The 72,089-nt window shown below is 43.5% G+C and overlaps 2 protein-coding genes and 1 long non-coding RNA gene across 3 annotated transcripts; 1 reads left to right on the top strand and 2 right to left on the bottom strand.

Moving 5' to 3' along the window:
* Positions 1-2,307: 2,307 nt before the first annotated feature.
* LOC122723216 lies at positions 2,308-31,834 on the bottom strand. Its single transcript, XR_006350171.1, has 3 exons — positions 31,571-31,834; positions 31,375-31,461; positions 2,308-2,379 (listed from the first exon to the last, which is right to left on the bottom strand). It is a non-coding gene; the product is annotated as an uncharacterized LOC122723216 (long non-coding RNA).
* Positions 31,835-34,657: 2,823 nt separating this feature from the next.
* Positions 34,658-36,145, bottom strand: LOC110611590. The gene is made up of 2 exons (XM_021751981.2): positions 36,000-36,145; positions 34,658-35,427 (listed from the first exon to the last, which is right to left on the bottom strand). Exon 2 carries the CDS (start codon positions 35,424-35,426, stop codon positions 34,668-34,670), a length of 759 nt encoding a protein of 252 aa, XP_021607673.1. The 5' UTR covers position 35,427; positions 36,000-36,145; the 3' UTR covers positions 34,658-34,667.
* Positions 36,146-55,449: 19,304 nt separating this feature from the next.
* Positions 55,450-56,830, top strand: LOC110611591. The gene is made up of 3 exons (XM_021751982.1): positions 55,450-55,468; positions 55,830-55,972; positions 56,195-56,830. The coding sequence occupies exons 1-3, from the start codon at positions 55,450-55,452 to the stop codon at positions 56,828-56,830; spliced, it is 798 nt and encodes a 265-aa protein (XP_021607674.1).
* Positions 56,831-72,089: the final 15,259 nt, after the last annotated feature.

Here is a 72,089-nt window from a genome sequence, read left to right on the forward strand (position 1 = left end):
TGTAAGTCCAACTTGTACGATACATTCCCAATCTTTTGCAAGATTTCAAAGGGTCCGATGTACCGTGGAGCTAACTTACCCTTCTTCCCAAACCGAATCACCCCTTTCATCGGAGACACCTTAAGCAATACCAAATCTCCCTCCTGAAACTCCACATGCTTCCTGCGGACATCTGCATAGCTCTTTTGCTTGCTCACAACAGTTTTGATCCTTTCTCTGATTATGGGCACTACTCTGCTGGTGATCTCTACTAGCTCAGGCCCTACTAAGGCCCTTTCTTCAACTTCCTCCCAACAGACAGGTGACCTGCACTTTCTTTCATACAAAGCTTCATATGGAGCCATCCCTATGCTAGCATGATAGCTGTTATTGTAGGCAAACTCCACCAAGGGTAGATGCTGCCTCCAAGAACCGCCAAAATCTAGCACACACATTCTGAGCATATCTTCTATTGTTTCGATGGTCCTCTCTGACTGTCCGTCAGTCTGGGGATGGAAAGCAGTGCTGAAGTCTAACCTAGTACCCATAGCACTCTGCAGACTCCGTCAAAATCTGGAGGTGAACTGGGGTCCTCTATCAGACATTATTGAAACAGGAGCCCTATGCAATCTGACCACTTCATCAACAAACACCTGCGCCAACTTGTCCATAGAATAGCCACTCCTGACAAGGATGAAGTGAGTAGATTTGGTCAGTCTGTCCACAATCACCCATATGGAGTCCAATCTGTTGGACGTTGCCGGTAATCCCACTACAAAATCCATAGCTATATTCTCCCATTTCCACTCTGGAATCGGCAGTGGGTTAAGCAATCCAGCCGGCTTTTGATGTTCCAGCTTCACCCTCTGACATACCTCACAGGCTGATACAAACTGTGCCACTTCTCTCTTCATAGCTGGCCACCAATAAACTCTCTTCAGATCTTGATACATCTTGGTGGCTCCAGAGTGAACATTGTATCTGGCATTATGAGTTTCCCTCATAATGTCTCCCTTTAGACTCACGTCATCTGGTACACACAATCTATTCCCATAGCGGAGGATCCCTTTGCTGTCAAATCTGAACTCTTCGTTCTTGCCTGACTGAACAGTCCTGGCAATCTTTACTAACTCTGGATCCTCGTGCTGTTTCTGAGCCACCTGCTCTAGAAACACGGGTGTCACTCTCATCTGGGCTATCAAAGCACCTGTACCAGACAACTCCAACTGCAAACCTTCATTAATGAGCTTATAAAACTCTTTCACCACCGGTCTCCTCTCTGCTGTGATATGGGATAGACTGCCAAGTGATTTCTGGCTTAAGGCGTCTGCCATAACATTCGCCTTACCCGGATGGTACTGAATCTTGCAATCATAGTCACTAAGCAGTTCTACCCATCTCCTCTGCCTCAGATTCAACTCCCTCTGACTCAAGATGTACTGTAAACTTTTATGATCAGTAAAGATCTCACATTTTACCCCATAGAGGTAATGCCTCCACATCTTGAGTGCAAAGATTACTGCTGCCATCTCTAGGTCATGTGTAGGGTAATTCAACTCGTGCTTCTTCAACTGCCTAGAAGCATAAGCAATCACCCTTTCGTTCTGTATCAGCGCACAACCCAGTCCCACATGGGATGCATCACAATACACTGTGAAGTCTTCATTACTGGTAGGCAGAGCTAACACCGGTGCCGACGTCAACCTTTTCTTCAGCTCTTCGAAGCTCTCTTCACACTGGTCAGTCCACACAAACCTCTGATTCTTCTTAGTCAGTCTGGTCATAGGAGCTGCAATCTTAGAGAAGTCCTGAACGAACCTCCTGTAGTAACCTGCCAAACCCAAAAAGCTCTTGATCTCTGTCACTGTAGTGGGTTTAGGCCAGTTAGCCACAACTTCTACCTTGTAACACCCCCTACCCGGTTATTTAATTAACTGAGCCGGAGATATTACATTCTGTAACAATTCTCTTATTTGTCCTTTATTTTATAGCATGTAAATCATGGTTTTTTTTTTAACCGAAAATTCGGCAGAGTTTCCTCTAAAATATGGACTTAATTCCACCTGTGACTAGTAATATCACACTTCTATCAATTTCAACCTTAACCCCCAAACTCCTCTCAACATCAACACAATTTCAATCAAGAGCAAACACTTCATAAACCATCTCATTAATCTCAACACAAAAACGTATACTAATAACCAATATTTACATCAACATTAAAATATTCAAATACATCTAATTCAAACCATATACACATTTATCTCTAAATCTTTATGTACATGCCATATTTCTAAACTCAAATTCATATAAAATGTACAAAATATACCAAGATCAATAATGATGTAACTCTGACTAGATTGATGCAGATCTTGCTCTACTGTTTCTTGAATCTACAGCCTGCGCGAGGAAAAACAAATTCCTACGCGCTAAGCAAATTGCTTAGTGGTGCTCAACCTCTTTTTTTTTTTTTATCAATAAAACATTTAAATCAAAATTCATGTAATAACAGTAATTCAAACAATTAATAAATAACTAGATAACAAATACTTTGAATAATCCAAATCATATTATTCATTCACAAATATATATACATGTTTTAGTTTCATAATCCTTGTTTTTTTTTTTTCCTTCCTTCATCATGTAAAAAAAATTTTATTTTCTCGGAATACTGTTAATTATTTATTATATTTCCGTTGGCCCCTATAAATTTAAATGGGACTGTCAAGTCAGTTAAGGAAACTGTAATTGTAGGGCACAAGGTGCCAAATAACTGTAATACCCGGCTAGACTCCGGTATCGGGATTCCTACCGTCCGGTGGAATCTTGAATGTCGGAGGCCTCTAGAAGGGTAAGAACCATATTTTTATAAAATGTTTTAATGTGTTTTATGTTTTAAGCATGAAAGAAAATGAGTTTTTTTGCATGAAAATAGCATTGGAGGAAAACTCAAGTTCGGCCGCCGAACCCCTAGTTCGGCCGCCGAACCCCTAGTTCGGCCGCCGAACATGCATGCACTTTGGGAGTGCTTTAGGCCCCCGAAGGGCATAAGTGAGGGAAGTCCAGGTTTAGCCGCCGAACCTCAAGTTCGGCCGCCGAACATGGCATGCATGCGGAGGCACATTCGGCCCCCGAACGTGGCCTGGCTAGCCACTATAAAAGGGTCCCTTAGCCGAAAACGGGCGAGCTTTTTCCCCATTTTCGGCCAAGGTGAGCTCTTCGCCATCCCTCACCAATCTTTGATGTTTTTCCTCTAGATCTTTCAAGATTTTCATTTGTTGTAACTTTGTTTTGAAGATTTGAGCTTTTGAGCAAAGTTTTGGAGCTTGGAGGTTCAAGAACCCAATCTCTCCCAACTTCGAGTTTTAGGTCGTCTCTCTCTCGATCTTCAAGAGGTAAGAGCCGATCTTAAGCTCATTGCATGTTTTAAGTAAGTTTTAAGTAGATCTATGGGTTAGAATGCATGTTTAGGTTATGGTTATGTTTATGGGTATAAATGTATGTTCATGAACAATGTGGATGTTTGATGTGTTGTAGATGGGGTTTATGATGGTTTGAGGCCCCTAGGAACATGTATGCTTGTGTTTGTGTGTTGTAGAATAGGTTTGATGCATGTTTGGAAGGTTTGGAGGCGAAATGTGCAAAAGGAGCCAAGTTTCTGCCCTTTGGCAGAAACTAGGTTCGGCAGCCGAAGGACTTTCGGCCGCCGAACATGGCTGGGGAGGCAAGCCTTTCGGCTGCCGAAGCCTGCCCCCGAAAGGAGACTTTCGTCTCTGTCTGGCAGTTTCGGCCGCCGAAAGTGCCGCCGAACATGCACGAGTTTTGTCTCTGTCTGGGAGTTTCGGCCGCCGAACCTGCCTGACTTTCGGCTCTAGAGGGACTTTCGGCCGCCGAACCTACCGCCGAAAGTGCCCTGTCCAGGCCTCCTTTGCATGTTTTTCTATGGTTGTTTCATGATGTTTTAGGGGGTTTTTGGGGAGTAGTTTATAGTTATGTTCTAGTATGTTTGGTCCCTCATTTGAGTCCACCTGTATAGGTTCGGACCCGAGGAACCGAGGACCCCAGCAGTGAGTTCAGCTGCTTCGGTGTTGTCAGAGTCAGCCAGAGGTGAGTGGAACTAAACTTAAATCTTTTAAATCGAGAAATTAAATGTTTTATCATGTTTCATGCATCATGATTATGCAATAGGATGATTGCATTAGTTTCACGAATATGCCGCATTGCATCGATTGTTGTTGATGTGGGTGAATATTGGATGACCCAATTAGTCCATGACAGGAAGACCAGGACCCCATTCTACGGCCTGGCACAGAGTAAGGAAAGACCAGGACCCCATTCTACGGCCTGGCACAGTTATAGGACTCGAAGACCAGGAGCCCAGAGGAGGCCCTGAGGCAATGGTAAGTAATGTATGTTATGACAGGAAGACCAGGACCCCATGCTACGGCCTGGCACAGAGTTAGCTTAGACTAATTGGTGACAAGTTCACCCAACCCTTATGTGAATTGTCTGTGTTATGATGCATTTCATAGAGCATAGTGTTAATATGTTTTATAGTTCTGCTCACTGGGCTTTTAGCTCACCCCTCTCCCTTTACCCCTAGGCTTGCAGGTACAGTGTAGAGCAGGAGTCCGGATAGAGTAAAGAAGTCATGTTTATGTAATAGCTAGCAATGGACATGATCAAATTGTAATGTAATGTCTTAATCAGTTTAGATATGTAATGAGATGATGTCTATGGATGTTAGAGGTGTGCTTGACCATAAGATTGTTGCTATCCCTTTTAATACATGATCTTAGAGATTTTTATGATGTTTATGTAAACCAACTCAGCATATGTTATGTCACCCATTGGGGGCACTGATGAGATCCCACAGAGGGATCAATGTTTATGATTTATGTTATATACAATGCATGCACAGGTTGAGTTTGGTGTATGAATGGAAAGAAAAGTTTTAATTTTTATGTATGATTGTTGATCATGTATGGGATTATACAGGTTTACAGGTTATATGTCAGGCTTGCTACGGGTCCCGGCGGCCTTAAGCCGATCTGGATCCTAGCGCTGGTAGCGGTCTGATTTTCGAGTCGTTACAGAGTGGTATCAGAGCCCTAGGTTCATATGGTCGGACCTAAAGTGTCGGGCTCATAGATGTTATAGAAGGTCAAGCACAATAGGAAAGATCATGTCCACTAGGATAGGATGTGGAGTCCTATCTTGTATGATGATGTGAAATGCCATGATAATATGCATGTGCATTACTGATATGCTATGATATGTAATGTAAGTGATGAGGGTTCATGTGTGCCTACATGAACCATATGATGCTAATGTTTATGTGATGTGCACTGTTTTTCAGAAAACAGGATGAGAGGAACTCGTCGATCAGCAAGATTGACTGGAGTACCACCTGAGGATGAGGGCACGAGCGCCCGTCCTCCAGCATTGCCTAGGGCAATGTCTAGTAGGTCTAGCAGAGAAAGAGCAGTAAGAGACCCTAGAAGGTCTTTGGATCTGGGTAGAAGCAGATCAGTCAGAGGAACAGTTCAGGGAGGAGCGTTAGAGGGTATGGGGGATGATATGGATGTAGAGCAGAGGAGGGATGGCAGTCTGGGAGTTAGCATGTCAGAGGAAGGTATGGGAGAGTCCCAAGGAGGCACTCAGGCCTCGGGATTTGTTCAGCCACCCCACTACCCACACTTCTCACAACATCCCGGGTATTCGATGGGAGGTACATCGGATTACCCTAGCTTCACCCCTTATCCCACACAGATGCCATACCCACCATACTACCCACCATATTCACAATACCCAATGTATCCACCCCCACCTTACTATCCAAATCCAGCAAACCCTACCTTAGAAAATGTTGCACCACCTCCACCACCTACAGAACCAGCAGCCCCAATTACTCAACCTTCTAGACCTAGCTCGGCCAGTGGGAGCAAGGTCAAGATGACTGATTACATGAAACTGGGTGCTCCTCAGTATGAAAAAGGGGATGACCCATTTGTGTATCTTGAGAGGGTCAAGACTATTACAGATGAGATTGGGGCTGATGACAGTAGAGCCATTCAGATGGCCGGGTTCACGCTTAAGTGCAAGAAGGCACGAGAGTGGTTCAAGAATTATGTGAACCCGAGAGTGGACAGCTTGTCTTGGGAAGAGTTTGCAAACGAGTTTGCAGGATGGGCTTTTCCCGATAGTTCAAGAGAGCTGAAGATGATAGAGTTTGAACAGTTGAGGCATGCAGAGGATATGAGTGTAGAGGAGTACACCGACAGATTCTTGGAGCTGTTGCCTTTTGCTGGGCAGAGTCTGGATACAGATTCGAAGAAGTCAAGGAGGTATGTCATGAAACTTCATTCCAGGTATTCCTCCTTGATTCAGTTCGTGGACAGGGAGAGCTTCCATGCCATAGTAGATATGGCCAGGAAAATGGAGGCCAGTGCCATCATTTAGGGGACAGTTAAGCAGACAGTGGCACAGCCTTCTGGTTCTAAAACTCCGGGTGGGGGAAGGTTAGATCCCTCTACCCTGAGTGCAGCAGCCTCAGGCAGTAAGAGATGGGGTAAACCCAAGGGTAAGAAGAACAAGTTCTGGAGCAAAGTCAAGTCCAGTCTGGGATTTGGGAGTGACTCAAGCTCTGGTGCGGATAATGTAGTTTGTGCGAGGTGTGGTAGGCCACACAAGGGAGTATGTCGGTTTGGGACGAACGCCTGCTTTAGATGTGGTCAGGAGGGGCATATGGCTCAAGAATGTCCAAGAGCAGTCCCGATGGCTCAGTCCCAGCAGACAGCCTCAGGCAGTGTAGCGCAGCCAGCAGCTCCAGCCATGACTCAGGCCAGTGGCAGAGGCAGAGGGAGAGGGGCAGCCTCTTCTTCAGCGGGTTTCAGAGGTGAAGGTCCATCAGCTCCAGCACGGATCTTCACAATGACACAGCAGGAGGCAGATGCATCTAACACCGTGGTGGCAGGTAACTTAATCATTGGTTGTTCAGATGTGTATGCCTTGATGGACCCTGGTGCATCTCATTCTTTTATCGCTCCGAGAGCCGTGGGGAGGTTGGGTCTAATGACTTCTGGGTTAGAGTGTCCTCTCTGGGTCAGTGGACCCAAGTGTGATCCATCAGTGGCAGAGTCAGTCTGCCAGTGTAGTCCTGTGTTTGTTGAGGGAAGATGCTTGTCCGCCGACCTAGTGGTTCTAGATTTGACAGATTTTGACGTCATTCTAGGGATGGACTGGTTATCTACCCATGGTGCTACCTTGGACTGCAGGGACAAGATAGTCAGGTTCAGAGGTCAGGATGGGTCAGAGGTTGTCTTCAGGGGAGACAGGAGGGATATACCTAGAGGTCTTATATCAGCTCTTCAGGCTCGTAGGTTTCTTAGGAAGGGATGTTAGGGGTATTTGGCTCATGTGAGAGAGCTTAGCAGTCAGGTCAGAGAACCCGCCTCGGTGCCAGTGGTTAGAGAGTTCTTAGATGTGTTCCCAGACGAGCTGCCAGGTTTACCACCTGCTAGGGAGATAGAGTTTGAAATAGAACTGATGCCTGGAACCCGATCGATCTCTATCCCTCCCTACAGGATGGCGCCAGCAGAATTGAAAGAGTTGCAGGAGTTGGTAGACAAGGGCTTCATCCGACCGAGTACCTCACCCTAGGGTGCTCCAGTTTTGTTTGTGAGAAAGAAGGATGGATCCCTTAGACTTTTTATCGACTACAGGCAGTTGAACAAAGTCACTACCAAGAACAAGTACCCATTGCCAAGGATCGACGATCTATTCGACCAGCTAGCAGGAGCGGGTTGTTTCTCCAAAATAGATCTGAGATCTGGGTATCATCAGCTGAGGATCAGAGAAGAAGATGTGCCAAAGACGGCTTTCAGGACCAGATATGGGCATTTTGAGTTCCTTGTGATGCCGTTCGGGTTAACCAACGCCCCTGCAGCATTCATGGATCTCATGAACAGAGTGTTTAGTCAGTACCTGGATCACTTTGTTATTGTCTTCATAGATGATATCTTGGTGTATTCCAGGAATGCAGAGGAGCATGCCCATCATCTGAGGTTGGTTCTGCAGACTTTGAGGGAACATGGCTTGTATGCCAAGTTCTCTAAGTGTGAGTTCTGGCTGAGGAGCATCTCTTTCTTGAGGCATGTGGTGTCAGAAAATGGAATCGAGGTAGACCCCAAGAAAGTGGAAGCTGTAGCTAACTGGCCTAGACCCACTTCAGTGTCAGAGATCAGGAGTTTCTTGGGTTTAGCAGGTTACTACAGGAGGTTCGTTCAGGACTTCTCAAAAATTGCAGCTCCTCTGACCAGGTTAACCAGGAAGAACCAAAAGTTTGTGTGGACCGACCAGTGCGAAGAGAGTTTTGAAGAGCTTAAGAAGAGGTTGACTTCAGCACCAGTGTTAGCTCTGCCATCTAGTGATGCAGACTTTACAGTCTTTTGTGATGCGTCCCGTGTGGGACTGGGTTGTGTACTAATGCAGAATGAGAGGGTGATTGCTTATGCTTCTAGACAGCTAAAGAAGCATGAGTTGAATTACCCCACACATGACCTTGAGATGGCAGCAGTAATCTTTGCACTCAAGATGTGGAGGCACTACCTCTATGGGGTAAAATGTGAGATCTTCACAGATCATAAAAGCCTGCAGTACATCCTGAGTCAAAGAGATTTGAACTTGAGACAGAGGAGGTGGGTAGAGCTGCTGAGTGACTATGATTGCAAGATTCAGTATCATCCGGGTAAGGTGAATGTCGTGGCAGACGCCCTAAGCCGGAAGTCACTAGGCAGTCTATCCCACATCACGGCAGAGAGGAGACCAGTGGTGAAGGAGTTTTACAAGCTCATTGATGAAGGTCTACAGTTGGAGTTGTCTGGTACAGGTGCTTTAGTGGCCCAGATGAGAGTGACACCTGTGTTTCTGGAGCAAGTGGCTCAGAAACAGCATGAGGACCCAGAGTTAGTGAAGATTGCCAGGACTGTTCAATCAGGCAAAGACAGCGAGTTCAGATTCGACAACAAGGGGATCCTCCGCTATGGGAGTCGTTTATGTGTACCAGATGACATAGGGCTAAAAGGAGACATTATGAGAGAGGCTCATAATGCAAGATACAACGTTCACCCCGGAGCCACCAAGATGTATCAAGATCTGAAAAAGGTTTATTGGTGGCCAGCTATGAAGAGAGAAGTGGCACAGTTTGTGTCAGCCTGCGAAGTATGTCAGAGGGTGAAGCTGGAACATCAGAAGCCGGCTGGAATGCTTAACCCGCTACCTATTCCAGAGTGGAAATGGGAGAATATAGCTATGGACTTCGTAGTGGGGTTACCGGCGACGTCCAACAGATTGGACTCCATATGGGTGATTGTGGACAGACTCACCAAATCTGCTCACTTCATCCTTGTCAGGAGTGGCTATTCTGTGGACAAGTTGGCGCAGGTGTATGTTGATGAGATAGTCAGACTACATGGGGTTCCTGTTTCTATAGTGTCAGATAGAGGACCCCAGTTCACCTCCAGGTTTTGGCGGAGTCTGCAGAATGCCATGGGTACTAGATTGGATTTCAGTACTGCCTTCCATCCACAGACAGACGGACAGTCAGAGAGGACCATCCAGACCATAGAAGATATGCTTAGAATGTGTGTGCTGGACTTTGGCGGTTCTTGGAGGCAGCATCTACCTTTGGTGGAGTTTGCCTACAATAACAGCCATCATGCTAGCATCGGGATGGCTCCATATGAAGCTTTATATGGAAGGAAGTGCAGGTCACCTATTTGCTGGGAAGAAGTTGGAGAAAAGGCCTTGGCAGGGCCTGAGTTAGTAGAGATAACCAGCAGGGTGGTACCCTTAATTAGAGAAAGAATCAAGACGGCTGCAAGCAGACAGAAGAGTTATGCAGACATCCGCAGAAGGCAAGTAGAGTTCCAGGAGGGGGATCTGGTATTGCTCAAGGTGTCTCCAATGAAAGGAGTTGTTCGGTTTGGGAAGAAAGGTAAGCTGGCTCCGCGGTACATCGGACCCTTTGAATTCTTGCAAAAGATTGGGAATGTATCGTACAAGCTGGATTTACCTGCTTCAATGGAGAGAATCCATCCGGTTTTCCATGTTTCCATATTGAGAAAGTTCGTGTCAGATCCGGGCAAGGTTCTTAGTGAGCCTGATGTGGAGATCCAAGAGGATCTCACCTATGTTGAGCAGCCGGTACGGATTCTGGACACTCAAATCAGGAAGCTGAGAAACAAGAAATCCCGATGGTGAAAGTCCTATGGAACCACCACAATATGGAAGAATGCACCTGGGAGACACGGGAGTCCATGCTCCAGCAGTACCCTTATCTTTTCTAAGGTTAGTTTCTTATGAGTTTTATGTGTATGTTATGTTGTATGCCTTGCATGTGCTAGTTGAGGAACATTCGGGGACGAATGTTCTTAAGGGGGGGAGAATGTAATACCCGGCTAGACTCCGGTATCGGGATTCCTACAGTCCGGTGGAATCTTGGATGTCGGAGGCCTCTAGAAGGGTAAGAACCATGTTTTTATAAAATATTTTAATGTGTTTTATGTTTTAAGCATGAAAGAAAATGAGTTTTTTTGCATGAAAATAGCATTGGAGGAAAACTCAGGTTCGGCCGCCGAACCCCTAGTTCGGCCGCTGAACATGCATGCACTTCGGGAGTGCTTTAGGCCCCCGAAGGGTAAAAGTGAGGGAAGTCCAGGTTCGGCCGCCGAACATGGCATGCATGCGGAGGCACATTCAGCCCCCGAACGTGGCCTGGCCAGCCACTATAAAAGGGTCCCTTAGCCGAAAACGGGCGAGCTTTTTCTCCATTTTCGGCCAAGGTGAGCTCTTCGCCATCCCTCACCAATCTTTGATGTTTTTCCTCTAGATCTTTCAAGATTTTCATTTGTTGTAACTTTGTTTTGAAGATTTGAGCTTTTGAGCAAAGTTTTGGAGCTTGGAGGTTCAAGAACCCAATCTCTCCCAACTCCGAGTTTTAGGTCGTCTCTCTCTCGATCTTCAAGAGGTAAGAGCCGATCTTAAGCTCATTGCATGTTTTAAGTAAGTTTTAAGTAGATCTATGGGTTAGAATGCATGTTTAGGTTATGGTTATGTTTATGGGTATAAATGTATGTTCATGAACAATGTGGATGCTTGATGTGTTGTAGATGGGGTTTATGATGGTTTGAGGCCCCTAGGAACATGTATGCTTGTGTTTGTGTGTTGTAGAATAGGTTTGATGCATGTTTGGAAGGTTTGGAGTCGAAATGTGCAAAAGGAGCCAAGTTTCTGCCCTTTGGCAGAAACCAGGTTCGGCAGCCGAAGGACTTTCGGCCGCCGAACATGGCTAGGGAGGCAAGCCTTTCGGCTGCCGAAGCCTGCCCCTGAAAGGAGACTTTCGTCTCTGTCTGGCAGTTTCGGCCGCTGAAAGTGCCGCCGAACATGCACGAGTTTCGTCTCTGTCTGGGAGTTTTGGACGCCGAAGGTGCTGCCGAATCTGCCTGACTTTCGGCTCTGGAGGGACTTTCGGCCGCCGAACCTGCCGCCGAAAGTGCCCTGTCCAGGCCTCCTTTGCATGTTTTTCTATGGTTGTTTCATGATGTTTTAGGGGGTTTTTGGGGAGTAGTTTATTGTAACGACCCGGAAACCGGTACCCCTCAGTAACGGTCCGAACCATCACTGGCACTAGGATCCAGATCGGCTTAAGGCCGCCGGGACCCGTAGCAAGCCGACTATACTCTCTGTGTACCTGATAAATCCCAGACATGATACAAATAGACTCAACAAGCCTGCAAAACTCCGTAGGCTTAATTGCTGCTACTCAGATATGTCAATCTGAAATGGCCCTCAGGGCCTATACCAGGGACTACTATCTGCTGTGGGTCATGGGCATGAACCCTTTTAATCTGTAACACATTCCACTGGTATCTCAGCGAAACCATATATTAAGCCTAACTCACACATTTCTCATCAAGAAACGTAAAACAGGATTCATGTACAGGGGATTAAGCATACATCACGCAACAGCAAAAACACTAGGGAAAGCACAAGTCTAACCGTATATGACAGTACAGATCTATACAGTACATGACAGTTAAACTTTTAATTACAAATTACATCATGTCCACTACACTATTACAGCATACATTCACGCACAACTTTCCTCTGTACTCTTGCTGACTTTGATTTCCCATAGCTATCTCAGGACCTGCAAAACTGGGGTTAAGGGAGTGGGATGAGCTCTAGAGCCCAGTGAGGAGGAACAGTAAAACAGTTCATTAATTACATGCTTTCATGAAATGCATCACATCACAAACATATCAGCTCAAGGATGAACTTGTCACCAACAGCCCTCAACTACATGTGATAATCTGACCAACTGTGCCAGGGAGACGATGTCATCACCTGGTCTACTCTTATCTCTGCTCTGATATCATAACATAACCAACTGTGCCAGGGAGACGATGTCATCACCTGGTCTTCTCTTAACTCTGCTCTGTGCTCTGACTATAGTACCAGGAGCGACCTGGCCTATCCAGGGGCGACCTGGTATGGCTATCTCATGCCATAACTCTGTATCTGCTCTCTGTCATGGGCTAAGGATCATCCAACATTCATCCACAGGAACAAACATCTTACGCAATGCATCATATTCGTGAATTCTAATGCAACACAACCTAAGATATAACATGGCAGTGTATGATGCATGGAGCATGCTAGAATCGTGTCATTTCGCAAATCAAATAGGAAGTTTAGTTCCACTCACCTGTAGCCACTGCTTGGCTAACTCTGGGCTACCTCTAACTCTGCAATAGCTATGATTGCTAAACACCTCGGTTCCTCGGGTCCAATCCTACAATGGAGGACGCAAATGAGGCACCACATATACTCTATGCAACTGATAAAACAATTCCCAAAAACCCCTCGAGAACACCTCAAAACATGCATGCAAAACAAGCAAAGGAAGGCTGGACAGGGCACCTTCGGCAGCACCTTCGGCGGCCGAATGTCTCCTCCAGAGACGAAAGTCAGGCATGTTCGGCGGCCTAACTTGGACTTTCGGCGGCCGAACCTGAGTTCATCCAGAACTCAGTTTCGTGCACAAGGACGCCTGCCAGTCCCTCCATCACCTGCTCAGCCCTTAATACATGCAGTTAACCCCTCTAAAACATGCATAAACACTTTAACAAGCCTAAAGGAGCATCAAACAACTTAAACGCCAACAAAACAATACACATAACATGCTTACACCATTAAAACATCAAAACTATACCTAACACCTATATAAACAACTCTACCCTTAACCTCCTTACAAGCTGTTCATAAACCATGAAAACAAGTTAAAAGCTTCCCTTACCTCTTGAAACCAGATGCTGGGACAACCTAAACACTGAACTATGGCCACCACGACTTCACCTTCACCACACCTCCAACACTCTTCTTTTCTCTCAAAACCTTTCAAACCACTTAGACACAACCAACCCTCTGCATAAGCTGATAAAAGCTTGCAGATGAGTCAAGGGAGACGTGGCCTACCCTCTGGTCATGATCTGGAGGTGAACACCTGGCCAAACCACGGACTGAGGAGTGTGCACAACTAACCGACCACCTCAGCTTCGGCTGCCGAAACTGCATGCAAAACCATGCAACTTTCGGAGGCCGAACATAACCTTCGGGGGCCGAACATTGGGCACTTTCGGCGGCCGAACTTAACCTTCGGGGGCCGAACATGACAAAAACTCCTTTGGCCACTTCTCCACGAAACTCACCTCGTTTTCTACGCTAAACCTTACAAAGTCTTAACAACATTTAGCAACTCTTTCTAATACCGTACTAGAAGTCTCTGACATCCCCGAATTCCACCGGACGGTAGGAATTCCGATGTCTGACTTAGCCGGGTATTACATTCTTCCCCCCTTTAAAAACATTCGTCCTCGAATGTTTACAATAACAAGCACATAGATGCAAATAAGCAAGTACGGAAAGCCTACCAGAAGAGACACAGATACCCCTGGAGGAAAATTCCCGGGTTGGCTATACGTTCTGACTCTGCTGACCCTTAACTGCTTAATCTGTGTCCACACTCTACCTGGATTACTGATCACTCCTGTCTGTACATAGTCCACTTGACTCTCTTTTCTACCTACTGACTTCCCTTTCTCTTTACCTTTTCTCAGTTCTATGCACACTACTCTGGTTACACTCACCTTTGCTTCTCTGTACTCACCCGATCAGAGGAGCAACAGCTCTCAGGAACGGCTAGATGACGTGATTATAGCTTTCTCTATGGTGACACATCACGAGTCACACAGACATGCCCCAAAACCGAACTCAGATTACAGAACTTGGCCTCTATGCCGTGTTCTCTTATCTACCCCACGTCGTAGATAAGGGGCATGCTTCTCTATTCTAGTCTACACTTTTGCTGCGCCACTCTAATCCTTGCCTGCCTTTCTTCTTCGTTTCTATCCTGACCTGTTCTCTTTTGATCCTTTGACCTACACTGGACTAGCGCTTTAGCTCTTTAGCTCTTTAGCTCGTCTCTCTAGGATAAACTGATAAGCGACTTTTCCCTGAGGGCAGCTAACATCTCATCTTCCTTTCCCAGTAAATCGCTGATCAGTGTTACCCCTTACCTCTGGTTTATTCATCTATTACACTGACTTTTCTCTCTTATTCGCAACATCTAGTTCCCACCCACCTCTTAGATCTATCGTGGAGGCGAATCAGTGCCAACTAGCGGTCTCCACCGATCTGTGTGGGAACACCTATCCTTGGTAGTGACCTTGTGCACCTATTCACAGCTGTGACAAAATCTCAAGGTTTCATCCGTCGGTTCTCACAATGATACTGGACCATTCCAGGGTGTGTGGTACTAAGTCGGATAGAAGCCTTCGCTACCAAGTGCACACTGCTTACTATCTCTCTCACTCCTACCATTATGTTTCTTCTAACTCTTACAACTTTTTCACTTCCTACATGCTACAGGTACCATTTCACAGGAAGAGATGAAGATAAGTCTAGGCTTCATCCTCACTTGGCTTCCCGACTCTATTGGTAATCCTGCTAACGTGGCTGGAATATATCACTCTCTTTCTCTTTTTCTGTCTATGAGTACTGAGGCTGGTTCCCTGACCTGACTGTTATGCGTTCACACAAGAGCAAGAAAACCCCTGACTACCTTCCCAACGAAGTCACGAGCCTGTAGGGCTGATATCACACTTCTGGGAATACTATACTGTCCCCTCCTAAGGACTGCCTCTGATCCATCTTACCTTCTATACTTTCTTACCTTGTCTCTACAGACACAGGTAATACCATGAGTAGCTAGCCAATCCGCCCTAGAATGACATCACACAGTCAACTCTAGAACTATAAGGTCAGCTGGATCGCATCTACTCATAACGAACTATGAACTGCACTGACTGACTGACTCTGCCACAGATGGATCACACTCGGGTCTACCAACCCAAAGAGAGCACTCTAAGCCCAGAAGTTATCAAACCCCCCTCTATCAACGGCTCTCAAAACAATAGGGAAAGAAACATCAGGGTCCACGATAACCTACACATCTGAACACCCTCAAGTGCACGTATCTGACGTCACCGTGTTCGATGTGTTAGCCTCCTACTGAGTCAGGATAAAGATCCAAGCTAAAGCTCTTTCCTTGGGAACCGACCAAAGAAAAGGAGAACTCTCTCCTTCTGCCTCAACCACTGTCCTGTGACATGGCTAGAGCTACAGGCTGAGTTACACTACTCGCAGTCATCTGCTGGGACTGTGCCAATCAGGGCCGCAGTAGGATACTCACATAAAATGAGTCCTTCCTGCTCGCATCTATGCATGCCGTAGTCCCATATCAACAGACTACTTTTGTGTACACTCCACGCCTCAGGTATCCCGAACTATCTGAACTAAAGCTCAATTGCCATCTAATCCCAGACTAACTGAAATCTATCTGACCTTTCTTACTTTACGTTATTCTACTCTGTTCTTTCTCTGCTTGGTTCTACCTCATTTACTCTTCTTTTTGCTTACTTTATACCAATCTGTAACGACCCGGAAACCGGTACCCCTCAGTAACGGTCCGAACCATCACTGGCACTAGGATCCAGATCGGCTTAAGGCCGCCGGGACCCGTAGTCAGCCAATTATACTCTCTGTGTACCTGATAAATCCCATTCATAATACAAAACAATACTCACAATCCTGTAAAACTCTGTAGGCTTAACTACTGCTACTCAGATATGTCAATCTGAAATGGCCCTCAGGGCCTGTACCAGGGACTACTATCTGCTGTGGTCCAGGGATTAACACAATCTGTAACACATCCCACTGGTATCTCATCGAAGCCATACAGTAAGCCTAACTCACACATTTCTCATCAAGAAACGTAAAACAGGATTGTGTACAAGGGATGAATCATACATCACACTATCGTAGTGACACTAGGGAAAGCATAAGTCTATCCAGTATATGACAGTACATATCTATCTATTACATTACAACTAATCTTTCAATTACATCATGTCCACTATCCTATTACAACATACATTCATGCATAACTGTCCTCTGTACTCTTGCTGACTTTGACTTCTCCTAGCTATCTCAGAACCTGCAAAACTGGGGTCAAGGGAGTGGGATGAGCTCTAGAGCCCAGTGAGGAGGAACAATAAAAACAGTTCATTCATTACATGCTCTCATAAAATGCATCACATCACAAACATATCATCTCAAGGATGAACTTGTCACCATAGCCCTCTACATACATAATAGTATGTCCAACTGTGCCAGGGGCGATTAGGCCTCACCTGGACTATTATGAAGTAACTCATATCATAACATGTCCAACTGTGCCAGGGGCGATTAGGCCTCACCTGGACTGCTCTGAGCTCTGATCTGACAGCCCAGCTGTCTCACTCATAGTACCAGGAGCGACCTGGACTACCCAGGGGCGACCTGGTATGGCTATCTCATGCCACAACTCTGTATCTGTGCTCTATCAAGGGCTAAGGATCATCCAACATTCATCCACACAAATATCAGCTTATGCAATGCAGCATATTCGTGGAATCTAATGCAATACAACCTAATACATAACATGGCATTATATGATGCATGGATCATGCTAGATTCGTGTCATTTCTGAATGTAAAATAGTACAGTTAGTTCCACTCACCTGTAGCCTCTACTTGGCTACCTCTGGGCTACCTCTAACTCTGAGACCGCTACGACTGCTAACCTCTGCAGTTCCTCGGGTCCAATCCTACAATGGAGGATGTAAATGAGGCACCACACATACTCTATGCCACTGATTAAACAATTTCCCAAAACCCCTCTAGAACACCTCAAAACATGCAGGCAAAACAAGCAAAGGAAGGCTGGACAGGGCACCTTCGGCAGCACCTTCGGCGGCCGAATGTCTCCTCCAGAGACGAAAGTCAGGCATGTTCGGCGGCCTAACTTGGACTTTCGGCGGCCGAACCTGAGTTCATCCAGAACTCAGCTTCAAGCTTCAACCAGCCTCCCAACTCTTTCCATACTCCCCAAAACATGCATTCAACCTCTCAAACGATGCATATACTCATGTACATGCTTCAAGGGGTCCATAGCTAACTTAAAACCCCAACAAAACAACAAACATAACACATACACATACTTACACCATTAACTCATCAAAACTAACCTAAGCATGCAACTCGACATAAACTCCCATACCCTCTTTAAAAAGCTGTTAAAACTCATTAAAACAAATATAAAAACTTCCCTTACCTCCTGAAATCAGAAGAGGAACAACCACACTCAGCAAATCCTCCTCCAAAGCTTCCACACCTCAAAACCTCACTTTTCTCTCAAAAACATTCAACTCACTGAAAACACGACCAACCCTCTGCCTAAGCTAATAAAAGCTTGCAGATGAGTCAAGGGAGACGTGGCCAAACCTCTGGTCATGCTGGAGGTGAACACCTGGCCAAACCACGGACTGAGGAGTGTGCACAACTAACCGACCACCTCAGCTTCGGCTGCCGAAACTGCATGCAAAACCATGCAACTTTCGGGGGCCGAACAGAACCTTCGGGGGCCGAACATTGGGCACTTTCGGCGGCCGAACTTACCTTCGGCAGCTGAACCTGGCCTTTGTCCCCAAAGCCTTTTCTCTTCAAACCTCACTCCTTTTTCATTCTAAACCTTTACAATACTTACAAATAATGTAGAAAACCTTCTCTTACCCGTCTAGAAACCTCTGACATCCTCGAATTCCACCGGACGGTAGAAATTCCGATGTCTGAATCTGCCGGGTATTACATTCTTCCCCCCTTAAGAACATTCGTCCTCGAATGTTCACACAACAAACACATATATGCTTCGTTCACTCACTCTACTTGTGACACAACACAAGGGAATAGACATGCCCTGATCTTGGCCTTCATGCCATGTTCTCTAGCTACTACTACACTGAGTAGCTACTGGGCATGCTTCTCTGTTTTTCTACACTATTATACGCTTTTGCTGCGCACTCTGATCCTTGCCCGCCTTTCTTCTTCTCTCCCTTTTACCTACACTGGACTATCTCTAGAGAGCTCGCTAGCTCTCTAGCTTAGCTGTTTCTATAGGCTCAACTTGATAAGCGACTTCTGACTGAGGGCAGCTCACATCTCAGTTGCCTCACCCAGTAGATACTGTCTGGTATACTCAGAGTCGCTGAGCAGGTTTACCCCTTATCTCGGGTTTAGACTCTTCACTATGATCAAGATGTCAGTTTTCTAACTTTCGACATATAGTTCCCAACTCTCAGATCTCTTCTGGAAAACCACTAGCTTCTACTAGCTGGTCCTATAGCTTATCCATTCTACATGGAAACACCTGTCCTGGTAGTGCTTTTGTGCAACTGCTCACAGTCGTTACAAAATTTCAAGGTTTCATCCTTCGTTTCTCATACTGACACTGGAACATTCCAGGATGAGGTACGAGGTCGGATATAACCTTTCTCTACCAAGCTTCTCTATCCTATGCTGACTAGGCTCTCTCTGCAGGTGCCATTCTGTAGGGTAGAAGGAAAGAAATGGTTCCGCGTTCAGACACCACTTCTATTCCACACTCTGACTCCCTGACAGATGTTAAACCTGACAGCTCGTCTGGGAAAAACATTTAGAACTTGCTAGCAATGGGCGTTGAGGCTGATTCCCTGATCTGACTCCTAAACGCGCTCACAAGAGTTAGAACCCTCTGATACCCTTTCCTGTGTACCGTTGAGCCTACTGGGCTGACATCAAACCTCTAGGCACCTATACTCTGTCCCTTTCAAGGACTCTCTCTGATCCATCTTAGCCTCTGAACTCTCTTACCTTGTCTCTACAGACACAGACACAAGTAGTACAATGAGTAAGTAGCCAATCCGCCCTAGAATGACATCACATAGTCAACTCTAGAACCATAAGGTCAGCTGGATAGTCTCTACTCACTCCAACCGCTAATCTGCTCTGACTGACTGACTCTGCCTCAGATGGATCATACTCGGGTCCACTAACCCAGAGAAAACAAAGCCTAGAAGGCATCCAACCCACTCGATGACCAGCTCACTAAGTCACAAGAAAGTAGAAACACGCGGGTTCTAAACAAACATCATACACATCCGAACATCCACAAGTGAACATACCTGATGTCACTGTGTTCGATGTGATAGTTTCCTATGGAGTCAGGTGAAGCTCCGCACTATAGGTAACGGACCTTTTCTCGGGAACGTTCTAATGAAAAGGCTAACCCTTTCCTCTGCCTCAATTACCACCGAATCCCAGAGTAAACTGAAAGCTCCTCCTGAACTTACCCTTAGTCTTACTCTTTTCTTTCTCTATTTCATTCTAGTTTGCGTATTCTTTTTCTTTCTTTTGTTTTTTTCTTACTCTTATTCTTTTCTTACTCTGTTCTTTGACTTATTTCTTATCTTTGAGGGCTGCACTCGGAGATGAGAGATCACTCTCCCTATACCTGGATAAAAAGCATCTCATAGCACCACTCTCGAATATCTTTCCTGGTTCACTATCTCGCTATTACTCATTTGGCTTTTCCTATCTCTCGCACTCTCCTTACCATTCTTCGTTCTCACTCTCTTCGTTTAGCGGGTGGTACACCTGATGACTTGTCTGGGTCCTATCGACAGCTTTTCTCTGGCTGTGGGCACTACACCTGTTCCCCTTCTAATCTGACTAACTACGCTGTTCTCTGACACAAGCAAGAAACCTTTGCTAACCTCTCCTAACCCGCGTAAGAGCCTCTAGGGCTGCTAGCACACTTTTTCCCCTCACACACTACCTGTGATCCATTCTAGTCGCAAAGCCTGACTACTCTGCCTCTGCTATCTAAGGCAGTACAATGAGTAGCTAGCCCATCCACCCCTAGAATGACATCAACCAGTCACTCTAGAACCACAAGGTCAGCTGGAAGGCACCTACTCAAAACTCGCACTCAACTCTATTGGCAGACTAACTCTGCCACTGACGGATCACACTTGAGTCTATTGACCCAAAGAGGACATTCGAATCCCAGAAGTTATCAAACCCATACTCTCGACGGCTCTCACAGCCCTAGTGAAACATCAGAGTCACTATGAACAAACACATCAAACCATATGGAAGTGAAACGTACCTGTCACTGCCAGGTCCGATGTGTCAGCCTCCTGCTACGTCAAAGCGAAGATCCGTGCTGGTACTGATGGATCTTCCCCTGGGGAACCTGTGGAAGAAGGAGTGATCCCGCTCCCTCTGCCTCTGCCCTGCACCATGGCTAGAGCTCCTGGCTGAGCCACTCTGTCTGAGACTGTTTGCTGGGACTGTGTTATCAAAGTCGCGGTGGAACACTCACGTGCTATGTGCCCCTCCTGTCCGCACCTGAAACATGCTGTTGTCCCTACTAAACAGACTCCCTTGTGTGGCCTACCACACCTCGGACATTTTGAGGTATTCAAACCAGAACTCGAACCCTCACCTATTCCCAGACCAGACTTTATCTGCTTCCAGAACTTATTCTTCTTTGATCGTCTGAGGCCTCTACCTCCCTTCTTCCTTTCTATACCAGCCTCGTGCAGAGGGGAGAGATTCACATCACTTGTCCCTGCAAGTTTGGCACTAGCTTCTCTCTTCTGTGCCATATCTACTATATCATGGAACCTCTTCCTTGCGCTATCTGGAAAAGCCCCTTCGGCAAACTCTGTTACAAACTGTTCCCAGGATAATCTTTCTACCCTCGGGTTCACATACTGGTTGAACCATTCCCTTGCCTTTTCACATTTCAAGGTGACCCCTGCCATTTGAATGGCTCTACTCTCACTGGCTCCCAACTCCTCAGTTATCATCTTGACCGTTCTAAGATACTCAACAGGGTCATCACCAGTCTCAAACTTGGGAATATCTAACCGTAAATAATCTGTCAGCTGCACCATACTTTCTCCAGGTGAACTAAGCTTAGGTGTTTGGATAACTGGGGCTACTGGTTCTACTGGTGGTGGAGGAGGTGTAACTTGCCCTGGGTTAGGGTTTGCTGACCTTGGGTAACAAAAGAAGGGTGGAAACATGGTATACTGTGGATATGATGGTGGATATGGCGGATAAAAGGGAGGATAGGGCATAAAGGTGGGATATGGGTGATATCTAGGCAACTCTGATGTACCTCTCATCGGGTACTCTGCCCCCCACTGGTAGGGTGGATACTGAGGTGGAACAAACCTCGAGGCCTGAGTGCCTCCTTGGGACTCACCCATATCTCCTCCTACTCCGCTCATACCAAAGCCGCCCTCTCTACTCTGGTCATCCTTCTCTCTTTCTCTCATAAGCCCTGACATACCACTCTGGACAACTCCCCTTCTACTCTCCTCAACAGACCTTCTAGGGTCCCTTGATGTACCTTCGCTACTTAAGCTATCTGATGTTGCCCTTTGCAGAACGGGGAGGTGAGCATCCATATCCTCATCCTCCGGCGGAGCTCCAGTCAATCTACCAGATCGACGAGTTCCTCTCATCCTGCCTCTGTAAAACACAACAGCACACAAAAATATCATCAAATGCTCCATGTGAGAACACATGAATCCTCAGCACATATCAAACATATTCATAGCACATGCAAATCATCATGGCATTTCACATTAGCATGCAAGACAGGACTTCACATCCTATCCTAGTGGACATGAGGTTACCTATTGTGCTTTCCCTCCTATCCAAAACAACACCTCTTTCCGATGTGGAAATCTGACCTTGAGCATCTTCGCTCAACACACCGTACTCGACAGATCTAAAACTCTAACATCTTAACCTCTTTCCGATGTGAGATATCTCTGATCCCTGAGTATACTGACTCAGCACATCGTACTCTAGAGGCCCTATGCTCTGATACCAATTGTAACATCCTCGGGGCATCCTCCATTGTAGGATTGGACCCGAGGAACTGCAGAGGTTAGCAGTCGTAGCGGTCTCAGAGTTAGAGGTAGCCCAGAGGTAGCCAAGTAGAGGCTACAGGTGAGTGGAACTAACTGTACTATTTTACATTCAGAAATGACACGAATCTAGCATGATCCATGCATCATATAATGCCATGTTATGTATTAGGTTGTATTAGCGAGCTCTCTAGCTTAGCTGTTTCTATAGGCTCAACTGATAAGCGACTTCTGACTGAGGGCAGCTCACATCGCAGTTGCCTCACCCAGAAGATATTGTCTGGTATACTCAGAGTCGCTGAGCAGGTTTACCCCTTATTGCGGGTTTAGACTCTTCACTATGATCAAGATGTCAGTTTTCTAACTTTCGACATATAGTTCCCAACTCTCAGATCTCTTCTAGAAAACCACTAGCTACAGACCCCAAAATGGACCGTCACCGGCGCTAGGATTCAGGTCGGCTTAAAGCTGCCAGAACCCGTAGCAAGCCTGCTAAACTCTCTGTGTACCTGTAAAACTCATACATGATCATACATTTTCTGTGAAAATAAAAACTCTTTGCTGAACCACGGCTTAACCTGTGCATGCACTATCTCTGTACTCTGTACTCTGTACTCTGTACTCTGTACTCTGTACTCTGTACCCCTGACTAGAGCTTGCTCTAGATGGGTTAACTCATACCTGTTAAGCCTGGTTTTTCACATACAGAAAAACATATATACATATCCAGATCATGTACAACACATACAATACTAAGTCAAGCACATGTCTAACTTTAGACACACAATTATTACATCTCTTTACTATTACATGTCCACTCTAGGCTATTACAATTCTCTTTACTCTTTCCGTACTCTGCTGGACTGTCCCTGTACACTGTATACTGAACCTGCAAAACTGGGGTTAAGGGAGTGGGATGAGCTCTATAGCCCAGTGAGTAGAACAGTAAAACATCTCAGTAAAACATGCTCGCATGGAATGCGTCATAACATAGACAAATCACATCAAGAGTAAACCTGTCACCACATAGTCTCAGTAACTCTGTGCCAGGGCGTAGAATCGAGCACCTGGTCTTCCTGTCATATATGTATATGTGTATATAACACCTCTGTACTTACCATTGCCAGGGCGTAGTCAAAGGCTCCTGGTCTTTACTATACCTGCCAGGGCGTAGTCAAAGGCTCCTGGACTTTACTATACCTGCCAGGGCGTAGTCAAAGGCTCCTGGACTTCCTGTCTGTGACTATTGGATCATTCAGCATTTACTCACATCAACAGATAACTATGCAATGCAACATAGTCGTGGATACTAATGCACGCAACCTATGGCATAATCATGATGCATGACTGATGCTAAAAGCAGTTCATGTTCCAATTAAAAGATTAAAGTTTAGTTCCACTCACCTCTGGCTAACTGGACTGACTGACTGAGCAGGTTCTGCAAACTCTGGAGCAGTACTCACTGCTGCTCTCTCTGGTTCCTCGGGTCTGTATAGGTACAGATAAACTCAAATGAGGGACCAAACAAGCTTCTAACTACCTCTATGACACTCCCCAAGCATCCCCTGAAACTCACTCTAAACCTCATGCAAAGCATGCAAAAGAAAGCTGGACAGAACACTTTCGGCGGCAGGTTCGGCGGCCGAACGTCTTCGCCAGAGACGAAACTCAAGTACCTTCGGCGGCACCTTCGGCGGCCGAAGTCCCCAAACAGAGCCGAACATGCAAAAACACTCGGGGGCAAGCTGTGGCAACCAAGCCACCATGCAAGAGGTTCGGCGGCCGAATGAACTTTCGGCTGCCGAACCTGAGTTCATCCAGAACTCAGCCCGACGGCAAACCAAGCTCTTCCTTCCCTTCAACATCTCCAAACATGCATATATCAACTCCTCAACACTCATATACATAAGTATATGGTCACAGGGGTCCAAAACTATCTAATAACCCCAAACAACAAAACAAACATAACACATAAACATAGATACATACCTAACCATCAAAACCACCAAACATGTCTCTCTCTCTTCCTAAAACCTGTAAACCCTTCAGAAAACATATCAACAGGTTCAAGAGCACCACTTACCTCCTGTAAGAAGAAGCTCAACACTCTGACCAAAAGGCAACGGACCAACTTCCGTCAACCACACAAACTCTCAAACACTTAGGTTTTTCGTCAAAACTTTCACTATCTTTTGCACACCAGCTCACCAGCTCACTCTTGCATGAGCTGCTCAAACTGAGCACATATAGCATGGGAGACGTGGCCACTCTTCTGGCCAAGGGTTGGAGCCAACACCTGTCCACCATGCTGACTAAGGATTGCACAAGAGTTGGCTGAGCAACTCAGCTTCGGCTGCCGAATCGCATGCAAAACCATGCAACATTCGGGGGCCGAACTTGCCCTTCGGAAGCCGATCTTTGAGCACTTTCGGTGGCCGAACTTACCTTCGGCGGCCGAACTTGGCTCAGCTGCCTTGGGTCCTTTCAGCTCAAAACTCACTTCCATTTGCCTTTAACACATTAACACACATCACAACACGTAGGACAACATAACTCCTACCGTCCTCTAGAAGTCCGATACCCCGGATTCCACCGGACGACAGGAATTCCGGTGCCGGAGTCTAGCCGGGTATTACACTCTCCCCCCCTTAAAAAAAACATTCGTCCTCGAATGATTCTAAAACAAAAAACACATAAACTGGAGGAAACTAACCTCAAAACAAATATGGATACTGCTGGAGCATAGACTCCCGCGTCTCCCAGGTGCACTCTTCTAGGTTATGGTGGTTCCATAGAACTTTCTCTTTGATGCTTCTCGGCTTTATATGTACACTCCACGCCTCAGGTATCCCGAACTATCTGAACTAAAGCTCAATTGCCATCTAATCCCAGACTAACTGAAATCTATCTGACCTTTCTTACTTTACGTTATTCTACTCTGTTCTTTCTCTGCTTGGTTCTACCTCATTTACTCTTCTTTTTGCTTACTTTTCTCTTACTTACTTTTCTTCTTGTTGTTTTTTTTTTGTTTTTTTTTTTTTTACTCTTCACTGTCTTACGCTATTCTCTGTCTTATGTCAAGTATCCTTGAGGTCTCTATTCCGGGATGAGAGATCACTCTCTCTCTAGCTCCACGGCTATAGCTCTCAAGCTCTTTCCTTGCTCACTACCCTTACACGCTTTAGCTCTGACCATCTATCTCTATTACACTTTCCTATTTTCACCTCAACTGATCTTCTACTAGTGTCCAGAAACCCATACACACATCAGAACACTCAAGAGTGAGCTTACCTGGCACCACTGTGTTCGGTGTGTCTGTCTCTGGCTGAACCTGGGTGAAAATCTGAGCCGGAACTAACGGACTTCCACTTAAGGAACCTCCTGAAGAAGGGACTACTCCCCTTTCGCTATCTCTGGTTGAAGCTTCTGGTGGAATGATATGGTCTGAGGATGTCTGTGGGAATTGTGCTGACACGATTATAGTGGGACACTCTCGTGCCATGTGCCCCTCCTGTCCGCACCTGAAACATGCTGTTGTCCCAGCCCGACAGACTCCTTTGTGCCTCCTACCACACGTCGCACATCTAGAACTATCCCAACCAGAACTCGAACCCTCATGAAAACCCATGCCAAACTTTACCCTATTCCAGAACTCTCTTTTCTTTGACCCTTTCAGGCCTCTCACTTTCTTTTTATTCTTTGCAGCAGCCTCACCCAAAGGAAAACAGTCACTATTCTCTGGGTCATTTTCTACACTCATGTTTTCTGTCTGCCCTGGCTGCTCACATGCACTCTCTTTATGTTCCTTTAAGCTATCTGGACAAGCCCATCCTGCAAACTCTGTAGTAAACTGCTCCCAGGATAAGCTTTCTACCCTCGGGTCCACATACTGGGTGAACCATTCCCTTGCCTGCACACAATTCAATGTGCTCCCTGCCATCTGAATGGCTCTACTCTCACTGGCTCCCAACTCATCAGTTATCATCTTGACCAGTCTAAGATACGCAACAGGGTCATCACCAGTCTCAAAGTTGGGAACATCCAACCTCAAATAAGCTGTCATCTGCACCATACTGTCCCCAGGTGAACTTGGCTTGGGTGTTTGGACACTTGGGGCTACTGGTTCTACTGGTGGTGGAGGAGGTGTAACATGCCCCGGGTTAGGGGTTACTGACCCTGGGTAACCAAAGACGGGTGGGAACATGGGATACTGTAGATATGACGGGTAAAAGGAAGGATAGGGCATAAAGGTGGGATATGGGTTATGCCTAGGAAACTCTGATGTACCTCTCATCGGGTACTCTGCCCCCCACTGGTAGGGTGGATACTGAGGTGGAACAAACCTCGAGGCCTGAGTGCCTCCTTGGGACTCACCCATATCTCCTCCCAACCTACTCCTGCCAAAGCTACCATCTCTACTCTGCTCATCCTCCTCTATTCCTCTCATACACCCTGACATACCACTCTGAACGACTCCCCTTCTACTCTCATCAACAGACCTTCTAGGGTCCCTTGATGTACCTTCTCTGCTTATACTATCTGATGTTGCCCTTTGCAGAACGGGGAGATGAGCATCCATGTCCTCATCCTCCGGCGGAGCTCCTGTCAATCTAACAGATCGACGAGTTCCTCTCATCCTGCCTCTGAAAAGCACAACATCACACAAATATATCAGGAAATGATCCATGTGAGAATACATGAATCCACAACACATATAAAGAACATAACATTAAACATGCAACTCATCTTGGCATTTCACATCAGCATGCAAGACAGGACTCCACATCCTATCCTAGTGGACATGAATTTAACTTATTGTGCTTTCCTTCCTATACAAAACAACACCTCTTTCCGATGTGGGATATCTCAACACACCGTACTCTTGAGGCCCTATGCTCTGATACCAATCTGTAACGACCCGGAAACCGGTACCCCTCAGTAACGGTCCGAACCATCACTGGCACTAGGATCCAGATCGGCTTAAGGCCGCCGGGACCCGTAGCAAGCCGACTATACTCTCTGTGTACCTGATAAATCCCAGACATGATACAAATAGACTCAACAAGCCTGCAAAACTCCGTAGGCTTAATTGCTGCTACTCAGATATGTCAATCTGAAATGGCCCTCAGGGCCTATACCAGGGACTACTATCTACTGTGGGTCATGGGCATGAACCCTTTTAATCTGTAACACATTCCACTGGTATCTCAGCGAAGCCATACATTAAGCCTAACTCACACATTTCTCATCAAGAAACGTAAAACAAGATTCATGTACAGGGGATTAAGCATACATCACGCAACAGCAAAAACACTAGGGAAAGCACAAGTCTAACCGTATATGACAGTACAGATCTATACAGTACATGACAGTTAAACTTTTAATTACAAATTACATCATGTCCACTACACTATTACAGCATACATTCACGCACAACTTTCCTCTGTACTCTTGCTGACTTTGATTTCCCATAGCTATCTCAGGACCTGCAAAACTGGGGTTAAGGGAGTGGGATGAGCTCTAGAGCCCAGTGAGGAGGAACAGTAAAACAGTTCATTAATTACATGCTTTCATGAAATGCATCACATCACAAACATATCAGCTCAAGGATGAACTTGTCACCAACAGCCCTCAACTACATGTGATAATCTGACCAACTGTGCCAGGGAGACGATGTCATCACCTGGTCTACTCTTATCTCTGCTCTGATATCATAACATAACCAACTGTGCTAGGGAGACGATGTCATCACCTGGTCTTCTCTTAACTCTGCTCTGTGCTCTGACTATAGTACCAGGAGCGACCTGGCCTATCCAGGGGCGACCTGGTATGGCTATCTCATGCCATAACTCTGTATCTGCTCTCTGTCATGGGCTAAGGATCATCCAACATTCATCCACAGGAACAAACATCTTACGCAATGCATCATATTCGTGAATTCTAATGCAACACAACCTAAGATATAACATGGCAGTGTATGATGCATGGAGCATGCTAGAATCGTGTCATTTCGCAAATCAAATAGGAAGTTTAGTTCCACTCACCTGTAGCCACTGCTTGGCTAACTCTGGGCTACCTCTAACTCTGCAATAGCTATGATTGCTAAACACCTCGGTTCCTCGGGTCCAATCCTACAATGGAGGACGCAAATGAGGCACCACATATACTCTATGCAACTGATAAAACAATTCCCAAAAACCCCTCGAGAACACCTCAAAACATGCATGCAAAACAAGCAAAGGAAGGCTGGACAGGGCACCTTCGGCAGCACCTTCGGCGGCCGAATGTCTCCTCCAGAGACGAAAGTCAGGCATGTTCGGCGGCCTAACTTGGACTTTCGGCGGCCGAACCTGAGTTCATCCAGAACTCAGTTTCGTGCACAAGGACGCCTGCCAGTCCCTCCATCACCTGCTCAGCCCTCAATACATGCAGTTAACCCCTCTAAAACATGCATAAACACTTTAACAAGCCTAAAGGAGCATCAAACAACTTAAACGCCAACAAAACAATACACATAACATGCTTACACCATTAAAACATCAAAACTATACCTAACACCTATATAAACAACTCTACCCTTAACCTCCTTACAAGCTGTTCATAAACCATGAAAACAAGTTAAAAGCTTCCCTTACCTCTTGAAACCAGATGCTGGGACAACCTAAACACTGAACTATGGCCACCACGACTTCACCTTCACCACACCTCCAACACTCTTCTTTTCTCTCAAAACCTTTCAAACCACTTAGACACAACCAACCCTCTGCATAAGCTGATAAAAGCTTGCAGATGAGTCAAGGGAGACGTGGCCTACCCTCTGGTCATGATCTGGAGGTGAACACCTGGCCAAACCACGGACTGAGGAGTGTGCACAACTAACCGACCACCTCAGCTTCGGCTGCCGAAACTGCATGCAAAACCATGCAACTTTCGGGGGCCGAACATAACCTTCGGGGGCCGAACATTGGGCACTTTCGGCGGCCGAACTTAACCTTCGGGGGCCGAACATGACAAAAACTCCTTTGGCCACTTCTCCACGAAACTCACCTCGTTTTCTACGCTAAACCTTACAAAGTCTTAACAACATTTAGCAACTCTTTCTAATACCGTACTAGAAGTCTCTGACATCCCCGAATTCCACCGGACGGTAGGAATTCCGATGTCTGACTTAGCCGGGTATTACATTTATAGTTATGTTCTAGTATGTTTGGTCCCTCATTTGAGTCCACCTGTGTAGGTTCGGACCCGAGGAACCGAGGACCCCAGCAGTGAGTTCAGCTGCTTCGGTGTTGTCAGAGTCAGCCAGAGGTGAGTGGAACTAAACTTAAATCTTTTAAATCGAGAAATTAAATGTTTTATCATGTTTCATGCATCATGATTATGCAATAGGATGATTGTATTAGTTTCACGAATATGCCGCATTGCATCGATTGTTGTTGATGTGGGTGAATATTGGATGACCCAATTAGTCCATGACAGGAAGACCAGGACCCCATTCTACGGCCTGGCACAGAGTAAGGAAAGACCAGGACCCCATTCTACGGCCTGGCATGGTTATAGGACTCGAAGACCAGGAGCCCAGAGGAGGCCCTGGAGCAATGGTAAGTAATGTATGTTATGACAGGAAGACCAGGACCCCATGCTACGGCCTGGCACAGAGTTAGCTTGGACTAATTGGTGACAAGTTCACCCAACCCTTATGTGAATTGTCTGTGTTATGATGCATTTCATAGAGCATAGTGTTAATATGTTTTATAGTTCTGCTCACTGGGCTTTTAGCTCACCCCTCTCCCTTTTCCCCCAGGCTTGCAGGTACAGTGTAGAGCAGGAGTCCGGATAGAGTAAAGAAGTCATGTTTATGTAATAGCTAGCAATGGACATGATCAAATTGTAATGTAATGTCTTAATCAGTTTAGATATGTAATGAGATGATGTCTATGGATGTTAGAGGTGTGCTTGACCATAAGATTGTTGCTATCCCTTTTAATACATGATCTTAGAGATTTTTATGATGTTTATGTAAACCAACTCAGCATATGTTATGTCACCCATTGGGGGCACTGATGAGATCCCACAGAGGGATCAATGTTTATGATTTATGTTATATACAGTGCATGCACATGTTGAGTTTGGTGTATGAATGGAAAGAAAAGTTTTAATTTTTATGTATGATTGTTGATCATGTATGGGATTATACAGGTTTATAGGTTATATGTCAGGCTTGCTACGAGTCCCGGCGGCCTTAAGCCGATCTGGATCCTAGCACCGGTAGCGGTCCGATTTTCGGGTCGTTACAATAACTGTATGGCTCAAAAGCCGATTCTATAATTGTAGGATATCTCATTGTATCCCAAGAATCAGTGTAACTGTAGTGCAGTGTAACTGTAGTGCAGTACTGCAAGATTTATATATGGCATGCCACACCCTTAAACTAACTCACAATACCCACCAAATTCACTAGGGCCAGACTTTGAATAATTTATACATTTAAACAGAGGACAAAAACTATCAATACACTGTAACTGTCAATTATTTAAACGATAATACTTTCTAATATTACAACCGTGCTTTTAAACATCGTCCTATCATGTAAATTTACTTCAACTACATAAATTACAAATTCACAATTTAATCCTTAATTAATTAACTATTGTTCTTTTTCTTATTATTATTCTTATTTTTTTCTAATCTAATATTCTTTTTTTTTATTTATCACAAGATACCTTATTTCATTTTTCTTTTCTTTTTTTTTCTTGTCACTATATCTAACCAAATTATTTTTCTATCCAAGAATATAAGTCATTTCATTTGTTCCATAACCTAATTTGTGATTAAATTACATATTAATTTTAAAATTCAATATAATTAATCTATTATTCACTTGGTCTACTTCTACTAGGATAGTAAAATTTCAAATAAAACCTAATTAACAAATTCTTGAATTTATTCAAATGGGGTTGAGCACAAACCTTAGAATTTCCAAAATATTCTACAAGCTTTACTCCTCTACTCTTCCTTTTCTTTGCCTTTGGAACTTCCACTTTTCCTTTCCACTTCTTCCTCATGAAAAAAAATAAACCAATAAATCAAATTAATACAATATTTCTTAGAAATATTCACATAAAATAATATGAGATAACCCTACAACAAAAACCCCCAACATACCTTTAAATTTTAAACCCTTGGTTACTATTCACTCCCCCCTCACCCTTGAAATTTCTCTTTGATTTCCATTCTTCTCTTCAAATTCTTCTTTGGAAAGGTGTTGGGAGAAGATGGAGAATTGATTGGAGATGGAATTTTGAAGCAATTTTGGTGTGAAAAATAAAAGATGGAGGAATGGGTCTTCTATTGGGTTCACGGGAAAGAGAGGAAAAAAAAAAGTTGAAGAAAATGTTCTTCCGGCTTTTTCTTTTCCTTCTCTGCTAACTTTTTATTCTTCTTCTTTTCTTTTTCTCTTTTTCTTTTATTTTTCTTTTTTATTTGATTGTGCCACTTGGCTTACATTAAAATTTAATTTATCTTTTCTTTTTTTCTCTTCTCTTTTTCTTTTTTTTTTATTCTTCTTCTTTTTATTTATTATTTATTTATTTATGTTTATTATATATATATATATATATATATATATATAATAAACATAGGGACTACTATGAGCCTCTTCAAGTATACTCTTCTTTAACTCAGTTATGTCTGGCACACATATTCTGTTTTGGTAATATAAGCAACCATCAGCTTTAATTTCAAACCCATTATCCTTCCCTTCCTGTATTTGTCTTACCTTCGCTGCAATATCTTTATCTTCCTTCTGAGCTTCCTGGACTTGTTGAAGCCAACTGGGCCTAACTTTCAATTCTGCAATAACAGCTCCATCTCTAGTCAATGTCAAGTGATCATTCATAGCTTTGAGTGAAAGCAAATATTTTCTGCTAAGAGCATCTGCCACCACATTTGCCTTGCCAGGGTGGTAGTCAATAATACAATCGTAGTCTTTTAACAGCTCCATCCATCTCCTTTGTCTCAAATTTAACTCTTTTTGAGTTGGCAAGTACTTTAGGCTTTTATGATCCGTATAAATATAACACTTTTCACCATATAAGTAATGCCTCCAGATCTTTAATGCAAAGACTATGGCTGCTAATTCTAAATCATGCGTGGGATAGTTTCTTTCATGTGACTTTAATTGCCTGGAAGCATAAGCAACAACTTTTCCATCTTGCATCAACACGCAACCAAGTCCATTGTGAGAGGCATCACTATAAATCACAAAGTCCTTACCCGACACTGGTTGTGCAAGAACAGGTGCCTCTGTGAGCATAGCCTTTAATCGATCAAAACTGGCCTGACACTTGTCACTCCATTCGAACTTGACATTTCTCTGCAATAACCTTGTCAGTGGAGCAGCTATTTGAGAGAATCCTTTCACAAACCTTCTGTAATAACCAGCCAACCCCAAAAAACTTATGACTTCAGTAATGTTCTTGGGTGGCTTCCATGCAAGAATAGTCTCTATCTTTTTGGGATCGACCATTATGCCTTCTGCAGATACTACATGTCCCAGAAAAGATATTTCATTCAGCCAAAATTTACATTTGCTGAATTTAGCATAAAGCTGTTTCTCCCTCAACGTTTGTGACACCATCCTCAAGTGCCTATCATGCTCTTCTTTTGTTTTTGAATAGACAAGAATGTCATCTATGAACACAACAACAAACTGATCCAAGAAAGGGTGAAAGATACGGTTCATCAAGTCCATAAATGCAGCTGGAGCATTAGTCAATCCGAATGGCATGACAAGGAATTCATAATGCCCATATCGGGTCCTGAACGCAGTCTTTGGAATATCTGCATCCTTTACTCTGAGCTGATAATAACCTGATCTCAGGTCAATTTTAGAAAAGACACCCGCTCCCTTTAGCTGATCAAACAAATCATCTATACGAGGCAGTGGATATTTATTCTTGATAGTCACCTTGTTAAGTTGTCTGTAGTCCACGCACAATCTCAGTGAACCATCCTTCTTCTTAACAAATAGCACTGGTGCACCCCAGGGAGAGATACTAGGGCGAATGAAACCCTTATCAAGTAATTCTTGTAGCTGCACCTTCAATTCTTTTAATTCTGTGGGAGCCATCCTATAGGGAGTAATTGATATGGGTGTAGTACCTGGTACAACTTCTATGGCAAATTCTACTTCTCTTTCTGGAGGTAATCCTGGTAATTCATCTGGGAAGACGTCAAAGAAGTCACAAACAGTAGGTATATCTTGCACAATAGGTTTCTCCTTCTTAGCCTCCAAAACACAGGCTAAGTATGCCTCACACCCCTTTCTTATCATTCTTCTGGCTGCAGTAGCAGAAATAACATTGGAGAGAAAATCTGATCTCTCGCCCACAACTACTACTTCTTCATCTACTGGTGTCTTTAGCGTGATTCTCTTCTTTCTACAGTCAACTATAACTTGGTGTCTAAACAACCAATCCATTCCTAGAATCACATCAAACTCTCGAAAAGGTAATTCAATCAAATCTCTATGAAAAATGTGACCGTGAATCAAGATGGGGCAATCTTTAAATACTTTACTGACAACTACACTGTGGCCAAGAGGATTAGTTACTATTATATCCTGGTCTAGAATGTCTGCTTGTAGTTCTTCTTTAGTTGTGATAGGCATCCAAATATAGGAGTGTGTGGAACCAGGATCTATTAAAGCATGAACAGACTGGCCAAAGATAGAAAATGTACCCATGATAACATCTGGGGAATCCTGATCCTCTCTCGCTTTGATGGCATAGGCTCTGGCAGGTGCTCTAGATTCCGGTCTATCCACAGTCTCTGAAACTCTTTGACTAGAGGTACCTGTCGGCTCACTTCTACCTTTGCTTCTGGTATTTTGAGTTACTGATGCAGTTCTTTCTGTTACTGGTGCTGAGGCTGTCTGCTTCTTAGGACAATCCCTCATAATGTGATCCATAGAGCCACATATGAAACAAGCTCCTGTCAGCAATCTGCAAGTACCAGTATGTCTCCTTCTGCAGTGATCACATTTTGGTGGAAGACTTCTTCCTGAGCCTCCTGAACTGGCCACAGAAGCAGTCTGTTGAACAGACCCACTTGCTAAACTCTGAGCTGATTTTTGGCCTTGCCTTTGAGACTGGCTTGATCTAGCAGGTTGAAAACTCTTCTGTCTCTTACTAGAGCCCTGCGAAGCTGTCATCTGTTCTTGACTCTGATTCTGACTATGAGTCCTTTTTTGCTGACTCCTCTATCTTCTACTTTGATCTTCTTCCCTCACTTTCTCTACATTTAAAGCTGCATTCACCAGTGCTGAAAAATCTCTAATCTGAAGAGCAACTAGAAGCATCTTGATCTCTGTGTTTAACCCTTGCTCAAATCTTTTACATTTTGCCTCCTCTGTAGGAATCATCTCCTTGGCATATCTGCTCAATCTAATAAACTCCCTTTCATACTCAGCTACTGTCATCCGTCCCTGCCTCAAATAGATAAACTCCCTTTTTCTCTCCTCCAAATATATGTCACCTACATATCTCTTTTTGAACTCCTTCAAGAAGAACTCCCATGTCCTCTGCATTGGTTGCACTATCTGGGCCACAGTATCCCACCATTGATAGGCTTCTTCTTTCAGTAGTGACACTGCACATACCAGACTATCTTCTGGAGAACACTGTAGCTGCTGAAGCACCCTGTCCGTACTTTGCAACCAATATTCTGCTGTGGATGCATCATCTTCCTTTCGTCCTTTGAATTCTGTGGCACCATACTTTCTCAGTTTATCAACAGGCGGCCTGGCTGGTGCTGGTGCGGGTGCTGGTGGAGGAACTATAGTTGGCTGAGCTACTCCGGCCACCTGCCTGAAAATCTCTGTTAATTGCTGTAATAAGACCTCCTGCTCTGGCCTTCTAGCACCAGGAGGAGCCTGTGGCGGTGCATGACCAGTGGCCTCAGTCGGTACATGACTTTCTACTTCTTCTCCGACTTGAAGTTCTCTGTGTTCTTCAGACATCCTATAATATTAAAATTCATAAAAAAAAATAGATCTGCATCAGAGTTACATCATATCTTTAAGATATATGGCATGTACATATCCCTATACCTGTCTATCCACATATTGCCTAGAGTCGACTAAACCAGGCTCTGATACCACTAAATGTAACACCCCCTACCCGGTTATTTAATTAACTGAGCCGGAGATATTACATTCTGTAACAATTCTCTTATTTGTCCTTTATTTTATATCATGTAAATCATGGTTTTTTTTTTTAACCAAAAAATTCGGCAGAGTTTCCTCTAAAATATGGACTTAATTCCACCTGTGACTAGTAATATCACACTTCTATCAATTTTAACCTTAACCCCCAAACTCCTCTCAACATCAACACAATTTCAATCCAGAGCAAACACTTCATAAACCATCTCATTAATCTCAACACAAAAACGTATACTAATAACCAATATTTACATCAACATTAAAATATTCAAATACATCTAATTCAAACCATATACACATTTATCTCTAAATCTTTATGTACATGCCATATTTCTAAACTCAAATTCATATAAAATTTACAAAATATACCCAAGATCAATAATGATGTAACTCTGACTGGATTGATGCAGATCTTGCTCTACTGTTTCTTGAATCTACAGCCTGCGCGAGGAAAAACAAATTCCTACGCGTTAAGCAAATTGCTTAGTGGTGCTCAACCTCTTTTTTTTTTTATCAATAAAACATTTAAATCAAAATTCATGTAATAACAGTAATTCAAACAATTAATAAATAACTAGATAACAAATACTTTGAATAATCCAAATCATATTATTCATTCACAAATATATATACATGTTTTAGTTTCATAATCCTTGTTTTTTTTTTCCTTCCTTCATCATGTAAAAAAAATTTTATTTTCTCTGAATACTGTTAATTATTTATTATATTTCCGTTGGCCCCTATAAATTTAAATGGGACTGTCAAGTCAGTTAAGGAAACTGTAACTGTAGGGCACAAGGTGCCAAATAACTGTATGGCTCAAAAGCCGATTCTATAATTGTAGGATACCTCATTGTATCCCAAGAATCAGTGTAACTGTAGTGCAGTGTAACTGTAGTGCAGTACTGCAAGATCTATATATGGCATGCCACACCCTTAAACTAACTCACAATACCCACCAAATTCACTAGGGCCAGACTTTGAATTATATATATATATATATTATTTTTATTTTAGGTGTTACATACCTTCTTGGGGTCCACTTCTATTCCATTTTCTGATACAACATGCCCCAAGAAAGAAATGCTCATCAACCAGAACTCACACTTGGAGAACTTGGCATGTAAGCCGTGTTCCCTCAAGGTCTGCAAGACTAACCTCAGATGATGGGCATGCTCCTCTGCATTCCTGGAATACACTAAGATATCATCTATGAAGACAATAACAAAGTGATCCAGATACTGACTGAAAACTTTGTTCATGAGGTCCATAAATACTGCAGGGGCATTGGTTAACCCGAACGGCATCACAAGGAACTCATAGTGCCCATATCTGGTTTTGAACGCCATCTTCGGCACATCCTTTTCTCTTATTCTCAGCTGATGGTACCCGGATCTCAGATCTATCTTGGAGAAAAAACCTGCTCCTGCTAGCTGGTGGAATAGATCGTCGATCCTAGGCAACGGGTACTTATTCTTGGTAGTGACTTTGTTCAACTGTCTGTAGTCGATACAAAGTCTAAGGGATCCATCCTTCTTCTTCACAAACAGCACTGGAGCGCCCCAAGGTGAGGTACTCGGTCGGATGAAGCCTTTATCTACTAACTCTTGCAACTGTTCCTTCAACTCTTTTAACTCAGCTGGTGCCATCCTGTAGGGAGGGATAGAGATCGGTCTGGTTCCAGGCATCAATTCTATTTCAAACTCTATCTCCCTAGCAGGTGGTAAACCTGGCAGCTCGTCTGGGAAAACATCTAAAAACTCTCTGACCACGGGCACTGAGGCGGGCTCTCTAATATGACTATCCAGCTCTCTCACATGAGCTAGAAAACCCTGACAACCCCTCCTGAGCAACCTACAAGCTTGTAGGGCTAATATCAAACCTCTAGGTGTACCCCTCCTGTCTCCTCTGAAGACAACCTCTGACCCATCCTAACCTTTGAACCTGACTACCTTGTCTCTGCAGTCCAAGGTAGCACCATGGGTAGATAGCCAATCCATCCCTAGAATGACATCAAAATCTGTCAAATCTAGAACCACAAGGTCGGCTGGAAGGCATCTACTCTCCACAAACACTGGACAAAATCGGCAGACTGATTCTACCACTGACGGGTCACACTTGGATCCACTGACCCATAGGGGACACTCTAACCTAGAGACCATCAAACCCAACCTCTCGACGGCTCTCGGAGCAACAAAAGAATGAGATGCACCAGGGTCCATTAAGGCATACACATCAGAACAACCAATGATGAGATTACCTGACACCACTGTAACGACCCGGAAACTGGACCGCTACCGGCGCTAGGATCCAGATCGACATAAGGTCGCCGGGACCCATAGCAAGCCTAACATACATCCTGTATACCTGTTAAATCCCATAATGATCAAACATATACAAAAAAAATTTAAACTTTTTCCTTTCATTCACCAAGCTTAACCTGTGCATGCATAACTCATAAATATAAAACCCCACATTGGAGCCCTCATCAAATGCTCCAATGGGGTAACATATCATACATTAAGCTTGGTTTACATAAACATTATTAAAACCTTTCATTAAAGGATCATGTACCAAAAGGGGATTAACATACTCTAGGGCCAAGCACAATTCTATCCTCAATACAATTCTTTTACATTACACTACATTACTATGCTTTACATTACAATGTCTTTCTCATGTCCACAACTAGGTATTACATAAAACATGACTTCACTCTTGCTGACTTCCTGGTCTATCCCGTACTTGCAAACCTGGGGATTTAGGGAATGGGGTGAGCTACTAGAGCCCAGTGAGCAGAATAATAAAACATTATATTTAAAACTTATGATCTCATGGAATACATCACATCACAAACAAACCACAATCAAGGATGGTCTTGTCACCAATAGTCCTCTACATATCCATTAGTGCCAGGGCCGTAGAATGGGCCTCGACCTGGTCTTTCTCTTAACATAACATAGCATAACATTACATTCCAATAATGCCAGGGGCGTAGAATGGGCCTCGACCTGGTCTTTCTCTTAACATAGTGCCAGGGGCGTAGAATGGGCCTCGATCTGGACTTCCATACCATACCATATCATATCACATCATATCATACGAGGACTAAAGGATCATCCAATACTTGTAACGACCCGGAAACCGGACCGCTACCGGCGCTAGGATCCAGATCGGCTTAAGGCCGCCGGGACCCGTAGCAAGCCTAACATACCTCCTATCACCTGGTCAAATCCCATACATGATCAAAACATTAACATAAAAACTTTAAACATCTGATGTATATACCGAGCTTGAACTGTATACTACATAACTGGAAACATAAAAGAACCCCATACTAGAGCCCTCAACAAATGCTCTTGCTGGGTCAACATAATATAAATCAAGCCTGGATCACATCCGATGAACTAAAACCTAACCTGTGCATGCATCATAACCATAAGCATAAGACCTCCACTAGAGTCCTCATCAAATACTCTAGCGTGGTAAACATCACATGCCACAAGTTTGGTTCACACACAACTCAACATTTAAAACATTGCATACATCATGTACTAAAAAGGGACTAACCAAGCCTTAGAGCCAAGCACAATACTAATCCATAACCATAACTCTACTTTACGCTACATTACATCACATTTTCTTACAATACATTATATCAATTTATATTACATGTCCACACTAAAACACTAATCTGTTACATAAGCATGACATTAACTTCTGAGACTTCCTGATCTACCTCTGACCTGCAAACCTGGGGGTTAGGGAGAGGGGTGAGCTAAAAAGCCCAGTAAGCAGAACAGAAAACAATAATAAATCATATGCTATCATGGAATGCGTCACATCACAAACATTTCACATCACGGATGGACATGACCACCAAAACTCCCTCTATCTGTGCCCGGCCCTCAAAGGAGCTCCTCAGGACTTCTGTAACATAACATGGTGCTCGGCCCTTCGGACTCCTCAGGACTTCATTAACATATCATAGCTAGGTCTATTGGGGTCACCTTGGTCCATCCACATCAACAGCAAATTATACAATGCAACATCTTCGTGAAATCTAATGCAAGCAACCTAATACATATACATTGTATTCATGATGCGTGAAACATGCTTAAAACATTTGAGTTAGTTCTACTCACCTCTGGCAGACGCTGGACTGATGCTGCAACAGCTAACACTACTGGCCTCCTCAGTCCCTCGGGTCCGATTCTACACAGGCGGACTCGAATGAGGTGCCAAACACACTCTAAACAACTCATAAACAACTCCCCAAAAACCCCCTCAAACATCCTCAAAACATGCATAGAAAACAACCAAGAAAGGGCTGGACAGGGCACTTTCGGCGGCAGGTTCGGCGGCCGAAAGTCCCTCCAGAGCCGAAAGTCATGCACCTTCGGCGGCCGAAACTCCCTTCCAGAGCCGAAAGTCCAACTTTCGGGGGCAGGGTTCGGCAGCCAAAACAAGCCACCACAGGCAGGTTCGGCGGCCGAAAGTCCCTTCGACTGCCGAACCTGAGTTCTTCCAGAACTCAGCCTCGCACACAAGCAGCCTCCAAACCTTCCAAAACAACCCAAAACCTCACATGCTCTCTCCCAAACATGCAAACACACTCCCACATGCATAAAGGGCATAAACTAACTTAAACCTCTCAACATAACATCATATAAACAAACATTGGGCATAAAACCCACATAAACCCTAACATGCATATCTACCCATACTTAAGCATTAAAACTTCTTTAAACTTACTTAAAACTTTATGAAACATAAAGGAAAGCAAGGATCTACACTTACCTCTTGAAGATCGAGGGTTGGTGCGATCCCTAACTTGGAGATGGGAGGAAACAAACTCCTTGGGTCTCCAAGCTCCCAAAACTTGATTTAAGCTTTAAAACTTCAAAACCCAAAAGGAAACTCATAAAAACGTGAAGGATTTGAAGAAAGAACATGAAATCAACCAAAAGAGGACATGAACACACCTGATTTCGAGAATGGGGAGAAAACTTGCCCATTTTCGGTCTGAAAGCCTTTTATAGGTGGCCGGTCAACCACCTTCGGCGGCCTAAGCTGCTTCCGCAACTTCACCACCTTCGTGTAATACCCGGCTAAGTCAGACATCGGAATTCCTACCGTCCGGTGGAATTCGGGGATGTCAGAGACTTCTAGTACGGTATTAGAAAGAGTTGCTAAATGTTTTTTTAAGACGTTGTAAGGTTTAGCGTAGAAAAAGAGTTGAGTTTTGTGGAGAATTGGCCAAAGGAGTTTCTGTCATGTTCGGCCCCCGAATGTTAAGTTCGGCCGCCGAAAGTGCTCAATGTTCGGCCCCCGAACGTTGCATGGTTTTGCATGCGATTCGGCAGCCGAAGCTGAGTTGCTCGGCCAGCTATTGAGCATCCCTTAGTCAGCTTTTTGGACAGGTGTGATCACCAGATCATGTCCAGAAGTTAGCCACGTCTCCCTTGACTCATCTGCAAGCTTTTATTAGCATATGCAGGAGCTTGGTTGTGTTTAGTTGGTTTTGAACGTTTTTGAGAGAAAAGAAGAGTTGTGAGGGTTTGAAGCTTTGGAGGAGGAGTTGCTGAGTTGGCTGTTCCTCTTCTGTTTTCCAGAGGTAAGGGAAGTCTTTAAACATGTGTTAATGATTTATGAGAGCGTTGTAAAATGGTTAAGGGTAGAGTTGCATGCTTAGGTTTTACAGCTTAGTTTTGATGCTTTAATGGTGTAAGCATGATTATGTGTTATGTGTGTTGATTGTTGGGGTTGATAGGTAGTTTTGGACCCCTTGGAGCATATACTTGAGTATATGTAAGTTGAGGTTTGGAGTTATGCATGGTTAGAGAGGAGGAAAAGATGGAGGAGCTAGGTTGCGAAAGACGCTGAGTTCTTAAAGAACTCAGGTTCGGCAGCCGAAGAAGGATTCGGCCGCCGAACCCCTTGCATGGTGGCTTAGACTGCCACAGCTTACCCCTGAGTGCCTTGAGGTTCGGCTCTGTTTATGGGATTCGGCCTCCGAAAGTAGCCCCCGAAAGGGTTCGGCCGCCGAAAGAGGATATTCGGCCGCCGAAGGTACTTGAGTTTCGGCTCTGTTCAGGACATTCGGCCGCCGAACCTGCAGCCGAATGTGTTCTGTCTAGCCTTCTTTTGCATGCTTTGTGTGATTGTTTTTAGAGGTTCAGAAGGGATTATGGGGATTTGTTTAAGAGTTATTCAAAGTATGTGTGACACCTCATTCGAGTCCATTTGTGTAGGATTGGACCCGAGAGTTCGAGGAGGTCATCAGAGTTAGAGATCTCAGAGTCAATACAGTATCTGCCAGAAGAGCAGAGGTGAGTGGAACTAAACTAAATATTTGATCTGAAATGACACGATTCTAGCATGATCCATGCATCATAAACTGCCATGTTATGTATTAGGTTGTGTTGCATTAGAATTCACGAATATGATGCATTGCATATGTTGTTGTTCCTGTGGATGAATGTTGGATGATCCTTAGCCCTTGACAGAGAGCAGATACAGCATTATGGCATGAGATAGCCATACCAGGTCGCCCCTGGATAGTCCAGGTCGCTCCTGGTACTATGAGTGAGACAGCTGGGCTGTCAAATCAGAGTTAAGTGTAGACCAGGTGAGACCTCGTCTCCTTGGCACAGTTAGTCATGTTATGATATCAGAGAGATAAGGGTAGACCAGGTGATGACATCGTCTCCTTGGCACAGTTGGATTATCACATGTAGTTGAGGGCTATTGGTGACAAGTTCATCCTTGAGATGATAGGTTTGTGATGTGATGCATTTCATGAAAGCATGTAATGAATGAACTGTTTTTATTGTTCCTCCTCACTGGGCTGTAGTAGCTCATCCCACTCCCTTAACCCCAGTTTTGCAGGTTCTGAGATAGCTATGGGAAGTTAAAGTCAGCAAGAGTACAGAGGAAAGTTATGCATGAATGTATGTTTGAATAGCATAGTGGACATGATGTAATTAAAAGATTAGTTGTAATGTAATGTATCGATATGTACTGTCGTATACTGGATAGACTTGTGCTTTTCTTAGTATCCTTGCTATAGTGTGATGTATGATTAATCCCCTGTACATGAATCCTGTTTTACGTTTCTTGATGAGACATGTGTGAGTTAGGCTTAATGTATGGCTTCGATGAGATACCAGTGGAATGTGTTACAGATTAAAAGGGTTTCATTTCCATGACCCACAGCAGATAGTAGTCCCTGGTATAGGCCCTGAGGGCCATTTCAGATTGACATATCTGAGTAGCAGCAATTAAGTCTACAGAGTTTGACAGGATTGTTGAGTCTATTTGTATCATGTCTGGGATTTATCAGGTACACAGAGAGTATAGTCGGCTTACTACGGGTCCCGGCGGCCTTAAGCCGATCTGGATCCTAGTGCCAGTGATGGTTCGGACCGTTACTGAGGGGTACCGGTTTCCGGGTCGTTACAGATTGGTATCAGAGCTTAGGGCCTCAAAAGTACGGTGTGCTGAGCATCTTTGCTCAAGGACTAGAGATATCCCACATCGGAAAGAGGTGTTGTCTGGTATAGGAAGGGAAGCACAATAGGTAAACTCATGTCCACGAGTATAGGATGTGGAGTCCTGTCTTGCATGATGATGTGAAATGCCATGATGAGCTGCATGTGCATTATTGATATGTTTGATATGTGTTGAGAATTCATGTGTTTTCACATGGATCATTTGATGATATTTTTGTGTGATGTTGTGCTTTTCAGAGGCAGGATGAGAGGAACTCGTCGATCTATGAGATTGAATGGAGCTCCGCCGGAAGATGAGGACATGGATGCTCATCTCCCCGTTCTGCAAAGGGCAACATCAGATAGTTTAAGCAGAGAAGGTACATCAAGGGACCCTAGAAGGTCTGTTGATGAGAGTAGAAGGGGAGTTGTTCAGAGTAGTATGTCAGGGTATCGGAGAGAAGGAGAGGAGGATGAGCAGAGTAGAGATGATAGCTTTAGTAGAAGTAGGTTGGGAGGAGATATGGGTGAGTCCCAAGGAGGCACTCAGGCCTCGAGATTTGTTCCACCTCAGTATCCACCCTACCAGTGGGGGGCAGAGTACCCGATGAGATCAGAGTTTCCTAGGTATAACCCATATTCTACCTTTATGCCCTATCCTTCCTTTTACCCGCCAAATCCACCGTCATATCCACAGTATACCATGTTTCCACCCTTCTTTTGTTACCCAGGGTCAGTAAACCCTAACCTAGGGCATGTTGCATCTCCTCCACCACCAGGAGAACCAGTAGCCCCAATTGTTCAACCACCTAAGCCTAGTGCACCTGGAGGAAGTGAGGGAAAGATGCCAGATTATTTGAGGTTGGATGTTCCCAACTTTGAGACAGGTGATGACCCTTTGGAGTATCTTAGAATGGTCAAGATGATAACAGAGGAGTTGGGAGCCAGTGAGAGTAGAGCCATTCAGATGGCAGGGAGCACATTGAATTGTGTGCAGGCAAGGGAATGGTTCACCCAGTATGTGGACCCGAGGGTAGAAAGCTTATCCTGGGAACAGTTTGCTATAGAGTTTGCAGGATGGGTTTGTTCAGGTAGCTCAAGGGAGCATAAAGAGAGTGACTGTGAGCAGCCAGGGCAGACAGAAAACATGAGTATAGAAAATGACCCAGAGAATAGTGATTGTTTCCCTTTGGGTAAGGCTGCTGCAACGAAGAAAAAGAAAGTGAGAGGCCTGAAAGGATCAAAGAAAAGAGAGTTCTGGAATAGGGTACAGTTTGGCATAGATTGTCGCGAGGGTTCGAGTTCTGGTTGGGGTAGTTCTAGCTGTACGAGGTGCGGTAGGAGGCACAAAGGAGTCTGTCGGGCTGGGACAACAGCATGTTTCAGGTGCGGACAGGAGGGGCACATGGCACGAGAGTGTCCCACTATCAGCGTGTCAGCACAGTGCCCACAGACATCCTCAGACCATATCAGTCCACCAGAAGCTCCAACCAGAGATAGAGAAAGAGAGGTAGTCCCTTCTTCAGGAGGTTCCTTAAGTGGAAGTCCGTTAGTTCCGGCTCGGATTTTCACCCAGGTTCAGCCAGAGACAGACACACGGAACACAGTGGTGCCAGGTAAGCTCACTTTTGAGTGTTCTGTTGTGTGTATGGTTTTCTGGACACTAGTAGAAGATCAGTTGATGTGAAAATAGGAAAGTGTAAGAGAGTTAGATGGTCAGAGAGAATGAGTGCATCGTTAAAGGTGAGTGAGCTAGAAAAGAGCTTGAGAGCTATAGCTGTGGATATGAAATTCAGGTAGAGAGAGAGAGTGATCTCTCATCTCTGAGTGTAGATCTCAAGTAAAGAATAAGAAAAAGAATAAAAGTAAGTAAAAGAAAAGTAAGCAAAGAAACGAGTAAATGAGATAGAACCAAGCAGAGAAAGAATAGAGTAGAATAACGTAAAGTAAGAAAGGTCAGATAGATTTCAGTTAGTCTGGGATTAGATGGCGTTTGAGCTTTAGTTCAGATAGTTCTGGATACGTGAGGCGTGGAGTGTACACAAAAGTAGTCTGTTGATATGGGACTACGGCATGTATAGATGCGAGCAGGAAGGGCTCATTGTTTGTGAGTATCCTACTGCGGCCCTGATTGGCACAGTCCTAGCAGATGACTGCGAGTAGTGTAACTTAGCCTGTAGCTCTAGCCATGTCACAGGACAGTGGTTGACGCAGGAGGAGAGAGTTCTCCTATTCTTTGGTCGGTTCCCGAGGGAAGATTCATTAGTTTTAGTTTGGATCTTCATCCTGACTCAGTAGGAGGCTAACACATCGAACACGGTGACGTCAGATACGTTAACTTGAGAGTGTTCAGATGTGTAGGGTATCGTGGACCCTGATGTTTCTTTTTGAGAGTCATAGATAGAGGGGGGTTGATAACTTCTGGGCTTAGACAGTTTCTTTGGGTTGATAGACCCGAGTGTGATCCATCTGTGGCAGAGTCAGTCTGTCGATTTAGTTCAGAGTTTAGAGGCTCGGATGGGTCAGAGTTAGTCCTTTGAGGGGACAATATAGCATACCCAGAAGTTTGATAGCAGCCCTACAGGCTCGTGAACGCTTTAGGAAAGGTAGTCAGGGGTTTTCTTGCTCTTGGGTGAGAACATAGGAGCCAGGTCAGGGAACCAGCCTCAGTACTCATAGACAGAAAAAGAGAAAGAGAGTTATATGTGTTATCCCAGACAAGCTAGCAGGATTACCAATAGAGTCGGGAAGTCAAGTGAGGATGAAGCCTAGACTTATCTTCATCTCTTCCTGTAAATTGGTACCTATAGCATGTAAGAGATGAAAACCTGTAAGACCTCGAAAAGTATGTTGAGAGAGATAGTTGAGTAATGTGCACTTGGTAGCGAAGGATTCTATCCGCCTTAGTACCACACACCCTGGAATAGTCCAGTATCATTGTGAGAACCGAAGGATGAAACCTTGAGATTTTGTCACAGCTGTGACCAGGTGCACACGGTCACTACCAAGGATAGGTGTTCCCACACAGGTCGGTGGAGACCGCTAGTTGGCATTGATTAGCCTCCACGAGAGATCTAAGAGGTGGGTGGGAACTAGATGTTGCGAATAAGAGAGAAAGGTCAGTGTACTAGATGAGTAAACCAGAGGTAAGGGGTAACACTGCTTAGCGATTTACTGGGACAGGCAGATGAGATGTTAGCTGCCCTCAGGGAAAAGTCGCTTAGTAGTTTATCCTAGAGAGACGAGCGAAAGAGCTAAAGAACTAGAGCTAGTCCAGTGTAGGTCAAAGGATCAAAAGAGAACAGGTCAGGATAGAAAAGAAGAAGAAAGACAGGTAAGGATCAGAGTGCGCAGTAAAATCGTAGAATAGTTCAGAAACATAGAGAAGCATGCCTAGTATCTACTAAGTGGGGTAGATAAGAGAACACGGCATAGAGGCCAAGTTCTGTAATCTGAGTTCGGTTTTGGGGCATGTCTGTGTGACTCGTGATGTGTCACCATAGAGAAAGCTATATTCACGTCATTTAGCCTTTCCTGAGAGCTGTTGCTCCTCTGATCGGGTGAGTACAGAGAAGCAAAGGTGAGTGTAACCAGAGTAGTGTGCATAGAACTGAGAAAAGGTAAAGAGAAAGGGAAGTCAGTAGGTAGCAAAGAGAGTCAAGTGGACTCTGTACAGACAGGAGTGATCAGTAAACCAGGTAGAGTGTGGACACAGATTAAGCAGTTAAGGGTCAGCAGAGTCAGAATGTATAGCCAACCCGGGAATTTTACTCCAGGGGTATCAGTGTCTCGTCGTAAAAAAAGGTGTTAGACTTTTCGTACTTGCTTAGTTGCATCTATGTGCTTGTTATTGTAACCATTCGAGGACGAATGTTTTGAAAGGGGGGAAGAATGTAATACCCGGCTAAGTCAGACATCGGAATTCCTACCGTCCGGTGGAATTCGGGGATGTCAGAGACTTCTAGTACGGTATTAGAAAGAGTTGCTAAATGTTTTTTTAAGACGTTGTAAGGTTTAGCGTAGAAAAAGAGTTGAGTTTTGTGGAGAATTGGCCAAAGGAGTTTCTGTCATGTTCGGCCCCCGAATGTTAAGTTCGGCCGCCGAAAGTGCTCAATGTTCGGCCCCCGAACGTTGCATGGTTTTGCATGCGATTCGGCAGCCGAAGCTGAGTTGCTCGGCCAGCTATTGAGCATCCCTTAGTCAGCTTTTTGGACAGGTGTGATCACCAGATCATGTCCAGAAGTTAGCCACGTCTCCCTTGACTCATCTGCAAGCTTTTATTAGCTTATGCAGGAGCTTGGTTGTGTTTAGTTGGTTTTGAACGTTTTTGAGAGAAAAGAAGAGTTGTGAGGGTTTGAAGCTTTGGAGGAGGAGTTGCTGAGTTGGCTGTTCCTCTTCTGTTTTCCAGAGGTAAGGGAAGTCTTTAAACATGTGTTAATGATTTATGAGAGCGTTGTAAAATGGTTAAGGGTAGAGTTGCATGCTTAGGTTTTACAGCTTAGTTTTGATGCTTTAATGGTGTAAGCATGATTATGTGTTATGTGTGTTGATTGTTGGGGTTGATAGGTAGTTTTGGACCCCTTGGAGCATATACTTGAGTATATGTAAGTTGAGGTTTGGAGTTATGCATGGTTAGAGAGGAGGAAAAGATGGAGGAGCTAGGTTGCGGAAGACGCTGAGTTCTTAAAGAACTCAGGTTCGGCAGCCGAAGAAGGATTCGGCCGCCGAACCCCTTGCATGGTGGCTTAGACTGCCACAGCTTACCCCTGAGTGCCTTGAGGTTCGGCTCTGTTTAGGGGATTCGGCCTCCGAAAGTAGCCCCCGAAAGGGTTCGGCCGCCGAAAGAGGATATTCGGCCGCCGAAGGTACTTGAGTTTCGGCTCTGTTCAGGACATTCGGCCGCCGAACCTGCAGCCGAATGTGTTCTGTCTAGCCTTCTTTTGCATGCTTTGTGTGATTGTTTTTAGAGGTTCAGAAGGGATTATGGGGATTTGTTTAAGAGTTATTCAAAGTATGTGTGACACCTCATTCGAGTCCATTTGTGTAGGATTGGACCCGAGAGTTCGAGGAGGTCATCAGAGTTAGAGATCTCAGAGTCAATACAGTATCTGCCAGAAGAGCAGAGGTGAGTGGAACTAAACTAAATATTTGATCTGAAATGACACGATTCTAGCATGATCCATGCATCATAAACTGCCATGTTATGTATTAGGTTGTGTTGCATTAGAATTCACGAATATGATGCATTGCATATGTTGTTGTTCCTGTGGATGAATGTTGGATGATCCTTAGCCCTTGACAGAGAGCAGATACAGCATTATGGCATGAGATAGCCATACCAGGTCGCCCCTGGATAGTCCAGGTCGCTCCTGGTACTATGAGTGAGACAGCTGGGCTGTCAAATCAGAGTTAAGTGTAGACCAGGTGAGACCTCGTCTCCTTGGCACAGTTAGTCATGTTATGATATCAGAGAGATAAGGGTAGACCAGGTGATGACATCGTCTCCTTGGCACAGTTGGATTATCACATGTAGTTGAGGGCTATTGGTGACAAGTTCATCCTTGAGATGATAGGTTTGTGATGTGATGCATTTCATGAAAGCATGTAATGAATGAACTGTTTTTATTGTTCCTCCTCACTGGGCTGTAGTAGCTCATCCCACTCCCTTAACCCCAGTTTTGCAGGTTCTGAGATAGCTATGGGAAGTTAAAGTCAGCAAGAGTACAGAGGAAAGTTATGCATGAATGTATGTTTGAATAGCATAGTGGACATGATGTAATTAAAAGATTAGTTGTAATGTAATGTATCGATATGTACTGTCGTATACTGGATAGACTTGTGCTTTTCTTAGTATCCTTGCTATAGTGTGATGTATGATTAATCCCCTGTACATGAATCCTGTTTTACGTTTCTTGATGAGACATGTGTGAGTTAGGCTTAATGTATGGCTTCGATGAGATACCAGTGGAATGTGTTACAGATTAAAAGGGTTTCATTTCCATGACCCACAGCAGATAGTAGTCCCTGGTATAGGCCCTGAGGGCCATTTCAGATTGACATATCTGAGTAGCAGCAATTAAGTCTACAGAGTTTGACAGGATTGTTGAGTCTATTTGTATCATGTCTGGGATTTATCAGGTACACAGAGAGTATAGTCGGCTTACTACGGGTCCCGGCGGCCTTAAGCCGATCTGGATCCTAGTGCCAGTGATGGTTCGGACCGTTACTGAGGGGTACCGGTTTCCGGGTCGTATTGGAACAATTGGTACTCACTCTCACCAGACTATTCCCTTAAAGTGGGAGGTCAAGGGTTCGAGCAGTGGGGGAGGCGACCTAATTTCCTAAGGGAAATTTGGGCCAAATCCACTTGGGGAAGGATGCGTTTGTCGAGAACCCAAGGGGACAAATCCTGCCTGGAACCCGTGAGGGTGAAGGGATGTTAAGAGCTGCTCACGACGCCAGTGGAAAGCCCGAGGTGGCAAGAGGCCAGGCGAGGGATAGCCCTGGGCCGTGAGTGGTAACAGTGCCGTGCGTACGGGCCGGGCTGTTACACTTCGGCAGCCTAACGTGCCTCCTAAACTATCCCATGTTCAGCGGCCGAACCTGGTTTCTTCCCTCAAAACCTTCGGAGGCCTAAAGCACTCATGAAACAGCCCCATGTTCGGCGGCCGAACTTGACGTTTGGCTGCCGAACCTGGGTCCTTCCTCCTTGGCCTATTCTTTTCAAAACTCCATTTCTTTTCCATTTAAAACCATAAAATCATGTGAAAACATTTTAGAAAACACATTGTACCCTTTTAGAAGGCTCTGGCATCTTCAGAAATTCCAGATTTCAATGGAGATTCTGTCGGAAGTTAGGGATTCCGATGCCGGAATCTAGCCGGGTATTACAATACTCATCCATATCATCATAATATTATGCAATGCAACATATTCGTGAATTCTAATGCAAACAACCTAATATATCTCATGGCATTGGTGATGCATGAACATACTCAAAAATTGATTTATTTACTTTGAAACATAAAGAGTTATTCTACTCACCTCAGGCTAGCTCTGAAAAGACACTGAAGCAGCTACCTCACTGCTGGGGTCCTCGGTTCCTCGGGTCCGAACCTACACAGGTGGACTCAAATGAGGGACCAAACATAGACTAACATAACTCTAAACTACTCCCCAAAAACTCCCTAAAACAACATAAAACAATCATAGAAATCATGCAAAGGAAGGCTGAACAGGGCACTTTCGGCGGCAGGTTCGACGGCCGAAAGTCCCTCCAGAGCCGAAACTCAGTCACTTTCGGCGGCACCTTCGGCGGCCAAAAGTTCCTTCCAGAGACGAAACTCATGCATGTTCGGCGGCACCTTTGGCGGCCGAAAGTCCCTTCCAGAGCCGAAAGTCCACTTTTGAGGGCAGGGTTCGGCAGCCGAAAGCTTGCCTCCACAGGCAGGTTCGGCGGTCGAAAGTCCCTTCGGCTGCCGAACCTGAGTTCTTTCAAAGGGCAGAACTCAGCCTCCTCATGCACATTTAGCCTCCCAAACCATTCAAACATGCATTTAGCTATTCTACAACATGCAAATCCAAGCACACAAACATATAGGGGTTTCAAACTAACCTAAACCCCAACACAAACACATAACAACTCAAAATAACATACATTATCCATAAAACCAACATACACCCTAATATGCATCAACCCTCTCAAAACCCCTCAAAAACTTTATAAAACATACAAGGAGGATAGGATCCAAGCTTACCTCTTGAAGATCTAGGGGAGAAACGATCCTTAACTTGGAGATAGGAGAAATCTAGCTCCTTGGACCTCCAAGCTCTAAAACTTGCTCTTAGCTTCAAAATCTTCAAAACCAAGTTAAAACTTGTTAAAACTTGAAAGATTTGGGGAAAATCATTAAAATCAACCATGGGAGGGCATGGACTCACCTCTGGCCGGAAATGGGGAAGAAACTCGCCTATTTTCGGCCATGGGGCTTCTTATAGGGGCTGGCCAGGCCACCTTCGGAAGCCTAAGGTGCCTCCAAAACTCATGCAAGTTCGGCGGCCGAACATGAGGTTCGGCGGCCGAACCTGGATTTCCTTCTATGGTCTTTTTCATTCAAAACTCAATTTCCTTCTTACTTAAAACCATAAAATATATTAAAACATTTTATAAAAACATGATTTTACCCTTCTAGAGGTTTCCGACATCCGAGATTCCACCAGACGGTAGGAATTCCGATACCGGAGTCTAGCCGGGTATTACAACCATGGTGTTTGATGCATTAGCCTCCTGCTGTGTCATCGTGAAGATCCGTGCTGGAGTTGATGGACCTTCACCCCTGAAACCCGCTGAAGAAGAGGCTGCCCCTCTCCCTCTGCCTCTGCCACTGGCCTGAGTCGAGGCTGGAGCTACTGGCTGAGCCACACTACCAGAAGCTGTCTGCTGGGATTGTGCCATAAAAGCTGCTCTAGGACACTCCCGTGCCATGTGTCCCTCCTACCCACATCTGAAGCAGGCTGTCATCCCAAACCGACATACTCCCTTGTGCGGCTTCCCACACTTCATACATACTGCACTGTCTACACTTGAGCTCGAGCCACCTCCTAATCCCAGACCTGACTTTATCTTGTTCCAAAAGTTGTTCTTCTTTGACTTTTTGGTGGTACTGCCCCACCTCTTACTGCCTGAAGCTGCTGAACTCAAAGAAAAAGGGTCTAACTTTCCCCCACCTGGGGTCTTGGAACCAGAAGACTATGCCACAAACTGTTTCACTTTCCCTTCAATTATTGCACTAGCCTCCATTCTCCGGGCCATATCCACTATGGCATGGAAACTCTCCCTCTCTGCTGACTGGATCAAGGAGGAATACCTGGAATGAAGCCTCATGATATACCTCCTAGCATTCTTCTGATCTGTGTCAATATTTTGCCCGGCAAACGACAACAGCTCCAAGAACCTATCTGTGTACTCATCTACACTCATCTCCTCCGTCTGCCTTAGCTGTTCGAACTCAATCATCTTCAACTCCCTTGAACTATCAGGGAAAGCCCATCCTGCAAACTCATTAGCAAACTCTTCCCATGATAGGCTATCCAACCTCGGGTTCACATAGTTTTTAAACCATTCTTAGGCCTTCTTACATTTCAGTGTGAACCCAGCCATCTGAATGGCTCTACTGTCATCTGCCCCTAACTCATCTGTTATCATCTTGACCGTCCTGAGGTACTCAAACGGGTCATCACCGGTTTCATACTTAGGAGCATCCAACTTCAAATAGTCAGTCATCTTGACCTTGCTCCCTCCAGATGAGCTAGGTTTAGGTGTTTGGGCTTCTGGGACCATAGGTTCTGCTGGGGGTGGAGGAGGTGCAACATCCCCTGGATTAGGATTTGCTGTACCTGGATAAAAGGATGGGGGTGAGTACATAGGGTACTGTGAGTATGGTGGGTAGAAAGGTGGGTATGGCATGTAAGAAGGATAAGGGTTAAAGCTGGGGTAATCCGATGTACCTCCCATCGAATACCCGGGATTCTGTGAAAAGGGTGGGTATTGGGGTGGTTGAACAAACCTTGAGGCCTGAGTGCCTCCCTGAGACTCTCCCATGCCCTCTTCCGACATGCTCACACCAAGACTGCCATCTCTCCTCTGATCCACATCCATATCATCCCCCACATCTTCTGACACTCCACCTTGAACTGTTCCTCTTCTGCTCATATCAAAAGACCTTCTAGGGTCCCTTGACACTCTCTCCCTACTAGACCTGCAGGACATTGCCCTAGGCAATGCAGGAGGACGGGCATCCGTGCCCTCATCCTGAGGTGGTACTCCAGTCAATCGTGCAGATCGACGAGTTCCTCTCATCTTGCTTACTGAAAAACAGCACACATCACATCAAACGTTAGCATCATATGGTTCATGTGGAAACACATGAACCCACATCACATACACAGCATATCATCAATGCATATGCATAAAATCATGGCATTTCACATCATTATTCAAGATAGGACTCTACATCCTATCCTAGTGGACATGATTTTTCCTATTGTGCTTGCCCTTCTATAACCTCTATGAGCCCGACACACTATAGGTCCGACCATATGAACCTAGGGCTCTGATACCAATCTGTAACGATCCAAAAATCGGACCGTTACCGGCGCTAGGATCCAGATCGGCATAAGGCCGCCGGGACCCGTAGCAAGCCTAACATACATCCTGTATACCTGTTAAATCCCATACATGATCAAACATATACATAAAACATTAAAATTTTTCTTTCATTTACCAAGCTTAACCTGTGCATGCACCAACTCATAATCATAAAACCCCACACTGGAGCCCTCATCAAATGCTCCAATGGGGCAACATATCATACATTAAGCTTGGTTTACATAAACATCAATAAAACATTTCATTAAAGGATCATGTACCAAAAAGGGATTAACATACTCTAGGGCCAAGCATAATTCTATCCTCAATATAATTCTTTACATTACACTACATTACTATACTTTACATTACAATGTCTTTCTCATGTCCACAGCTAGCTATTACATAAAACATGACTTTACTCTTGTTGACTTCCTGATCTATTCCGTACCTGCAAACCTGGGGGATTAAGGGAATGGGGTGAGTTACTAGAGCCCAGTGAGCAGAATAGTAAAGACATTATATTAAAATTCATGCTTTCATGAAATGCATCACATCACAAACAAATCACATCAAGGATGGACTTGTCACCAATAGCCCTCTACACATTCCAATAGTGCCACGGGCGTAGCATGGGCCTCACTGGTCTTTCTCTTACATAACATAACATAACATTCCAATATGCCAGGGGCGTAGCATGGGCCTCACTGGTCTTTCTCTTACATCGTACCAAGGGCGTAGAATGGGCCTCACTGGTCTTACATACCATACTATATCATATCATATCATGTCATCATACGAGGGCTAATGGATCATTCAACACCCATCCACATCAACATTATATTATGCAATGCAACATATTCGTGAATTCTAATGCAAACAACCTAATATATCACATGGCATTCATGATGCATGAACATGCTCTAAATTTATTTACTTTGAAACGTAAAGATCCATTCTACTCACCTCAGGCTAGCTCTGAAAAGACACTGAAGCAGCTATCTCACTGCTGGGGTCCTCGGTTCCTCGGGTCCGAACCTACACAGGTGGACTCAAATGAGGGACCAAACATACATGAACATGACTCTAAACTATTCCCCAAAAACCCCTTAAAACACCTTAAAACAATCATTGAAAACATGCAAAGGAAGGCTGAACAGGGTACTTTTGACGGCAGGTTCGGCGGCCGAAAGTCCCTCCAGAGCCGATACTCAGCCACTTTCGGCAGCACCTTCGGCGGCCGAAAATGGTTCCAGAGCCGAAACTCGTGCATGTTCGGCGGCACCTTCGGCGGCCGAAACTCCCTTCCAGAGCCGAAAGTCCAACTTTCGGGGGCAGGGTTCGGCAGGCGAAAGCTTGCCTCCACAGGAAGGTTCGGCGGTCGAAAGTCCTTCGGCTGCCGAACCTGAGTTCTTTCAAAGGGCAGAACTCAGCCTCCTCACGCACATTTTGCCTCCCAAACCATTCAAACATGCATTTAGCTATTCTACAACATGCATACACAAGCAAATAAGCATATAGGGGTCTCAAACTAACCTAAACCCCAACATAAACACATATAACAACTCATACAACACACATTATCCATAAACTCAACATTAACCTAAACATGCATTTCTACCCCATAACCCCTCAAAACTTATTTAAAACATACAAGAAAGGTAGGATCTAAGCTTACCTCTTGAAGATCGAGAGGAGAGACGATCCTAACTTGGAGATGGGAGAAATCTAGCTCCTTGTACCTCTAAGCTCCAAAACTTGATCTTAGCTTCAAAAATCTTCAAAATCAAGTTAAAACTTGTTAAAACTTGAAAGATTTGAGGAAAATCATCAAAACCAACCATGGGAGGGCATGGACTCACCATTGGCCGAAAATAGGGGAGAAAGCTCGCCCATTTTAGGCCATGGATCCTTTTATAGGTGGCTGGCCAGGCCACCTTCGGAAGCCGAAGGTGATTCCAAAACTCATACATGTTCGGCGGCCGAACCTGGATTTCCCTCAATGGTCTTTTTCATTCAAAACTTAATTTCTTTCTTACTTAAAACCATAAAATACATGAAAATATTTTATAAAAACATGTTTTTAATCTTCTAGAGGTTTCCGACATCCGAGATTCCACCGGACGGTAGAAATTCCAATACCGGAGTCTAGCCGGGTATTACACTTGCATCTTGTCCAATGGCCTTGGAACAGTTAGGTTGTCGCCTTTGAGAATGGTGGTTCTGGAAGTATCTAAAAAATTGGCCCATAAGTGCTTCTAGAGGACTGCACGGGTCTGCACCATATTGGGGACGAGGCCTGTGCGCCTCTCCCCGTGCTTCGAGTTGCTGGGCACTTAGCAAGGTCACAGGCATCCAGGCTCCTAGCCTTGCCAGGCTTGCTATCTACTCAGGGTGTTTTTCCTGCCTTGCTGAGGTCCCGCGCCCCCTAGGCATTTCTGCTGCCCTAGCTAGCTTCGCAGATCAGGCCTTCTTGCGGCAATCAGCCCTGCCAAGTATCCGAGTTCCCTCTTGCCAAGCCTGCTGAGCATCCGACTACTGGATGCTTTTGCTTAGTAGGTCTTCTCGCCCATCAACCCGTCAACAGGCCATGCAGCAAGTATGCTACTTTTATTCCTGTCCTAGACAAGTTTAATGTTAAAGATGTTGCTAGGTTGTTTTTCAAGTTTGTTATCAAGTATTGGGGCATACCTCCATCTATTGTAAGTGACCGTGATATACGGTTCATGGGAAAATTCTAGACCGAGCTGTTCAGGTTGCTTGGCACAAAATTGAATTTTTCTACTTCATTCCATTTACAAACAAATGGGCAAACAAAAAGGGTAAATACTCTTCTTGAAATGTATCTCAGATAGTTTGTGAGTGCTAGTCAGAGGGACTAAGTTTAGCTCTTGGATGTGGCATAATTCTCTTACAACCTATAGAAAAGTGAGGCAATTGGAGCTAGCTCATTCGAGATTACTATAGGAAGACAACCTCTTACTCGTCACACAGTTGCCACAAGTTATGGAGGAAGGAGTCCAAGTGTTTATAAGTTTGTTAAGGGTTGGCAAGAAAAGACAGAGATTACTAAAGAGTACCTTAGCAAAGCTTCGAAGAAAATGAAGAAATGGGCTGACATATTAAGAAGACATGTGAAGTTTAAGAAGGGTGATTTAGTTATGGTCAAACTTCTTCCACATTTGCAGAGGGACTATGGGAAAGTCCATAAGGATCTTCTTCGAAGATATGAAGGCCCCTTCCTGATTGAGAAGCGAATTGGAAAGGTGACATATCGGGTGAATCTACCAGATCATATTGAATCTCATCTTGTGTTTCATGTGAGTATGTTGAAGCCATTTCACAAGAATGAGGGTAAACCGAGTAGAGGGGTGTGTCAACGAGCACCAGCTGCCATTGGCAGAAGCTATGCTAACCAGGTGAAGGAAATAGTATCACATCGGGTGGTGCCAATGAGAGGAAACCATCCAAGTTACAAAGAATACTTGGTGCATTGGAAACGCCTGTCTGATGCCGAAGCTACTTGGGAAACAACTCAATCAAATGAGCTGAACAATTAGCACACAACAGAGTATGGCACAACCAAACATTCATAGTGGTGGAAGGAAGAAAAACTCATTACAGAAGAGTTAAGAATGAGGAGCTTTTATTCACTCAAATAATAATACAAAGTGCAAGGACTAAATTATAATTGTACAAGGGTTACGTGGACATAATTTGGGAGAGAAATTCTCACGGGTGCCCACTCTCTCTTGGAGTGGCTTCTGCCCACTGACTCTGTCTAATCTGGCTTCAACCATTTTCCACTTAGTCCAGCTCCCCTCTCAAGACTCAATTTCTTTCTTCCTTCACCCGTAGCAAACTCCTCTTCCCGTCTATGGTAGGTTGTCTCACCTCCACTAGCCAACCATGTGATGATTCCACTGCCATCAACAAGCTCCACTTTAGCTAGCCTAACTTCCAGATTGCCTAACTCAATTCCAGCAACATGAGAAGATAACCGAGACTTCCTCTTCCTCCCTTCCTACCATAGAAGATTGTGACGCTATAGAAGGATGCTCTTTGCCACCGCCACATCCACCATGGACAAATTGCTTCGCCAATTCTGCTAGCTTTTCAACCCTTAGTGTTCTGCACCAACTCGCCCCAACACAACTGTCCTTGACGGGCTGCCCACTCTCTCTTAGAGTTGCTTCTGCCCACTAACTCTGCCTAATCTGGCTCCAGCCGTTTTCCACTCTCAAGACTCAATTTCTTCCTTCCTTCCTTCATCCGTGGCAAACTCGTCTTCCCATCTATGTCATGTTGTCTCGCCTCCATTAGCCAGCCTTGTGATGACTCCACGGCCATCAATAAACTCCACCTTGTCTAGCCTAACCACCTTGGCCAGCCTAACTCCATTCCAACAACATGAGAAGATAACCAAGACTTCCTCTTCTAACCTTCCTACCATAGAAGATTGTGATACCATAGGAGGATGCTCTTTGCCACCGCCACATCCACCATGTACAAATTGCTTAGTCAATTTTGCCACCTAGAAATCAGTTAGCGTGGCAAGACTCCTCAATCGGCTGAACTTGGCAGGTTATTGTAATACCCGGCTAGACTCCGGTATTGGAATTTCTACCGTCCGGTGGAATCTCGGATATCGAAAACCTCTAGAAGGGTAAAATCATATTTTCATAAAATGTTTTAATGTGTTTTATGATTTTAAGTAAGAAAGAAGTTGAGTTTTTAATGAAAATGACCAAGGAGGCATTTCCAGGTTCGGCCGCCGAACATGGGATAGTTTAGGGGGGCAAGTTAGGCTTCCAAAAGTGGCTCAGGTTCGGCCGCCGAACCCCATGTTCGGCCGCCGAACTTGCATGAGTTTTGGAGGCACTTTAGGCTGCCGAAGGGTGGTCTGGCCAGCCCCTATATAAGGGCTCTATAGCCGAAACGGGCGAGTTTTCTCCCCATTTTCGGCCAACGGTGAGTCCATGCTCTCCCATGGTTGTTTTTTATGATTTTCGTCAAATCCTTTAAGTTTTAACAAGTTTTATCTTGGTTTGAAGATATTTGAGCAAAAAGAGCAAGTTTTGGAGCTTGGAGACCAAAGGAGCGAGATCTCTCCCATCTCCGAGTTAGATCGCCTCTCCTCTCGATCTTCAAGAGGTAAGAGTAGATCTTTAACTCCATTTATGTTTTAAGTAAGTTTTATGATGATTTGTGGGGTAGAAATGCATGTTTAGGTTATTTTTTAGTTTATGGGTTAATGTTGAGTTTTTGAGCAATGTGGGTTGTTTATGTATGTTTGATGTGTTGTAGTTGGGGTTTAGGATAGTTGGGACCCCTATATGCTTGTTGGCTTGAGTTTGCTTGTTGTAGAATAGGTAAATGCATGATTGAATGTTTTGGGAGGCAAATGTGTATGTTGGAGGCTGAGTTCTGCCCTTTGGAAGAACTCAGGTTCGGCTGCCGAAGGGACTTTCGGCCGCCGAACCTGCCTGTGGAGGCCAGCCTCTTTGGTTGCCGAACCCTGCCCCCGAAAGTAGACTTTCGGCTCTGGAAGGGAGTTTCGGCCGCCGAAGGTGCCGTCGAACATGCATGAGTTTCGTCTCTGGAAGGGACCTTCGGCCGCCGAAAGTGCCGCCGAAGGTGCATGACTTTTGGCTCTGGAGGGACTTTCTACCGCCGAAAGTGCCCTGTCCAGCCTTCCTTTGCATGATTTCTATGATTATTTTAAGGTGTTTTAGGGGGGTTTTTGGGGAGTATTTTAGAGTCTCGTTCATGTATGTTTGGTCCCTCATTTGAGTCCACCTGTGTAGGTTCGGACCCGAGGAACCAAGGACCCCAGCAGTGAGACAGCTGCTTCAGTGTCTTGTCAGAGCTAGCCAGAGGTGAGTGGAATAACTCTCTATGTTTCCAAGCAAATAATGAAAGTTTTAGCATGATTCATGCATCATGAATGCCATGAGATATATTAGGGTGCTTGCATTAGAATTCACGAATATATTGCATTGCATATTATGTTGTTGATGCGGATGAATGTTGAATGATTCATTAGCCCTCATATGTTATGACATGATGATAGGATATGGAAGTCCAGGCGTGCCTGCTCTACGCCCCTGGCACTATGTAAGGGAAAGTCTGGGCGTGCCTGCACTACGCCCCCGGCACGATTGGATATGTATGATATGATATGGAAGTCCAGGCGTGCCTGCACTACGCCCCTGGCATGATTAGACTGTATAGAGGGCTAAATGGTGATAAGTTCATCCTTGATGTGATTTGTTTGTACTGTGATGCATTCCATGATATCATATGTTTTAAATACAATGTTTTATTATTCTGCTCATTGGGCTCTAGTAGCTCACCCCACTCCCTAATTTTCCCAGGTTTGCAGGTACGGGATAGACCAGGAGGTCAGCTAGAGTAAAGTCATGTCTATGTAATAGTTAGAAGTGGACATGAGAATGATGTAATGTAAAGTATAGTATTGAACAGTTATGCAATATAATGATGTTATTGAGGATTAGAGTTGTGCTTGACCCTAGTTCGTATGTTAATCCCTCTTGTTACATGATCTTTCAAATGTAATGGTTTAATGATGTTTTACGTAGACCAAACTCATTATATGTTATGTTACCCCATTGGAGTATTTGTTGAAGACTCCAGTGTGGGGTTTGATGCTTATGATCATAAGTTGTGCATGCATGGGTTGAGTTTGGTGATTGAATGTGAAAGGTTCAAAATTTTTATGTTTATGTTGATCATGTATGGGATTAAACAGGTGTACAGGTTGTATGTTAGGCTTGCTACGGGTCCCGGCGGTCTTAAGCCGATCTGGATCCTAGCACCGGTAGCAGTCCGATTTCCGGGTCGTTACAGTTATAATATCGTATGGACTTGTTCAAGTGCCGCATGAGTGCAATGAGTTAAAAGCGCCTATGACAGGGCTTCTCCAGGATAGTTAGGGACCTCAAGAATACTTGGAAAACTCCTTCAACCAAGTCACAAATGTTTTGCAATCAAGTGAGTCGCTTCTCTTTTCTGTAGATTGTAAGAGAATTGTGCTACATCCAAGAGCTAAATCCAGTCCCTTTGATTAGCACTAACAAAATATCTAAAATACATTTCAAGAAGAGTATTTACCCTTTCCATTTGCTCATCTATTTGTGAATGGAATGAAGTAGAAAAATTAAATTTTGTGCCAAGCAACCTGAACAACTCGGTCCAGAATTTTTCCGTGAACCATATATCACGGTTACTTCAACCCCTCCTGAGCTTCTAGGCACTTCTGGCACCTTCGAGCTCCTAGCACTCCCCTGGCCTCTCTGAGCTCCTGGACACTCCCTGGCCTCTCAAAGCTCCTGGGTACACTTGCTTCCTCCTCGCACCATCATGATGCTTGTCCTCTCAGCAGCTCATGCCTCTAACAACTCTTGCTTGCCCCGCAACTCACCTTGCTTATTGTGGCAGGTCATCTCACCAGTCCGATTTCACAAGTCTCACCTGCTCACTGTAGCTAGCTCGTCCGCCAAACTCCTAAGCCTTGCCCCGCCTATAAAGAGTCTCTTTCAACAAATCAGCACATCTTCTTCCCACCAATCCATGGCACACCAGACAGCAACAAAGAAACTTGGTCATTCCTTAAAGCACAGTCCACAACTCCCTCTGCACTCCCTTGTCCTTCTCCAACAATGTCACACATCCATGTCTCATCAGCCCTTGTAACACTTAGTTCAGCTCCTCTCTCAAAACTCAACATTTCTACTTGCTCCTCCACAAACGATGCTGCCTCTCCTGCTAATTTTGTCACAATTTGGATGCTAATAATACTTTACTAGAAATATCTCACCATTTGTGGGATTTTCATACCACATATCATATAAAATTATTAAATAATTTAAATTAATTATTTTAGAGGTAGCGAAAAATAAATCAAAAAATTATTTAAAACTAAAAGTTGCTAAAAATATTATAATGAAATAAAATTAAGAAAATATATTGCATTAGTTCATGATTTTATTATTATAAATGAAGTATTATAAATACGATAGTAGAATGCTAATTTTTTGATTTTATGCACTAATATTTATTATCTAATATATATTTTTCTAAAATAACTAGTATAGTCCAATCTAATTTTAATATAAATTGTAGGTAAAATAAAAATCGTCACACCATTTAAGAGGATTGAATTTTAATTTTACTTAAAAAGAAAAAAGATTTGATCTTCTCATCTCAGTACTCATTGATATTTATAATTTTACTTTAATATAATAATTTTAATATTTTATTTTAATAGTATTAAAATTTTAATTATTATAAGTAAAAATTTAGTATATTAAAAATTATTTTAAAAAATTAAAATTTAAAAGGCTTAAATTAACTAAATATACCTTTTTTTCAGTTTTAATTATTATTTTATTTTATCAGTATTAATTAGTAATGCTACATAATTAGTGTAGGGCTATATATATATTACAATTTACAAGTAATTACTTTTTAACTATAAATATAATAATATACATTGAGTTGAGTTATAACTAATAAGTTTATATTTATATGAACATATGGTAAATTTCACATTAATAACTTTAAATTAATGTGTTAACCTGATCATACAAATATAAAATGATTAAAAATTTAGATACCTTAAAATCCACCAATTATATTATTTTTTAACCAATTAACTCAAAATTTTTTTTTGATAATCTCACATTTATATTCTAAACTTTTAACAATTAAATCAAACGTTTATAATTTATTACGATTTTATCCATGAATTCAAATTAATTTTAATAAAAATATAAGATTACCACCTTGTGATTCTACTTGATAATTTTATTATTTTTTAATTTATATATTTTACTTGTTGGTTAAAATAATCCAAACATTTTTATGGATCCAGGTTGATATCTCAACTTTTTTAATTTGTTAAATAAAATAATCCAAACTTTTCATAAAATTTATATTTATAACCTAATATTTCAATATTAAATAATTGTAAAAACAATTATTAGGACACTTAAAAAATTAGTAGTCGCATCTTTAATTAAAGCACCGACAGATGAGGATAAGAAAAAATTGAATTATTCAGTAATTTTTTTTGCAGTTTTAACAGTAACGGAGAGAATAGAACATAAACGAAGGGCAATAAAAATAAAAATAATGAGAAAGAAATATTAGTTCAGAGAAGAAAATAATTAAAAAATAAATAATTATTTTTTTCTCTAAATTAATCTTACTTATCTATTTTTTTTATTATTATTTTATTTATTTAGATTCTATAATCTCTTAGAACTAGAGTAGCAAAGAAAATAACTTATTAATTTAACTTTTTTTTATGTTGATACCTTTGTTAAGGATGCTGTTGTTGATTTTTTTGCGTGTTTTAATAATTATATTCTTATTTTTTAAAATTTAAATATTAGAATATAAAAGTAAATTTATGAAAATGTTTGGTTTATTTTATTTAATAGTTAAAAAGATTGGAATATAAATATAAAATTATAAAAAGTTTTGGATTATTTTATCCAAAAAATTAAAAATATAGTTAATTAAAAAATAATAAGAAAAGTCACTTAAGATGACATGTGATATTTTTAAAATTTAATCAAAATTAATTTGAATTTATGAATAAAATTATAATAAATTTTAAAGATTTAATTTAATTATTTAAAATTAAAAATTTAGAATATAAATGTGAGTTCATCAAAACATTTAAATTTTTTAGATTAATAAGTATTATTTTTATATTATTAAAAGTAAAATATTATTGAATAGTAACTTTTTATTTAATTATCATAAAACTAGAAAGATTATTTAATTTATTAAATAAATATTTACTGCTAAAAATTAATCACCTTAAAAAAATAATTTAATTGATTTTTATTCACTTCTAAAAGGAATGAAATTTCAAATTCAATTCTTTCAAATTATTTATTCGATGATACTTATTTCTACGATAAAAAAAAAGATCTCCTATTACGTAATCTACTAAAATTTATATTTTATCCAGATAAAAATATATATAAATAAAGATTTATTTGTCGCTAAATGTTTTAACGATTAATCTAATTTGTATAAGTAATGGTTTTATTATTACTAAACCTTATTATTAGCCATGTATTAAAATACCTGTCACTAAAAATACAACTATTTTTCTGATTTTTACATACAATTTTTTGAGTTTTATTTAATTATTTTTTATAAAACTTTTTTTTAGATTATATAAAATTTACATGTTACAATAATTCTTTATTCAATTTCAATTTATATAATATTATTATATTATATTATATTAAAATTTAATATTAACTAAATTTATTTTTTATTATTATAATACTGTATTAACATAAATGTTAGATAATTAAAATTAATTTATATTTTTTAGCTATTTATATATTTAGTTTGTTAATAGTTAAAGAATATTTGATTGAATATTTTTTATATTATTGATAAATCTCTTCCTGTTCCTGGTCCATGATAGATCTGGTTTTCTTCTGGATCCTTTCTTGTTGGGCTCCCTGATGGGTCTCTCCATGTTCTACCTGGTGAAAGGATCTGTAAAATAAGAAAGAATGGTCAGGGGTCTACCGGGGGTGCCCCGGCAGAGACCCTCCGACGCTCAAGTCAGATTTTATGGCTCAGAGTAGTATATTTAGGCAAGGGTTACAGAAAGAATAAAAATGGTGTCCAGGAAGGAGAAAGAAGAAGAAGAGAGCCCCCCCTTGCGTAGCCTCTACCGTGATATATATATTTGTCTCTCTGTCACAATGCTAGCTGTCTTCTGTCGCCTAGCTCCGTATGTACGGATGTGTCAGGCGCCTGCTCCATGCGTAACGGCCATTAATTCTCCTCTGATACGTATGATTCTCCTCTGATACGCATGCGGAAGGACCTACCAGCGGGGCATCTTGGTCATTTTCCCCTTTCCGGGCTGGGTTGAATGGTAGGGCTGAAGTTGAGCCTGGTGAGGGCCTGATTACTGGGCCGAGAGGTTTGGGCCGGCTTGATTGAGGAGTCTAGGCGGAGTCCGGTCCTGTGGCTGAGCGGGCTGGGCCTGGCTCTCGAAGGGAATTTTGAAGCCTTCGGATCATGGACTGTTTTCATGGGCCTGGCCTTTTAAACCGGGGTGAAGAAATCCAGCGATCATCAATTGCCCCTTTATCTCCTCAGCAGTTATTCCATGACTGGTGAGGGGATAAATCTTTAAACTCTATTTATGACCGTGTGGTCTGAGAACTGTTCTTGTCGAAGGTATCCCTTTCTTGCCTTTTTATTATTTTTGTCTGAGCGTCGGACTCTCGTGTATGTTTTTTGCCCTTGAGTATTTATGGGTTATCTTCTCTCGAGCGTTTTGCGGGCTCTTTGTTGCCTGGACCTTTTTCTAGGTCAGCTGAGTTGGTTTGGTGTGAGTGGTCAATTCTCGAGGTCGGTGCCTCTTATGATTGCCCCTGATTCTCTGTTTGGCTTTGTATTTTGGTATGCAGTTTGCTTAAGAATCGCCTTGCCTTAATTCGGTCTGCCTATTGGTTTTACCAGTACTGCGCTCGTTTTCTTGAGATTGGCATGGTGCTTTGGTACTTTTGGCTGTTGTGTGAGATCAAAGTCTCTCTACCTGATGACTCGAGGTCCTTTGGGAGGTCGGAGTTTAGCTTTTTATGGTTCCGTGCCCCAATCTTTTATGTGAGATCAGAACTGTGTTCTTATGAGTTGTTTTTGCTTGTAGCACCGGATGATCTTGGGGATTCCGGCCATTTTTTGCTCCGGGAGATCTTTGAGATCTTCGCCGGTCTTCTACCTCAGTGAGGTCTTCTGCCTCATTGAGGACTTCTGCCTCAGTGAGATTTTCTGCCTCAGTGAGGTCTTCTGCCTTAGTGAGGTCTTCTGCCTCATTTAGGTCTTCTGCCTCATTGAGGTCTTCTGCCTCATTGAGGTCTTCTGCCCCGTTGAGGTCTTCTGCCTCATTTGAGGTCTTCTGCCTCTTTGAGGTCTTCTGCCTCATTGAGGTCTTCTGCCTCATTGAGGTCTTCTGCCTCATTTGAGGTCTTCTGCCTCTTTGAGGTCTTCTGCCTCGTTGAGGTCTTCTGCCTCATTGAGGTCTTCCTTTGTTAAGACCTTAGTGAGGTCTTCTCTTGTCAAGACCTTATTTGAGGTCTTCCTTTGTCAAGACCTCATTGAGGTCTTCTCTTGTCAAGACCTCATTGAGGTCTTCTCTTGTCAAGACCTCATTGAGGTCTTCTCTTGTCAAGACCTCATTGAGGTCTTCCTTTGTCAAGACCTTAGTGAGGTCTTCTCTTGTCAAGACCTTATTGATGTCTTCCTTTGTCAAGACCTTAGTGAGGTCTTCTCTTGTCAAGACCTTATTGAGGTCTTCTCTTAGTGGGACCTTAGTGAGGTCTTCTCTTGGTGGGACCTCAGTGAGGTCTTTTCTTGGTGGGACCTCAGTGAGGTCTTCTCTTGGTGGGACCTCAGTGAGGTCTTCTCTTGTCAAGACCTTATTGAGGTCTTCCTTTGTCAAGACCTTATCGAGGTCTTCTCTTGGTGGGACCTCAGTGAGGTCTTCTCTTGGTGGGACCTCAGTGAGGTCTTCTCTTGTCAAGACCTTATTGAGGTCTTCCTTTGTCAAGACCTCATTGAGGTCTTCTCTTGTCAAGACCTTATTGAGGTCTTCCTTTATCAAGACCTTAGTGAGGTCTTCTCTTGTCAAGACCTTATTGAGGTCTTCCTTTGTCAAGACCTCATTGAGGTCTTCTCTTGTCAAGACCTTATTGAGGTCTTCTCTTGGTGGGACCTCAGTGAGGTCTTCTCTTGGTGGGACCTCAGTGAGGTCTTCTCTTGTCAAGACCTTATTGAGGTCTTCCTTTGTCAAGACCTTATCGAGGTCTTCTCTTGGTGGGACCTCAGTGAGGTCTTCTCTTGGTGGGACCTCAGTGAGGTCTTCTCTTGTCAAGACCTTATTGAGGTCTTCCTTTGTCAAGACCTTAGTGAGGTCTTCTCTTGTCAAGACCTTATTGAGGTCTTCCTTTGTCAAGACCTCATTGAGGTCTTCTCTTGTCAAGACCTTATTGAGGTCTTCCTTTGTCAAGACCTTAGTGAGGTCTTCTCTTGTCAAGACCTTATTGAGGTCTTCCTTTGTCAAGACCTCATTGAGGTCTTCTCTTGTCAAGACCTTATTGAGGTCTTCTCTTGGTGGGACCTCAGTGAGGTCTTCTCTTGGTGGGACCTCAGTGAGGTCTTCTCTTGGTGGGACCTCAGTGAGGTCTTCTCTTGGTGGGACCTCAGTGAGGTCTTCTCTTGTCAAGACCTTATTGAGGTCTTCCTTTGTCAAGACCTTATCGAGGTCTTCTCTTGGTGGGACCTCAGTGAGGTCTTCTCTTGGTGGGACCTCAGTGAGGTCTTCTCTTGTCAAGACCTTATTGAGGTCTTCCTTTGTCAAGACCTTAGTGAGGTCTTCTCTTGTCAAGACCTTATTGAGGTCTTCCTTTGTCAAGACCTCATTGAGGTCTTCTCTTGTCAAGACCTTATTGAGGTCTTCCTTTGTCAAGACCTTAGTGAGGTCTTCTCTTGTCAAGACCTTATTGAGGTCTTCCTTTGTCAAGACCTCATTGAGGTCTTCTCTTGTCAAGACCTTATTGAGGTCTTCTCTTGGTGGGACCTCAGTGAGGTCTTCTCTTGGTGGGACCTCAGTGAGGTCTTCTCTTGTCAAGACCTTATTGAGGTCTTCCTTTGTCAAGACCTTATCGAGGTCTTCTCTTGGTGGGACCTCAGTGAGGTCTTCTCTTGGTGAGACCTCAGTGAGGTCTTCTCTTGTCAAGACCTTATTGAGGTCTTCCTTTGTCAAGACCTTAGTGAGGTCTTCTCTTGTCAAGACCTTATTGAGGTCTTCCTTTGTCAAGAGCTCATTGAGGTCTTCTCTTGTCAAGACCTTATTGAGGTCTTCCTTTGTCAAGACCTTAGTGAGGTCTTCTCTTGTCAAGACCTTATTGAGGTCTTCCTTTGTCAAGACCTCATTGAGGTCTTCTCTTGTCAAGACCTTATTGAGGTCTTCTCTTGGTGGGACCTCAGTGAGGTCTTCTCTTGGTGGGACCTCAGTGAGGTCTTCTCTTGTCAAGACCTTATTGAGGTCTTCCTTTGTCAAGACCTCATTGAGGTCTTCTCTTGTCAAGACCTTATTGAGGTCTTCTCTTGTCAAGACCTCATTGAGGTCTTCTCTTGTCAGGAGATCTTGGGGACCCTGGTCTTCATGCTCCGGGAGGTCTTTTAAGATCCTCACCGGCTGTTTTTATTTTGTTTTCCCGGGAGTTCTAGGGGATCCCGGTCTTCTTCATTTTTCCGGGAGTTCTAGGGAATTCCGGTCTTCATGTTCCGGGAGGTCTTTTAAGATCCTCACCGGCCGTTTTTATTTTGTTTTCCCGGGAGTTCTAGGGGATCCCGGTCTTCATGCTCCGGGAGGTCTTTTAAGATCCTCACCGGCTGTTTTTATTTTGTTTTCCCGGGAGTTCTAGGGGATCCCGGTCTTCATGCTCCGGGAGGTCTTTTAAGATCCTCACCGGCCGTTCCGGGGTGACCTCGGGGCCCCGCCGGTTGCCTTTGTGCCAGGAGGTTCTTACGGGATCCTGGTCTTTTTGTTCCGGGGTGACCTTGGGGCCCCGCCGGTTGCTTTTGTGCCAGGAGGTTCTTACGGGATCCTGGTCTTTTTGTTCCGGGGTGACCTCGGGGCCCCGCCGGTTGCTTTTGTGCCAGGAGGTTCTTACGGGATCCTGGTCTTTTTGTTTCGAGGTGACCTCGGGGCCCCGCCGGTTGCTTTTGTGCCAGCCTTGTACCTCTGAGGTCTCTATGTCTCAGAGTCTTCTGGAAGATTCAGGATTTTTCTGCAAAATAAGAACTTGCACAGAGCACATATAACGAGGGTGCTCGTTGTTAATTCAATGATATTCATCAATCAATAATATGTCGCACATGTCACTTAGTTTTATTTTTCAGATACATGCAAGTATTAACTCATGCAACGTTAACCCATGCAGTTTTAGAGATGCAATAAACAATATTTTGCCTGTGTAAATTTCTTCAAGACTTTTCGATCTATAAAATGCAAGCTATTATCAGGATATCTAAACTCATAGAGTTTTATTTTAATTAAACTTAATCTTATTATTTACATGCGAAACCTGCCCTTTAATCAACTTATAAAATTATTTATTTTTATTGATGCTTAAAATAACTGCCGATAGCTAAAGGCATGCTTGAAATTCTGAAGCAAAATAATAAATATACACAACAAAGTGTGATTTGGGTAACTGGAGCATATATATATATATATCATGAGTATTTAAAATAAGCAATTAAGGGCTTATAAATTTCTCCAACAGTAATTATGCTAATGACACGTGTCAAGTAATGTGTACCTTATTTCAATCATCAATCGGCATGATTGTCAAAAATGTGGCGAGCAGCATTTCAGATGAGTGCAGGCTCTCGAGGACCGAGTGAGTGCGGGTTCATAATTGGAAGTACGGTTCGCACTGATCCACTCACATGATGCCTGATCAGTGGATTTCCAGTTATTCAAAAGATCAAGTTCATCATGGAGGGCCTTCTTAAGATTTGGGAGGTATTGCGCTTCCGGATTCAACCCCTCAGAAGCACAAATCAATAGCAAAGTGTTACGACCTATGCTCGTTTCCCCTCCGTTTCTCTGACTGTGATTCTCTTTTTTCGTCCCCAATATATATGGTAGTCAGGTAATAATATACTGCTGTTTGCTCTTGCTTGCTCTCTCTCCCTGAGTAAAAGTTAGGGTTGTGGGCCCGGCTGGTGGCTGTTTTCTTCCATTTCTTTTTTTTTTTTTTTTTTTTCAAATGTATATGTATTATTGGCAAACTAAAAGGCAGACAGAGGACACTTGTCGTGCTGCTATAGGCCCTGGCCCATTGTAAGAAACCCATGTATATTTTCAAGAGCTGAGTGCATCTAAGGTAAAAAAGAAGCACCAGAAGGAAAGTAACAACAGTGACAACAGCCACAAACACAAGAGAGTTCAAAAGGGTACCTCCGAGCTTATCCCAGAAGGAGTCCGAGGTTGTCTCAGTGTAAGCCATGGTAGCTATGGTGTTTATTGTTGTTGATGCCGACGAGGAGTCCGTGTTGAGAATTGAGACCAGAATCACCACAATGAACATGCAGATTGATACTGGTGTTATGATTCTGATTATTTCTTCTCCTAGAAAATCAATAATGCTTTTGGGTCTTTGGATTTGAGCCATTTGGGTGTTCAATTTTTGGATCAATTTGAGATTGCGAGGAAGGGTATTCCCTCAGCTGATAGATTGGTGGCTTCAAGTTTACTCTGTTTTTGCATTGACTTTCAAGTGGTGGCCTCCTTCCCGTAGCGATAGTGGAGCCGAGCTCCCAGTACTACACGATTATTTTTATCTAACCTGAAATGTGGGCCCGAATCCCGATCACAAACACGGCTCCGACCTCGATCACATCTCAGCTCGAGCACGGGTCCGACCTCGACGAGCGGTCTAACGCTGTGGCGGTCGGATTTGCCAAGTTCTTTTCTGTTCTGCTACTCCGACCAGCGAAACCATTGACGGTCTTACTAGCGGTGCTTGATCAGTCGTTCTCTCGACAATCAAACGGACTAATGCCGACCATGCTGATCTGGGTATCTCATCTCACCTTGTCTTTGAGCTGGACGGCGTACCACGTCCGAGCTTATCCACCTTGCCTGGATATTTGATTATTTCCTATTATCTCCATGTTGCTCTGATACTTGAGGGGCGTTGCTCTTTCTTTTCAGCTGGGTTATCCGCTCAAACTTTCCCGGAACTTGTCTAGCTCTTGAGTGTCCAACCTAAGGGCTTGACCATACAGATTCTCCGATGCTTCGATCAAGCGTCCTGGTGCTAACACGGGTCTGTTCAATGAGAGGTTGAAGGATTGTCGACCTCGTAACCCAACCGACCTTTGAGTTCATCCATCTCGAGCAGCCCAGATGTTTGGTCATTTCTCATTGTCTCATTTCTCATTGTCTCCATGTTGCTCCGATGCTTGAGGGGCGCTGCTCTGCAACCGAGTTGGATGGCCCTGAATCGTGTCTCATCCGACGTAATGCCTTATCCGACCTGAAATGTTAGCCAGACCTCGCCTATTTTTTATTTATTAATCTTCTTTCTAACCTGCTAACCTGAGATTTTACAGCCGACCTGCCCCTCTCACCTTGATAATATATACACAGCCAACTCACAAAATATATATATCATTGATTCTTTTTTCTTTTTATAGAAAAGATTAAAATCTATACTCATAGACAAGCATTTCGATCTGAAGTTCCACCTCGTCAGATCTCAAAGAAAAGGTTAGTAGCAATAAAATTTAATAAATATTAAAATAAACAACGAGGGCAGGAAAATGAAGATTAAAATACTGTCAAGATATTCTTGAACCAGCTGGGTTTTTCTTTTCAGCTGGGTTATCCATTCAAGCTTTTGTACCTTATGTGGATCTCAATGGGTGGATTTGGAAACTTTAGAGATAGTAAAATCTCTTTCGTTCCCCACAGACGGCGCCACTTGATAAATCTCTTCCTGTTCCTGGTCCATGATAGATATGGTTTTCTTCTGGATCCTTTCTTGTTGGGCTCCCTGATGGGTCTCTCCATGTTCTACTTGGTGAAAGGATCTGTAAAATAAGAAAGAATGGTCAGGGGTCTACCGGGGGTGCCCCGGCAGAGGCCCTCCGACGCTCAAGTCAGATTTTATGGCTCAGAGTAGTATATTTAGGCAAGGGTTACAGAAAGAATAAAAATGGTGTCCAGGAAGGAGAAAGAAGAAGAAGAGAGCCCCCCCTTGCGTAGCCTCTACCGTGATATATATATTTGTCTCTCTGTCACAATGCTAGCTGTCTTCTGTCGCCTAGCTCCGTATGTACGGATGTGTCAGGCGCCTGCTCCATGCGTAACGGCCATTAATTCTCCTCTGATACGTATGATTCTCCTCTGATACGCATGCGGAAGGACCTACCAGCGGGGCATCTTGGTCATTTTCCCCTTTCCGGGCTGGGTTGAATGGTAGGGCTGAAGTTGAGCCTGGTGAGGGCCTGATTACTGGGCCGAGAGGTTTGGGCCGACTTGATTGAGGAGTCTAGGCGGAGTCCGGTCCTGTGACTGAGCGGGCTGGGCCTGGCTCTCGAAGGGAATTTTGAAGCCTTCGGATCATGGACTGTTTTCATGGGCCTGGCCTTTTAAACCGGGGTGAAGAAATCCAGCGATTATCAATTATTATTTTTTATTGCTTAGAGTTGTATGTATATATTTGTATAATTGATAAATCATATTAAATTCTCATTTAAAAAAAATATTTAGAAGTGAAATATAAATTTTTTTACATTATAAAAAGTCATTGAATTTAAATAAATAAAAACTATTTTTATAAGACTCTTGCAAAATTTATTACTTTATTCTTGCAGAATTTATATTAACAAATCATGATGATATAAAAATAATTAAATTTAAATGGATGAAAATTTTACCAAATATAAAATGTTTAGTAAATTTATATTAAATTATATATCAAAATAAATTTTATTTGACTATAATATTTAATATAACACAATGAACAATAGTCTAAAATAGATTATAAATTAGCACTTGAAGGATTATAAATTAGTACTCGAAAATAGAATAACAAAGAATCGTGTAAAGTAGACTATAAATTAACATTCGAAAAAAAAATACAAACACAACAGATTTTAATTTTTCGTCAAAATTTACTTTTTTAATATATAGTCAGACTTTATTAGAAATTGCTATTAAATAAGATA

Source organism: Manihot esculenta, chromosome 3 (genome assembly GCF_001659605.2).
Source record: "Manihot esculenta cultivar AM560-2 chromosome 3, M.esculenta_v8, whole genome shotgun sequence".
NCBI classification, from domain to species: domain Eukaryota; kingdom Viridiplantae; phylum Streptophyta; class Magnoliopsida; order Malpighiales; family Euphorbiaceae; genus Manihot; species Manihot esculenta.

What these genes read in the sequence shown, in the direction of transcription:
- LOC110611590 (XM_021751981.2), bottom strand. Translation starts at nt 35,426, where the DNA reads ATGTCTGAAGAACACAGAGAACTTCAAGTCGGAGAAGAAGTAGAAAGT.
- LOC110611591 (XM_021751982.1), top strand. An exon ending in GGGGCATACCTCCATCTATT is followed by an intron (nt 55,973 to 56,194) that starts GTAAGTGACCGT and finishes TACAACCTATAG; the next exon opens with AAAAGTGAGGCAATTGGAGC.